We start from the raw sequence: 72089 nt of genomic DNA on the forward strand, positions 1-72089 counted from the left end.
GCCCAGATAAAAGAATACATTTTCTATTCTCTCTTGCAGCTAGGAATAGCCAATGAGGTATAAGAGAAACCTAACCTCTCTGTCCCCAGTTTTCTTATCTGTGAAATGGGGGTAACAAATTACCTCTCTCACAGGGTTGCATGAGGATTAAACGTGATTATCTATTGTTAAAATTTTTTTTTCATGACTTTTCTTGTGTGTGTGTGGCTGCAGGGATCTGAACCCTTGACCTTGGTGTTATCAGCACCATGCTCTCCCGATTGAACTAACTGGCTTCATGACACTTATCAAGACTAGGAGAATTCTTCATAGGCAGACTCAATAGGATTATTGCTGAAGGCAGGCTAGAGTGATAAGTTATCCAGAGTAAGGGATGAGGAATTTGAGCAGATATCAAGAGTGATCAGATACCAAAGGTAAGGGATTTTAGCTTAACTGACTCAGCAGGATTCTTGCTAAACTTGGAGTAAGTAGGCCAAGGACAGAGCCCAAGGTCAGAGCCTAGTGAAAAAGAAGACTCAGGAAGGAGCCTGACTCAGGTTTGGTCCAGGAGAGAGTTTTTGTTACTATGTAAACAGCTAACACCGTGTGAACACAATAAACGTTCAGTAATTGTTAGCGGCTATGCTCTAATCATAAAGCATTAACTGCCGTTCCCCAAGTGCAAGCTATTTTGTTCAAGTGCAAGCTATTTTGTTCCACTTTTATGCATCAGCACATGCTGATGTGTGGCCTTAGAATGTCTTTCTCCCACTGCTTCACCTAGCTAACTCTTGGTTGTCCTTCAAGACTGAAGTGTCAGGCCAGCCTGTGGCTCACTTGGGAGCCTGTGGTGCTGATAACACCAAGGCCAAGGGTTCGGATCCCTATATAGGGATGGCCAGTTAGCTCACTTGGGAGAGCGTGGTGCTGACAACACCAACTCAAGGGTTAAGATCCCCTTACCGGTCATCCTTTTTAAAAAAAAAAAAAAAAAAAGACTGAAGTGTTGATGAAGCCAGCTGTGTTGGGCTTCCACAGCACCCTGGGCTTGCCTCCACCAAGTGAGAAGCCACTGCAAGGTTTTAGGTGGAAAAGTTTCCTGACCTGGCTCGAGTACCTACTATATGCCAGGGCACCCTTCTAGGTTCTGAATCAAAACAAGAGTAAAAAGAACACTTAGCTCATAGGGTTACTGAGAGGATTATGACAGATAAAGCATGCCAAGCACTTAAGAAGGTTCCTGACATATGGCAAACACTCAGTAAATGCTATTATCTATATTCAGGACACTCCCTCGAATCCATTCAGGTCTTTGGCCTCAGGCTCATAGTCGTCCTATCTAAACATAAATCCCACTACCTGGGTTACAGCCTTTCTCTCCTGGACCTCAACTCCAGCAGCTTTCACCTCCCCCATATTCCAGACACACCACGACAACACCTTCACCTTGCCTTTGTTGTTGGATCATTGGATTTTTGAACACTCAATGATACATATAGAAAACCCAGATGGAATTTTCCATTAGCTTGTGATGAAAGTGCACTCTTCTGTCCCCACCCCAAGCAAGCAACAAGTCTTTTCTATATGACTGGGTCCCTGGAAGATAAAGGCCAAGAAAGGAAAGGGAGGGCTGGCTAGAGATTCTAGTTTTGCCAGCACGAGATAAGGGCAGGCATCTTTACGACTGCTGAAAGAGAAGAAATTACAGTTGCAGGCTTTCTGGCAGCAAGGAGGGAGCAAGAGGTTAGTGATCAAGACACCCGAGCAAAAATCAGGAGATTGAGAGGCAGATGCTACCAGTAGATGTTGTTCCACATGAATGATCTTCAGAAAGGCTGCTGTCTGACTGATGAATCAAGAGTAATCCTCTGCAGGTATGCACTCCTGTTGGAGTGAGCAAGACCAAAGTCATGTTGGGACCTAAAACTGCATGGGCCATAGGAAAATTTAAAAAGATACAGTTTTAGGGGCCGGCCTGTGGCTCACTTGGGAGAGTGTGGTGCTGTAACACCAAGGCCACGGGTTCAGATCCCTATGTAGGGATGGCCGGTCAGCTCACTTGGGAGAACATCGTCAAGGGTTGAGATCCCCTTACGGGTCATCTTTAAAAAAATAAATAAAAATAAAAAGACAGGTTTTTTTCCTTGGCATACATTTCTCTGAGTTCCCTCTTTTCCTATGGTTAGCTGATATTTTGAACCTTGGTCATGGGGCAAGATGACATTATTTACATAAATGTAAAGCTGTTTTCCAGCCAGCCTGGAGCTGCAGACTTGCAATGAGGCACACACTATCCAGACCCTGAGAAACCAAGGAAGACATCAATAAAACTATGCTGATTCCACCCCTCCAACAGAACCATGGGATAACAGTAAAGACAGGAGCAGACACCAGACAGAGCCTTGGCAAGGCCTTGCACCTGGCTCCCTGCACGGAGCCCCCGTGGCTCAAATCCCTCTCCCTCCTGCCTTTCACTTTCCCATGTTCCATTCCCTCAGCCTCTTCTTTAAAAAATCCCTCAGTAAATATGTGCCTTGGAGATGGCCTTAGTCTGGCCATTCTCCTTCAGGCTTATCAGAGAGGCGTGTTAGCCTAACATGTCTCCTCAAGTCACTGACATTTCTGAATAAAAGCTGACTTCCATTTTCACCAATATTTGTCTTTTGAGTGGTTTGCTTTTGAAAGGGGGTAGGCAGCCGGACTTGGGCCTGGTAACACTTCCTGCCAGAAGGTACATAAAGCTTATGGCTCTAGGACAAAGCTTGGAAGTCTGGGCTCAACCCACCCCCTTAACTTGAAGTAGTTCTGCCTTTTTTTTAAAAAAAAAAGATGACCGGTAAGGGGCTATTAACCCTTGACTTGGTGTTGTCGGCACCACGCTCTCCCAAGTAAGCTAACCGGCCATCCCTATATAGGGATCCAAACCCATGGCCTTGGTGTTATCAGCACCACACTCTCCGAAGTGAGCCACGGGCCAGCCCAGTTCTGCTTTTTATTTATTATATTTATTTGGGCTTTAACTTATAGCTGCTTTTGCAAAAAGGGTTTAATGCTAAACCTTTGCTGTTCCCCTCAGTTAATTACCCATTTTTTTTTTTAAAAGATGCCTGGTAAGGGGATCTTTACCCTTGACTTGGTGTTGTTAGCACCACACTCTCCCAAGTAAGCTAACGGGCCATCCTTACATAGGGATCCGAACCCTTGGCCTTGGTGTTATCAGCACCACACTCTCCCAAGTGAGCCACGGGCCAGCCCTTAAGTACCCATTTTACTTCTCATAGAATCCAGCTGCCATTGAGGTGTGGTGACCACCTTCAAAATTCTCCTCTATTTATTTGTATCTCATGCCCTTTAGTCTCTGTGGATGTGTCCTTTTTTCTGTTCAAGGTTAAAGCCTCTATTCATGCTTGATCCCATCTCTTTCTCATTTCCTCTGAGTCTTTATGCCATGAATTTTCTTTCCTCCTATGAGGTGGAACCATATTAAATTGCTGTTTGCAACTTTTGGCAGTGGTGGAAGATTTGCAACTTCATATGGTTCAAGCCAATACATCCTTCCCTCTCTAAATGCTCCTTTTCCTCAACCAAAAACAACTGCAACAAAATATTCTTATATAAGTAAGAGTAAACTCTGCATAGACTGTGTTTTTCTAATTTCATACCTATATGCATCCCTGCATATAAAACCTAGACACCATACCCCAAGTATACTGGCCTTCACTGTTCATATCTCCCTACTGACAATTCACTCAAAAAGTATTTACCAAGGGACTGGCATGTTCATGCAGTTTATTCACTCATTCAACAAATATCTTTTGAGCACATACACTGTGCCAGACAGACACTGTTCTAAGCACTTGGAATTTATAAATGAACAAAACAAACATCCCTGTGCTCTTGGAGCTTATATTCCAGCAGGGGTGGGAGGGAGGAGACATATGGTAGAGAATCACATAGTATGTTAGAAAGTGATAGATGCCATGGAAAAGGGAAAAAGTAGAGTAGGGAAAGGGAGATTGGGAATGCTGGGAGGAGAAGTTGTAATTTTAAATACGGTGGTCACTGTAGGCCTTTTGGAGAAGGTGACAATTAAGCAGAGACTTGAAGGAGGTGAAGCACAAGCCATGGAGATATCTGGGGGAAGTGTTCCAGGCAGAGTGCAAAGGCCCTGAGGCAGGAAAGCTAAAGGAACAAGGGGGAGAGGAGTAGGAAATAGGACATAAAGGTAACAGGGATCCAGATTGTGTAGGGTCTTTGTATTAGTTATCTACTGCATATAACAAATTGTTCTAAAATTTAGCTATTAAAAACAACACACAGAAATTCAAAGCAGCTTTGGCTGGGTGGTTCTGGTTCTAGATCTCAAGAAGTTGCAGTTATCTTAAGCTTGGGCCCGAAGAATCCTCTTCCAAAGTAGCTTATTCACATGGTTGGCAATTTGCTGCTGGCTGTTGGTGGGGGAGGAAGAGATGAGAAGGGGGGGGATCAGTTTCTCTCCATGTGGGCCCCTCCACATGTTTCCTCATGACATAATGGCTGGCTTCCCCCAGAGAAACCAGTTCAAAAGAGCAAGGCAGAAACCACAATGCCTTTTATGACCTAGCCTTCTAAGTCACACATCATCACTTCCACCATATTCTATTGATTACACAGGTCAGTGCTGGTTCAATGTAGAAGAGAACTAGCCAAGGGTGTAAACAGCAAGAGATAAGGATCATTGGGGTTCATCTTAGTGGTTAGCTACCATATCCTTTGTAGATCATTATAAATCTGTGGCTTTTACTTTGAGTGAAATGGGGAGCCAATGAAGGGATTTGAACAGAGAAATAAAAATGATCTGACATGGGTTTTTTTATTTGGTTGTTTGTTTTTGCAGGGGCAAGCTCTTACTTTTTGTTTGTTTGGTGGCTGGTGGGTCCAGGGATCCAAACCCTTGACCTGGCTGTTATAAGGCTCTAACCAACTGAGCTAACCAGCCAGCCATGATTTATGGTTTTTTTTTTTTTTTTTTTTTTTTCGTGACCGGCACTCAGCCAGTGAGTTTACCAGCCATTCCTATATAGGATCCGAACCTGCGGCCGCTGGGAGCGTCACCACGCTCCCAGCGCAGCACCCTCCCGAGTGCGCCACAGGCTCGGCCCATGATTTATGTTTTATGAGGATAACTCTGGCTGCTGTGTGAACAGACTGGAGACGAGCAAGGATATAAAGTGGGAGACTGGGCCGGCCCCGTGGCGCACTCGGGAGAGTGCAGCGCTTGGGAGCACAACGGCGCTCCCGCCGCGGGTTCGGATCCTATATAGGAATGGACAGTGCACTCACTGGCTGAGTGCCGGTCACGAAAAAAAGACAAAAAAAAAATAAAAAATAAAAAATAAATAAAAAATAAAAAATAAAGTGGGAGACTGGTGAGGAGGCTATCACAGTCCAAGAGAGAGATGGACTAGGGTTGTAGTAGTGGAGTTGATAAGAACTGGTGATATTCTGCAGGCTGGCCAGTTAGCTCAGTTGATTAGAACTCAGCCTTATAACCCCAAGGTCATGGGTTTGGATCCCCGTACTGGCCAACAGACAAAAGAAAAAAAAAAAAGAATTGGTGATATCCTGGATACGTTTTGAAGATAGAGATGACAGGATGTGCTAATGGATTGGATGCAGAATATGAGAGGGAGAAATTTGTGGAATATACTATAAAGCATATGTACTTCACAGGGCCTGGTTTTCCAAAGCCTTGCAGTTTCAAATATTGACCTTGCAAGGACAGGAAATTTTCCTCAGGCTATAAGTCTCTGTTACAAGATAAGAATTGTGGCACAGCAGGTTGCTGGCTCAAAGACAGTTACTGATTGTTATGTAAAGATACTGAGAAATTGCTATAAGAAGGAATGTTTGCTAAGATCAAGCTTGTGTTGATAAGTTCACTTAATTGTCTACTGGAATGTCATCTGGCTTGTTTCACTGAAAGTTACCAGCCTATACTGTTAAACTATAACCCCACCTTTTTTCTCTTCCTGTAACTTCCTGTTCTGGAAAATAAATGCAAGAAGAGAACCCCAATTAGGTGTTAATTTTCCCAAGGAAGGGATCCCTCTTGCTGGAGGGTCCCGGGAAAGTTAACCACTTCGGGGCTTCTCACTGCTCAGTAGAGATGGGCTTTGAGTATTCCTTTGCGTCTCCGTCACCCAGGGGAAGTGGGGTGACAAATCTGTGGGGGGGCGAAGCAACACAAAGCAACAAAACGGTGCCCTGTGTGAGGACGTTCTCCACAGATCGGAGACTGGCCTGCCAAGCATTAGAGAGGAAATGGACGTCTGATTCATCCCGGCAAGGGACTCCCTAATAAGGGAGAAACATTGCATACCAGTAAGGGAATCACAGGTGGCTTTCAATTAGTGATTGCACGCCTGCAGCAGGTCAAAGTTAGGTCTTTTAACCCCGGAGATATTTTTTTGTTTTCTTTACTTTTAAAATATGGATTATTCGTTAACAAAAGGGGAGGCTGAACATACATCACAACTCCAATGTCTCCTTAAAGCAGCAGGCTGTAAGTAACTGAATGGCAGCTTGTAAAACTGTTAGTGGGTATTAAACAACCATGTCCTTGATACCTCAAGGAAGGGAGCCTTAACATAAAAATTTGGGAACAAATTGGTCACTGGTTAATTATGCAATGGGTCTTGTTAAGGCTTCCCACCTTACAACTAGGAATCTATGTCAAGTCGCTCTGAGACCTATCCAAGACCTTAACAAAAAACTAAGACATGTTTTTGTCACCAAAAAAGGATAAAACAATCTTTGCCAGTGACTGAGAAAACTTTAAATTGGACAATATAAAGTAAAAGAAGTTAATATTTCTTTACAGTGTTGGTATTGTTTGAGCATGTTTTTCTTTCTTATCTGCACGATGCTTCTCTTCTCTCTTAAAAGCAGTGGTTCTTTTCTTAACTGCATGTGCTACTCTTTTTCTTGAAGACTCTGGAGTTTTATGAAGAAAAGCAGCCATGGCACCAACCAGACCCCTTTTGGGTCCACTGCTCTTCTCCTAAAAACCTCAAGAGTCAAATGGTTTCATCTCTGATTGGTGGCTCAGCTCTTGAGCTCAGTAACTTATTTAAGAAATTAAAACTAACCGGAAATCTACCTGTTTAACTAGATGGTCTCAAATTTTCTGGCATCTTAAACAGACTTCTAAATTCTCTTCTAGTCTCATCTATGTATTTCTTCACAAAACCCTATTGGTAGAATTCTATGCTATTTTCTTAAAAGGAAGAAAATATTCTCTGCATCTTCTTGAAAAGGTTTGCATACTTTGCTTTACAATGTAAATTTGTTATCTTGCTTTCTTTAAGGAAAGGTGAAGCCTCACCAATAAGTCTTTTGGAAACAACACAATCTAAATCTGACTGTCCTTTTTACTAGTGAGTTTTTTTACATCTTGAACAAAACCTATAAGATCCTTGTTCTTGTTGTTTATGTATGCATATATGCGTGTGTAAGTGGTATGTTATGTCTATATGTTCATGTCTGTTTGTGTAATTGTTTTATGTGCAAGGTACCAAATTGGCTTATAATTAATGCACGCTCATTAAATAAATAAGTATACTTTTCAAGTTCACGTGACTTAAATCTTCTAAAGTTTTGATTAATATATTTTCAAAACTTGATTCAAACCTTTACCTAAATTTGTCTCTAGGTCTATATGTCTCCTTGTTATCTCAGCTCTGCCTCCTGGCCATGCTGGGAGAAACAATATCTTTTAGACATAGATAGTAAATACTGCCCTCTGCCTCTCTGGATTCCAAATGGCTCCAAATGCCACATGGAAACCTGGAACCTAAAATGGCTAGTGAAAAGAAACCTATGCCAAATATCACATAGGCCCTAGTTAGCATTAACTGATAAGGGTATAGATCTAATACACCAAGTTTTTGGATGGGAAACTATAAATATGTATTTGGTAAATTTAGCTAAAACTAAAACTGGGCTTTGTGTAATTTGCTCTGATAAATGGACACGTACTTACTAACCTGAATGTATAATGTTCTTATCAACACACATTGTTGCCTGGGTTTACTAATCAAACAGGATTACTAAAGGTCTTTTCACTTAACTGCTCTTGATGCAAAGTTGTAAAAGGTTTTCTTTGTCCCTTAGATAACTGGTTTAAAAAACTTACTTCATGATAAGTTCTTGTGCTCTCTGCCTTTGAAGCCCTCTGTCACTATGGTTTTACTTTTTGTAATAATTTATAATTTGTGATCCTATTCAACTAAATGTTTTAAGCTTTTTGTTATTTAACAAAGCTTCCCAACACGAAATTCTGAAAGTTTAAAATAACTTTGAGCAATTCTAAGGGCCCTGGAGTTTCTCAAAGGATATATAAAAGATGTATCAGAACTAATTGGCTTATTTAATAAATTAGACTATATGGGAAAGCACTGTCAGTACTAAAGGTGTTATGGATATGTGTTCCAAAATCTTGTAAGGTTCTTAAATATCCGTGTCTTAATATAAATGCTACCAGTCATAATCTTGGTTTAATTATAATTTTTAAAATGTTATGTCTTCAAATATTTCATAAAAAAAAAACTCTTGATAGGTACAGTTTTCCGACAAACTTTGAGTTCATAGCTTTAAACTGAAGTTCCAAAATTCTAATGAAGAAACTGATGGGTTTGTGAAATTGTTCACAAAGGTCAAAACAACAAAAGTTAATTGGTAAACTAATTAAAAAGAATTATGGGTTTTTACAATTTCCTTATTTTAAAACACTGCTGGTTCTCCTAATGTTTTCCAAATGTAAGAAAACTCTCTCTCTCTCTCTTAAGCTATAGCTAACAACAGTTTGGTAAAATGTCATTTAAAACAAAAATAAAAGTATTTGTTTTCTCCTTATTTGATCCCCCCCAAATTTAATAACTTTAAGTATCCTTATGATTATCATGGCAATGTGGCTATTTTTATAAGTTCAATGAAAATTAACTCTCTCTCTTTATAACAGGATATAATTTAAAACTTTGGATGCAAGATAGCATGACTCATTTCCAACCTCTGACCTCTCTTTATGTTGCCATAATTTGGCATAAACTGCTGCTTCATCCTGCTGTTCATCTTTCCCCCCGACATGGGACAGACAGATCTTCACCTGGGAAACAGCATTCCCAGCAACGTGGGACAGATCACTGAAAGAAAGTGAGCCGAGATGCTTCTTTCTATCATCACCTGGGAAAGAGCCTTCCCAACACTGAGAGATTTATGCAAAAAAAGGTAAGACCTTTTCAATCTAGATATTGATTATCAATGCTTTTATGAGGAATGCCTTAATCATAAAGGGGGAAATAACGTTTTCTCTACAAAAGCAGTTCTCTAAATTTTCCTGGCCTTAAAGAGGGTGTTTGTAACTTGGATGAGACATCCTGTGTTGCCTAAGAATCAGAGAAGGCTTCGTGCAGGGGCAGTCTTTTCACCTAGGTAGAGGTAGCAGTTTGAACAAATTAATGGAAGGCGGGGAAGCTGGGGATGCGCAGTGATGCAGTGAATAGTTTCGTTCCATTAGAAGATAGAGCAGGGTGCCAAAGGAGAAAGTGAACACGAAACTAAAGGAGTTTCAACATTATCCTGGAAGCAGTATTGAAGGGTTTAACTCAGATGGCCTTGTGCAGGCTGGATTGGGGGAACAAGTCTAGGAAGAGAGGTCAGTTAGGAGATTGGGTAGCGATCAGACACATTTGTGATCAGAGAGATCTAGGTTTAAAATATTGTTCCAGCATCCACACAGATTAGCAGCACGACTTTGGGCAAGCCCCCTAACCGCTCTAAACCTGTATCCTCATCTGTAAAATGGAGATAATGACAGTTACATACTAAATAAGATTGCTGTGAGAATTAAATGAGATAAATATTTGCATGCAATTACTATTACTGCAATAAGTCAGATGTGAGATTCCCAGAGCCGTGACAATGAGAGAGAATCAGAAGGGATAATATCTTAGCAAAAGCTTAAGAACTGGAAAAAAAATTTCCTCTCCTCCCTCCAAGTTCCCTTTTCATGAAGGGCAGCATCATTTCACAATGCAGGTGATACTTAGGATTGTCTCCTTGAAATGAAATATCCAGAACCCATCATCTCACTGCAGTAGCCTGTAAGAAAGAGCCAATGTTCCTGAAACAAAATTTCATGTTGACCTGACAATCCTACAGCATATTTGAAATAAACCCAGATGATCAGCATTTTATGTACACAGACTTCTTTTGTTTCCTCTCTGTCAAAGGACATAATTACAACAAATTTAGTTTATTTAAAGATCTCAGTTGGCTTTATTTGCGATTCTAGAATTGGGCAACACTTCATTCCATAAAATAGAATAAGTGTTCCAATCAGCTGAGCAAAAGAAGTTGACTTTATAGACAGAAGAGGGCTGAAGAGAGAAGAAACAAAGAACGAAAAACGGATTGGTCATTTCAAAGTTACTTTCCTTGTAAGGTGGGGACAGGGAGACATAACAATAGAAAAATAGCTGATTGTTTAACATCAAGTTACTTCAGGCTATCCTTTTTGTATAAGGGTTAAAGCCGGACAGAACTTTATTACCATGCCTGTTTAAGGTTTAAACTGGCCTGTTTGGGAAATTGGTTGTTATCTCTCTCTCCTAATTTCTTGGAAGGTCATACAACAACTTAGTTTGGGCTTGTTGACGTGGAACTTTGGCAAGGGTGACCCCATTCTGATTTTTAGTCCGGTCCTTTGGGGCCTAGTGCAGGAGCTTAGTCCAGAACAATGAATGGTCACCTATAATTTTTATTTAACATCTCCATCAACTTTCTTTCTCCTTTATTAATTTTCTCTTCACCCCCCCAATCCTAATATCCCCCCCGACAGGGTCTCCCTTTTATATTATTCCTTTCATCCTTCCCTCCTTGGAAACAGATCCGATACCAATCTCAGTTCCCTCCTTTATTAGCCGCAATATATTGGGATAGTTATACTCTCTGGGCCTCTGTTTCTTCTGTAAAATGGGTTTAATAAGAGTGTCTATCTTACACGGTTGTCAAAATTAACAACCAAAGAACACGTTATATATGCACAGTGCCTGATCCATAGTAAGAACGCAACATGTTAGCTCCCTTCCCCGTCCTCTTTTCCATACTTTTCCTTTAATTCCCCTATTCCTCAGCCTCGGAACCCAGCAGGTAAAAGTCGTGAGAAAAAATATCCTCGAGGCTAAAATAGGAAACGCTTGAGCTAGGGGGCGGGGCCTGCAAGGTGTCCACTGCGCACGCGTGCACGCTCGGTCGGGTTCTCGTTTCCAGCTAGGGGGAGGGGGTGGGTGGGAAAAAGGGCTTCGTTTTTTCTGGCTACCCCCTTCCGGCTCCAGGAAGTGGCGGGACCTTGGCTGCGCCCGGAACGGGCTCGGCGCTAATGTAGGAAGGCCCGGGTCCAAGGGGTAAATTCGAAAATGGCGGAGGGGGAAGAAGGAGGGGCTTCGCAGGGCAGGAGGCTGACCTCCCGGCGGGGGTGTGGGAAGGAGACTGCCGGGGCCCAGTGGCGCGGCCGGGGCGGGAGATCGACTGACCGTGTCGGGTGTCTCTGAGGCCCTGACGTGGACACACTTCGGGTTTCCCGACTCGAGGTTCTTCCGGAGGATGGGCCGGCTGGTGGAGGCGAGTGAGGGAGACGAAGGGACTTCCGTTTCCTTCCCCTAGCCAGGGGCCCGGCTGCGGAGCGGAATTGGCATTTCCAGATTGGGGCTCGGGCCGCCCCTCCTCCGAGACCCTCTGTTCCGGACCAAGCCGATCGCGGCCGGCTCTTCTGGCGCGGTGGGTACAGCTCTTGCGGGCTTTCCCCTCATTCCCCCCCCCCCTTTTCCCTCTTCCCCCCTCCCCTCGAGCTGGTTGCTGCTGGGGAGGGCGGGAAGGCCTCGCCCACCCACCCGCCTGGCGGGAGTGGTACGGCCAGGGCTCCTTGCCCGGGTTCCCCGGCCTGCTGGAGGAAGGCGTGGGCGGGTGGGCGGCTTCGGACCCGTGGGGCTGCTTCCGTAAGCCCCGTGACACCTAAGGTAAATCAAGTTAAAGAACTTTTTATTTTTAATATGATCGGAAGGGTTACCCCTCCTCCCACCAATCTGATGCCTGTGGCGCGTATGGAGTTGGGTGGAGTGCGTCTGGGAAGGGCACGTGAAACAGAGGGAATTGGGGCCAAAGAGCTTCCGGAAGAGGAAATTAACTGGTAATTCTTTCCAACCTTTGCTGCCCTATCACGTCTTCAGCCTATTCTGTAAAACAAAATGTCAATTTGATTTTCAGTTTCATTATTTTAACTCCATAATATACTTAAGTTGTTTTCTGGGTCGGAGGAGTGTTTATTGCTGAAACTAAGTAATAGCCCTCCCCACCTCCATAAAAAAGAACGTCAATCAGCTTTGTAAAAACCCATCAGATTTTAATAATCTACTACTTTGCTTTCAAATATAATTATGTCACTAGTTCTTTCACAGCTATAACTTGATAACTGATGTCTCAGATTTATCCTTGGAGGACCGGAGGTTGCTTTAGTGTTTCTTTCTTCTCTTTTTTACCTTAATAACATTTGTTACAGCCAGTTCAAGAAAACACCGTAACAGACGGCCATCTTAGAATTATAACATTTTAGTGTTGGGAGGGATCTTAGCCCCAACCCTGTTATTTTACAAAAGCAGAAACCAAAGGCTCAGGAAGATTTCATGACTTGCCTAAGGTTACCCGACTAGTTAGATTAGAACCTAGGTTATTTGGCTCCTTGCCCACCATTCTTTTGCAAAATTTTTCCACATAGCCTCGAAGCAGAATTAAGAGTATTCAATTCAAGGCATATTTCCGAATGTATACTACTTTGTGCCAGTGTCTTTGCTACTACTTTCTATGTATTTCAGTGTGCTTAATCAAAGCCGGTGCTTTGAGATCCCCCGCCCCGCCTTCAATAACTGGCAAGAGTTTAGGTTAAAAAGATTTATTATGCACGCTCACATATACATATGTATACTTGTATTTGCTCATAATTTCTTGAAGGATACACAAGAAAAATGTTAACAGTGGTTACTTATGGAGAAGAGGTGTATTTGCACTTCACATGTGGCCTAATATACTGTTTGAATTTCTTAACATAAACAAGTATTGATTTTATAGTTAAAAACAAATTTTACAGCTGGCTGGTTAGCTCAGTTGGTCAGAGTGCAATGTTATAACATCAAGGTCAAGGGTTCTTATCCCCTTACCAGCCAGCCTCCAAAAAAAAAAAATTTTTTTTTTAAAGTTCACACACATATATAAAACATGAGTATGATAAAAATGTTACTAGTCTTTATATATTTTCAGAAAATGTGCTAAGCTTCTTGGTTATCGAATAATGTAGCAAACTATAGCACATTCAGAATATCAAATTTGACACAGTGAAAAAAGTCTGAATTATAAAATCTTTGTGGATAAGAATCATTTAAAAAACAGGTTAAAACTGGAAAGTTCCCTGGTGATTAGGAATTCAGCTCTTTTGCTTTTTACGAATAGGTTAATTGAGACTAGAAGAAAAAGTCAATTGCCCAGTGTTACCTATCTGATTATTAGCAGAGTTTGGACTAGGGTCTAGGTTCTAATCCAGTGCCCCTTGTACTAAACCTGTAATTTTACTGCTTTCTAGTGCATTCCATGATTCCAGCTAGGCTAACAAAGTAATGCTGACTAAAAGGTTGGTTAGTCAGGCCCATTTCAATAGGTAAGAATTATTGTAATCAATGTAGCGGTTAATTAGGTTACTGCTTGAAATATTTTAGTGACACAAATGTTCCCCTTATTTTTCATTGTAAACATTAATTTGTTTAGTAAATCTTCTGTTTATATTGTAAATGCTTAAAGACCCCAAATGTAAAATAATGAGATTTCACTGTTTTTGTTTGGTCTATTATTTAAGTCTGGTAGCTAGTGAGATAGGGGGGAAGAAAGCTATGGTTTATAAAATTAAGCATTTATGAGCACCTACCATGTGCTAGGCATTGTGCTATGTGATAGGGTTCCACAGATGGATATGGCAAACTGGTTGCCCTTGTTCTTTTGAGGCTGGGAGATTATCCCTGGGCTGTCAGTTCTCAAGCTTTATCTCTGTGGGGTAATCTGGTAATAGCATTATAAAATGTAATCTGTTAGCACTGTTTAAGGTCATTGTGTGAGTAGATTTGAGGAGACAAAAACAGTAGTGGTAAAATAAAAAGAAATGATTGCTGAATTTAACAAATACTGTTTTCGTATTTTAGAGGTCGTGTGGTCAGTGGAAAGAGCCCTGGATTGGATGCCATGGGACCTGGGTTCTTGCCTCAACTTTGTTTCCAATTAGCTGTGGGGTTGTGGCTCTCAGTGCCTCCGTATTTCTTTTCTTTTTCACAGCCTTTTGATATGTTTATTCTGTTGGGTTCAAAACACAGAAAGGGCATTTTGAACATGTTAAGTTATAAAAGAGATATGTGTTTATTATAGAAAATTTGTGAAGTTTGGAATAGAATAAGGAATTGGGATCATATTGTTTATATGCCAGTTTCTTCATCTGTAAAGTAACAGGTTGGGCTAGTTGATTCCAAAGATACAAAACCCAATGTAATAGTTTTTTAAGCTGATTATCTGAGATATTATTGAGAAAAACAATGCCAAGTCTGTTTGGAGTAAATATCTCAGAGGGACGAGAAATTAAGAACAAGGTAGAGATACAAACCTTAAATAAGGTATAACTTATACTTTCATTTATGGCTAGCTAGTTAGCTCACTTGGTAGAGTGTGGTGCTGACAACACCAAGATCAAGGGTTCGAATACCTTTACTGACCAGGTACCAAAACACGCACGGTGCGCGTATACACACACACACAGACACACATGCACTCTCACGTGCTTTCATTCATTTCTTTCTTTTTCATTTATTTTTAAATTTCGTGTGCTAAGTAATTGAATTTTAATTTGTTGGAGGTTCGAGTGCTATGTTTCATTACTGTGTTAAAAGCTGGCCTGTTCTATTTTGTAGGGTGGGTATAAAATAGGTTAAAAGAAAGAGAAATGGGACTTCTGGGTTTGAGATTCTGGGATTATTTTAAAACAGGAGAGAAAATTTGTGGGAGCTCAAAAGGGCTCACCCAAGATTCAAATAGCTGTCAAATTGCAGAGGTACGATCAAAGATCAATGTGTTAACAGTGGCTGGCATGTAGTAAATAAGTGCTTGGTTTTAAAAATTATTGACTGAATGTCTCTGCTTGTATGAAGAATGTATTGGATCAAAATGAAAAATTAAAACATCAACGGCCTTCTGGATAATACAAAAAAGTCTACATTCTGAAAAATTAGCATATTTGTGTCTGTTTTGCAGGGCTTGGCATGGACTATTTTTGGAGGTGGTGGGGGGCACTGGCCAGTACAGGAATCTGGACCCATGACTTTGGTGTTTCTAGCACCATGCTCTCTCAAGTGAGGTAACTGGCCAGCCCCTTTTATTATCTTTTTCCCTTTTATTATTTTTAATTGTGATATAGTTGTAGCTCTGCTATTTGGTACATTTTGGGATTTGATTTTGGTATGATTTGGTACTCAGTATTTGTTAAGGATACATGTGACTCACCTTGTCATGATATGGATTTATAATGTTTTTTCAAGGATATGGGTCATGGAGGAAAGTGAAGTTTACCCATAGAGACTGAGAATAGCTTGAACTCAGATGGTCAGAGGTCAGACTGAGTGAGTTAAGGCTGATTTCTTAAACTGGGCAAAGCTGGTGCCACTGTGCATTCCTGGTATCTGTAAATACTTATGTATGGTTTGAACTTTTATACTTATTTCTGTAATCACTTTGCTGACCTCAAAACGTGGGTCTGTGTGATTTACCTTTCTATGGCTCCAGCTAATTTTTCAAGTCCTTTTTTTGTTTGAGGCGGAGAGGCAGCTGGCCAGTACAGGGATCCAAACCCTTGACTTTGGTATACCACTCTCTAACCTATGTGAGCTAACTGGCCAGCCCCTTTTAAGCCTTGAAAGGGCAAGAAACCGAACACTTTCTGCTACCTCACCGGACTACCCCTTCTGCCAGTAATCTTTATAGTAAGTTCCTTAGACTTATATCAGTCATAATCACTGGGTTTGACTTTTGATTGTCATTTACTGACCACATGACCTTTGATAAGTCAGAACCAGTCAGAACCACTGGTTCCGCATATTTCAAATGAGGGCTATGATGCATACTACATATTTTAGTTATAAAAGGTAACATGGTAAAAGAAAAGAAGATGGGCTATAGAATCACACATGCCCATAATTAAATTTTGACCTTACATTAAAACAAATAGAAATGGAAATTTTTAGTTTCATTTCAGCGTGTTTGATAGATTAGAGGCAATATTTACTGTAAATTAAAATGATGGGATGAAGAAGAAGGAAAATTAGTTTATAGATAGGGTTTGGTACGTGTAGACACATTAAATATGTTATACTGTTTTAATTTGGCTTGTAGTCACTTATTGTGTCACAATTTCTTTTTTTTCTTCTTTTACTTCTTTTTAACCAGCTTTATTGCACAATTTCTTTTACATTGTATCATTTTCGTATTCATATCTAGACAGGAGACAAACCTGTCAAATGAGTATAGACAGCAGAGTGGCTTTGGTTTTATCAGTACCACACTCTAACCAACTGAGCTAACCAGCCAGCCCAGCCTAAGTCTTTATATATATGTATTTTTTACAATTGGGATTTTATGGTACAATATTATTCTGTAGCCAGTTTTTTTCACTTAATACAACATTGTGAGCATATGTCCTGATCCTTTAGTATTCTTCTACAACCTGAGTTTTTTTGTTGTTGTTGTTGTTTTGGAGGGGTTTTTTTGTTTTTTTTTTTAAAAGATGACTGGCAAGGGGATCTTAACCCTTGGCTTGGTGTTGTCAGCACCACGCTCACCCAGTGAGCTAACCGGCCATCCCTATATGGGATCCGAACCTGTGGCCTTGGTGTTATCAGCACCACACTCTCCCGAGTGAGCCACAGGCCGGCCCTTACAACCTGAGTTTTTAATGGTTGCCTAATGTCCCATATTACCATAGTACTGTCCTCTTTTGTTCGATATTGAGTTTTTTTTTTTGGTAAAGAACACTTTATTGAACATCCCTATGTACACATTTTTTAAAAACATCCCTGATCATTTCATTAAAGAATATGCTTAGAACTAGAATGGATTTTATTAGAGAATATGCTTAGAACTAGAATGGGTGGTTTAAGAAGTAATCATATATTTAAGACTTTTAGAACATTGTCAGATTACCCTCTAGAAAAGATGTGCCAATTTTTAGTTCCACCAGGGAGAGTACCTGTTGTCCCAGTCCTTCTTTGCCACTGTGTCTTTGTTGGTAGTGATGGTGATCTTTGCCAAATAGGATAAAAATGGTATCTTTTTAAATGTTTATTTATTTGATTACTAATGAGGTTTTTGTATATGTTTGTTGACCATTAGTATTTCCTGTTTATAAATTTGCCTCTTTTTTTTTTTTTTTTGGAGGCTGGCTGGTATAAGGATTGAACCCTAGATCTTGGTGTTATCAGCACCACGCTCTAGGTAACTGAGCTAATAACTAGCCAGCCCTAAATTTGCCTGTTTTCTGTTGAGGTGTTCATCTTTTTCTTATAGATTTATAAGTTGTTCATACTTCTTCCTGGTGTTCTGTTGCATAGTTGGATTCCTAGAATTAATGATAATGTATTGTGTATTTTAAAATAGCTAGAAGAGAGGTTTTTGAATGTTCTCATCTCAAAGAAATGATAAATGTTTAAGGTGATGGAAATGCTAATTATCCTGATTTGATCATTAACACAATGTATACATGGATCAAAACGTCAGTTGTACCCATAAATAAGTACAATTATTATGTGTCAACCATAAATAAAAAAACGAGAGATTAAAAGGAGGTGGTGGCTAGGATACACTCCTATTTGAGACCATTTGATATTGGTGCTAAAAGCAAATATGATGTAAGCAGTTTTAGATAAAAGGACATTTACTCCAACATTGTTCATGATAGTAAAAAACTTAGCTTCCTAAAGGTCGAGAAATGAAGGTGCATAATTGTATATAGAATATGTTAACATTTGTGTTTTTAAAAATGCTTGTACATGCTTGTATATTCATAGAACATTTCTGGAAGGATACGTAGGAAACTGGTGAGAGTGCTTGCTTCTAGGAAGCATACTGGAGGTTTTACATACAGGGGTGGAATGGATGCACCTTTTGTTCCTCTTGAATTGTTTGATTATGTGTGTATTGTCTCTTAAAAATATACATCTAAATTAAATAATAATTAGGAAAAAATTAAAATATACATCTAAAATTAATGTTCAACAGTTTGAATGGATATGGTTTGATATATTCATACAGTCAGGTCCTAGTCATCCATTTCAAATAACAGTCTAATCCTGATAAATATAGACATGGAAAGATGCTTATGATATATTATTAAATGAAAAAAAAGTTGTAAATTACTGTGTACAATAAATCCCCTTAAAAATATGCATAACATGCATGTGCACATGCATACAGAAAAGGTTTTTGAAGGATATATAGTAAAGTGTTCAAAGCCTGGGTAGTAGGATTCTTCCCTCCGCCCTCCTTTTTAAAAAGACAACAATTGTTTGTATTAAAAATTGGGTTAGTATCCATCTTGAGATTTTTTTTTTCCTGCCTGCTTTTATTTTATTTTATTTATTTTTATTTATTTATTATATATTTTTTTAATGGCCAGTAAGGGGATCTCAACCCTTGGCTTGGTGTTTTCAGTACCACGCTCAACCAGTGAGCTAACCAGCCATCCCTGTATAGGATCCGAACCCGGGGCCTTGGTGCTCTCAGCACCACACTCACCCAAGTGAGCCACAGGCCGGCCCTGCCTGCATTGATTTTAGCAAAGGTTTTCATCTGGGCTCCTGTTTTAATCCGTTTTGTGTTGCTGTAAGAGAAATACCTGAGACTGGGTAATTTATAAAGAACAGAGGTTTATTTGGCTTACAATTCTGGGACAGTTGCATCTGGCATGGGCCTCAGGCTGCTTCTACTCATGGCAGAAAGTGGCAGGCAGCAGAGAGAGGGAGAGAGGGTGCCAGGGTCCTATAAACAACCAGCTCTCGTGGGAACTAATAGAGATCTCACTCAGGACCCCCACCCCCCCCAGAGAGAACATTAATCCATTCATGAGGGCTTCCAGCACTGCCACATTGGGGATCAGATTTCCACATGAATTTTGGTGGGGACAACACGTCCAAACTCTGTCAGCTCTGAATAAGCATGGTGGTATTAATCTGTATCATGGTTCTACCATTTTTTTTTTTTTTTTTTTTTAAAGATGACCGGTAAGGGGATCTCAACCCTTGGCTTGGTGTTGTCAGCACCACGCTCAGCCAGTGAGCAAACCGGCCATCCCTATATGGGATCCGAACCCATGGCCTTGGTGTTATCAGCACCGCACTCTACCGAGTGAGCCACAGGCCGGCCTAAGGTTCTACTATTTTTAATGTAGTTGATTTGTTTTTAAATCAAAGACTACTGATTAACATAATGATCACTATAAATTGTAAGTTCTGAACAGTTTTAAATGAAATAGGATAGGGTAGAATAGTGGTCAGTAGTGAATTCTTGAGCCTGAATCCTGTGTATTCTTCATGTAAGACATTCTTTTGGGAAACACAGTCCCATAATTTTTGAAGAAAAAATGAGGGAATACCTTACTGTGTGTCCATCCTGAGGGAACTGTGTGTAGTTAATTATGATAAATAAATTGCTAAAGATGGGGAGTGAAAGGGGCACTATGCAGAAATTTAAATATTTCTGTGACTTTCTAAATTAACCCGTAATTAATATTCACTTTGTTGATTCTCAGTGTGCCTTTTCAGGTGTTTGCAGAAGTAGGTTTAATAATCAAGTATATATTGTAGGCAGCAGTATTGACTGAGCTTATGTGTGAAGTGCTTGTTAATGCCATTCAGTTATTTGAATGGCTCTAGTGCTTAATTTTAGGGAAATAACTTTTTTGTTGTGTGTTTTATACATATCTATTTTTAAAATTTTTCGATTATGTATATTTAAGGTGTACAACATGATGTTTTGATATACATAGATGAGTACATAGTGAAATGGTTACTACAGTCAAGCAAATTAATGTATCCATCTCCTCACATAATTACCTTTTTTGTGTGGTAAGTGTGGAAAAGAACTTTTGATTTGACTTAATGTAATTAACCTCAAAAATTAAAGTTTTAAATTAAAGTTAAGAGGAAATATTCTTTGTGGTTTGAAGAACCTCAGTAGTGTAAATGAACAATTTGACTAAAAATTGGATTTTTATGTAAATGTATCATAGTATAAAAAGCTGAAATTTAAAATAATATGTATACCCTTTTCATTTGGGGCATATTATTTTAAAATATAACTTTTTATACTATGATTCATTTGCGTAGATACATTTCCTAGATGCTACAACAAAGTGCATGTAGTAAATCAAAATGCTCTTTCTTTGTTTTTGTGGCTGGCTGGTACTAGGATCTGAACACATGATATTGGTGTTATAAGACTGCACTCTAACCAACTGAGCTAACCAGCCAGCCTAACATGCTCTTTCTAAACAGGGAACCATTGGCTGATTGTTTAGCTGCGTGGTGCTGGTAACACCAAGGTCCAGGGTTTGATACCTGTACCGGCCAGCTGCCAAAATAAATAAATAAAAAATAAACAGAGAACTGTCTATGACTAATATGTTAAGATAATTAAAAGAGGGATTGACCTCCATTGGGTCAGGGAATGTTGTTTATTTGATGAGTATCTCTACCCTGGACCTTCTTTAGGAAAAAAAGGAGACTGATGAGAAAAACGTAACATTTCAGCAAGTAATGATCAAAAAGAGAATCTTAAGATAAATGTTATTTTTTTAAAAATGTTTTTTGTTATAAATACATGTATTTGGAAGAGAGACAGTTCTATACACAGCTGGCATAAGCTTGGAGGCTGAACAAGATAAATTTAAATTATGATTTTTGATTTGCACATATAAAATGTTTTTATGTTACTATGAAAATTCTTTTTTTTAAAAAAAAGATGACCAGTAAGGGGATCTTAACCCTTGACTTGGTGTTGTCAGCACTACGCTCAGCCAGTGAGCGAACCGGCCATCCCTATATAAAGATCCGAAACCGTGGCCTTGGTGTTATCAGCACCACAGTCTCCTGAGTGAGCCAGGGGCCGGCCCTACTATATTTTTGAAATGTGATTTTAGTATAGGTTTTTATCACTGGAGAATTATATAGTTTGCATTGTGGGCACATATTTCCTATTTTGGTCACATTTCCTAGGAACTGTGGCATATGAACAATTTTTAGTACCCACAGTGGTCTCAAGAGGCCAGGGGAGGTGGTGGGTAGAATGTGGAATAATAACAGCAATGGCCTAATGGAGGTGGTTCAACATTCATTCTTTTGCCTAACATTTATTATGCACTATTGTGTGTTAGGCATTGAGGATACAAATGTAATAAGACACCACCCGTGCAATAAGGCATCTTCAGTCTAACAAGGATACACACACATACAGACATAAACACATGCAAAATTATTAAATCTTATTGTAGTATAACGTGGGCCATCAGCAAATTAGGTAATGAAGATAGTGGATACTATTGGGGTTTTCAGGGAAAGAATCAGCAAAGATGTCATAGATGAGATTTTTTTTAAAATATGTTTTTGAATTTACAGATGCCTATATTTATATAATGTATTTCATTGAACAGATGCTTTTATATAATGTATTTCAGTTAGCATAATAGTAATGGAGTGGGAACTAGTAGGGTTATATTGCTTGCATAATGCCTGTCTTATTTTTAACATCATTATATTAGTTTTCTAGGGCTGCCATAACAAAGTACCACAAACTAGGTGGCTTAAAATAACAGAAATTTATTTTCTCATGGTTCTGGAGGCTAGAAGTCCAAAATCAGGGTAGCAGAAGGGCTATGCTCTCTCTGCAGGCTCTGGGAGAGAACCTCTTCCATTCCTTTCTCTTAGCTTCTGGTATTGCCATTAATCCTTGGTGTTCCTTAACTGTAGATAGATGTGTCACACCAGTCTCTGCCTCTGTCTTTACATAGCCATCTTCCCTGTGTGTCTCTATGTCTGTGTCTCTTTTCTTCTTATAAGAACTCTAACCATATTGAATTAGAGCCTACTCTAATGACCTCATCTTAACTTGATTACATCTGCAAAGACCCTATTTCCAAATAAGGTCACATTCATTGGTACTAGTGGTTAGAACTTTAACATATCTTTTTAGGGGACACAATTCAACCCATAACAATCATTTCATTCCCCTTTGTACTGTGCCACATAAATATGGTGACTTAATAAATGCTTTTTGATGATGAGAGGCTAAGCCCTTGGTTGCAGGAATAATGTTAAGTATTTGTAGTTCATTAAGTGAACCTGTAGAGATCGAATGAATTTCATCCAGAGACCAGAAAGGTGAAAAGCAAATTGTAGAGATCTAAGAACAGTGATTTGTTATACACTGCTTTTGCGGGGGGTATAGGGAAGGTGGGGAGGGTGCTGGCCAGTACAGGGATATACACTGCTATTTTGGACTTTCAATAGTTAATTTTCAGTCATCAGAGATAGTTTCCTAGTTAGCCATTTAAAATAATTAAATTTGTGTTAATCTTTAGAGTCAAAATTTTCTTTAGTGTCTGGTATATTTGTGAAAACTATTTGTTTTTCTTTTTTCTAAGACGCTGTGATAACTGCGACTCATGATATTGTGGAGTAGATTGTTTTTTAAAATTGCTTAAGCCCAAATATCTTTTTCTTAAATTACTTTAACTTTCATTTCAGGTAATGCATATTTTTATTAGGAAGCTTAATACTTAAATACATTTCTGAGTATTGTTCATACATATATATAATATATATATATAATATACTTTTTTTTTTTTTTTTTTTGGTGGCTGGCTAGTACAGTGTTCTAATAAATCTTAAAATCTTTCTCTGCGTGGGATTTTTTTTTTTCTATTGCTTTAACATTAGAGGTTTTTTAAATTTAATCAAGAATTAATTTCTTAATATATTTTTGCCATATATGGAAAATATCCTTCAAAATTGTCATTTGATTCTTCATTGTTTTAATAGCACACAGCTGTTTTAAAAGCATTCATACTAGCCCTACCATAAAATTAATTAATAAATAGCTTTAGGAGGAATTATCCATAAATCATAGGAAATTTATATGCTTTCTGATATTGCTTGTGAGCATTGTACAATGACAGATACCAAAGAAATTAGGCAAAAAATGAAAGCAGCTTTGCTTTACTTGTTCTAAATGGATGGGTGGGAACTAAATAACCTAATGAAAATAATATGGATAAACTCTCCCTGTCAGTGGTAAATACCACATATTTCTCCTAAAGTTTAAGCAGTGTTCCTAGAATAATCTCATTAAAGAAAATCCAAAATCTTTGTATAAAAAAGTACACAAGTTTGTCCTGTGTGTAAAAATCTTTTAATCTTGGTACATTTTATATCCAAAACATTCACACTACTTGAAAACATTAAAAGAGTACAGCACTGGCCGGTTTGCTCAGTTGGTTAGAACGCAGTGTTATAACACCACGGTCAAGTGTTAGGATCTCCATACAGGCCGGCTGCCAAAAAAATAAGAGTACAAAAGCATACCAATAAACATCTAGACACAGAAAATAAGGGGAAAGCTTCCAGTGAGATTGTGAATAAGGACAAAAATTAGTTTAAAGGAGAGAGTCTCTTATACCACATCAATGAAATTAATTGCTTTTTAAAACATAAATTATACCTATTTGGAATTAGTTTATAAATACATAGGCTATAGGATGGACAAACACCAATGTGAACACTTGGCACAGAATTTCATAATTCAAGAACATAGCTTCAGTGCTTCATAACATGGAAAGCAACTTCTAAAAACAGCCAATTGGATTGATTTCATAGAAGTTCGGGGAAAAATGCATTTCAGAAAGTAATTTTGTACAATTAGCAACAGAAAACAACATTAAAAAATAAAAATACTGGGAACAGGAGACCTAAGGTCCTCAGAGTATCAAAAAAGATAGATTCAGGGCCGGCCCATGGCTCACTTGGAAGAGTGCGGTGCTAATAACACCAAGGCCCCGGGTTCGGATCCCATATACAGATGGCTGGTTCGCTCACTGGGTGAGCGTGGTGCTGACCACACCAAGTCAAGGGTTAAGATCCCCTTACTGGTCATCTTTAAAAAAAAAAAAAAAAAAAGATAGATTCAAACCTTTTCACATTACAATTTAAAGAATGTAGTTAAACGAAAAATTAACTTGGCTCTGCGTAACAAGTTAAATATGTAACCACTTCAAACAGAAATGACTTAGTCCTTGCACATAGTTCTGAAATGTACTGTAACATTCCATCTTTGCATATCAAAAGCACATAATTTAATTAGCAAAGATCCCTTTGTTTTAGACTTAAAATCACTTCTCACCCACCAAAGTTTGTACTAACAATTATCAAACTACTATTTTAGTAACATTTTAGGGCTGGCCTGTTAGCTCAGTTCGTTAGAATGTGGCGTTATATAACACCAAGGTCAAGGGTTCAGATTCTGACACTGACCAGCCGTCAAATATATATATATATATATTAAATAGAAATGTATATTTATACATATTATATATATATATATAAATAACACTTTAGCACCTTTTTTTTTTTTTTTTTTTTTTGGCAGCTGGCTGGTACAGGGATTGAACCCTGGACCTTGGTGTTATCAGCACCACACTCCAACCAGCCATTCCAGCATCATGGATATGCAATTCACATACCATAAAATTCATTTAAAGTGTACAGTTCAGTGGTTTTTAGTAAATTCACTGAATCGTGCAACCATCTCCACAATCTAATTTTAGAACATTTTCATTATTCCAGAAAGAAACCAGTAACCATTTGCAATCGCTCCTCATTCCCCCCCTCCCCTGCCTTAAGCAACCACTAATCTACTTTCTGTTTTTATTTATTTTAATAGCTGTTTAAACTTACAATATTATTGTTCTCATGTCTATTCTAGATCATTGGCTCAGGTTTAAAAGGTCTTAAACTAGCCAAATTTACAAGTCCTATGACATCCTCGCTCAGAAAACATTCAAAACAATGGTTTTATAATGTTATGATTGTTCCATCTTCCAAGAGTTTTTGACATGGAGCATTTGTTTCAAATTCTCTTTGTGGCACTTGCTAAAGCTCATTTAATTAGAAGGAATAAAGTCATTCTGTCCAGCCTCAAAACTGATTTTGTTCTATTTGTGTTAACAATTCCAGGCTTTTGGTAGTAGAAACAGCTTGTACAATCTTCTGTGGCGTACCATTATCTTCAATAATAATGTCATCCTCATCACTGTCTTCATCCTTTGGCTCAAAGTTGGATTCAGTCTGCTGTGGATAGCCAAGAAGGCTATTATCAGTAGGTTGGCTAGAGCTGCTAGAAGTCCGACTGTTCCCAGCAACATTATTCTCCTGGTTTGCTGTCTCATGTTATGAGGTTGCTGCTGTTTGCAGTCATCATGTCTGTTACTTGATTGAGATGCTTCTCTGTAATTTATATACCATTTACTTCTAAAACTTCATCATTAGCAGCTAATAGTCCTGTGCTGTGAGCCAGACCGCCTGGAACAAGCCAGAATATAAAGATCCCTAGGACTTTAAGCCATGTGGTGTCTCCCTTAGGCTGAAATCCTAGGGAAAGTTTAGTGCCATGTTTGTAAAGATGAATTCTTTGATGGGTTTCTGGCCACATCTATGATAGAAGATACAGGTCTAAAGTCTTGGGGCATACTGGTGACTGAATATGGCCTTTTTCTGTGGTTGACAGAACACAATGCATCAGTCAAAACATTTTTCTTCTCTGTTAGTATATCTGTACCAAAGGCACTGTTGCCTGCTGCTTCTTTTCTATAAAAATCTTAAGCAGTGGGTTGGCTGTTGAAACAGCTTTATGATAATTGTCATCATTATTTCTAGGTTGTAAGTCTCCCTGGATGTCTGCTTAGTCTACTAAAATGTCAACGTTAGGTATCTTATAAACATATTGCAGTAGTCCTTCAAACTCCTCAAATTTTCCAAGTTTTGCTCTTCCTAGTGAAAACTAACAAAATTCAGCACCAAACCTACTCTTCACCCCCAGGACGCTGCTGCTTGTCACCTTGTACAGCTGGTCAAGGTTCACTGAGCACAGGGCTGCCCTTGGGAGCGCTGGGTGGGCCGGCGCATGCGTCCAGGTGCTCACAACCCACCAGATGCACCTGGAAAGGCAACTGGGTCAGAGTGCAGAACTCTACTGCTGTGCTTCTGGTACCCTGGTGCTGCAGGTGAGAACGCGGCTCCCTCCTGCTGAGCTTTGGCTGGAAGGGGGAGGAGGGGCAGAATGGGGCAATGCCCCATCAACCTCCTTGCTCTCTGCCTCTTCCCCCAGGACCAGGTGCGAAGTGCACCAACTTGAGAGATTTTATTTATTTTTTTTCTTTATTTTTGTTTTTTGGCTGCTGGCCAGTACAGGAATCCTTGACCTCGGTGTTACTGCCCTCTAATCAACTGACCTAACCAGCCAGCCCCCTTGAGAGATTTTTTGTTCATTTGTTTCACTTTTTTTAATTTAATTTTTTGGGTTTTTGGTTTTTTTGTTTGTTTTTGTTTTTGTTTTTGTTTTTTTTCCCCCTAGAGAGATTTGAAGTGACAATATTATTAAAGACATTTTGGAGAAAAAGATCACCTATAATCCTGCCACCTTAACATCTTTTTCTTTTCTTTTTTTTCTTTTTGGTGGCTGGCCTGTACAGGGAACTGAACCTTTGACCTTGGTGTTACAAGAACTTTTTTTTTAAATAAAGATGACCGGTAAGGGGATCTTAACCCTTGGCTTGGTGTTGTCAGCACCACACTCAACCATTGAGCTAACCGGCCATCCCTATATAGGATCTGAACCCGTGGCCTTGGTGTTATCAGCATCGCACTCTCCCGAGTGAGCCACAGGCCGGCCCTACAAAAACATCTTTTTCTGATTTATTAAATATTTCCTTCTGGGTCTTGTTCATATGTTTTCACACAGTGGCAGTCTATTATACACTGTATTTCCTATCCTTTAAGTCATTAAAATAACCTTTATTCAACATGTTTGAAAGCTTTAATAATAAAAAGCTGGAGGAGTTAGTAACTTTTGTATTGTGTGCAGATACCGGGTAGGTGGGTTTTCTGTGTGTCTCTGCTCTCACCCGCATTCCCACATTATGGCTGGGTTAGCAGTTAACCTCCTCTCCTTGATGCCTGTCTCTCCTTAAATAGTTGACTAGGCTAAACGTGTGTGTGCATGTATATTTTACGCCTTTATAACATATCACCATATTAAAATCTTCCAAACCCCTCATAAAACATGCACCACTGCTTGCTGGTCCTTTTTGTGCCATTGTTAGCTTCCATAGTGCTGTTTTTCTCAACCACTGTTACCCTCAAGATTCGTAACTGCCTAGCCCCCTTATACAAAAGCTTTCTTTGAAGTCTTTCTCTGTCTATGCCCTCCTGTCTTTCTGCTTACCCAGTGCAAAACCTGAGAATGCCTTCACAGAGAAGCCTTAAGTTATCTCAGCGTATTTTATTGCACTCAGACCTTTTCACATCCAAAGCCTTTTTATCACCCTTCTCTAATATTCATACCCCATTTTCTTCTATATTCACAATTCCTGTGTTCCATACATATATATGTATATATATATATGCTTATTATCTGCAGTATCATTTCCCCACCTTCATTTCACTTAGATCCTAGTGTTTTTTTACCCTCTATCATCCCTTGGTGCCTCCCCCCATCCATCCCCAAGGTTTGTCTTTTGTTAGTCATCTTTCTCCCTTTTACTCTTAACCTCTCTGGTAATGTTGTTTTCTCACCCTTATCCAAAAGCTCACACTTTTGATAGTGTATATGCAGTGTTCTGTTGAGTGCTTCTGAATCAATATCTGTTTTTCAAAACAGTGAAATTTAAATATTAGCATGCTAATAACCCCTGTGAAGATAAGGTCTCCACTTGAAAGCTTCAAATAGAGATTCTCCTGCTTGTGTTGAATAATGTATAATATTATTCAATATATATATATAATAATATATATATAGCTGTTGTTGCTGTTTGTTTTTGTTTTTGTGGCTGGCCAGTACAGGGATCTGAACCCTTGACTTTGATGTTACAAGGCCTCACTCTAACCAACTGAGCTAACTGGCCAGCCAACAGTATATCTTTGATTTTACACTTCTGTCTATTTTGATTGACCTGAGAAATAAAACTTAGACCAGGGAAGGTAATTTCCATGTGTTTTAGATTATATTGAGTATTAGTTCTTCAGGGTAATTATAGACTTGGAAATCTTTAATCCAGTCTCCTAGTCCATGTTGAAGTCCCTCCCAGTGATGGGAGGAACTCATAATCTATAAGCAACCCAATCAGTTTTGTAGTGCTATTGATTGTTGTATGAAGTTCATCCTTGTATTGGGTTAAAATCTTACACAGAATTTGGATCCCTTTTCTACATGACAGCCTTTTAGATATTTTAGATTTTTTTTTTTTTTTTTTTTTTAAAGCTGACCGGTAAGGGGATCTTAACCCTTGACTTGGTGTTGTCAGCACCATGCTCAGCCAGTGAGCAAACCGGCCATCCCTATAGGGGATCCGAACCCGGGGCCTTGGTGTTATCAGCACCACACTCTCCCGAGTGAGCCACGGGCCGGCCCAATATTTTAGATATTTTATTTTATTTTATTTTATTTTTATTTTTATTTTTTTTAAAAAAGATGACCAGTAAGGGGATCTTAACCCCTGACTTGGTGTTGTCAGCACCACGCTCAGCCAGTGAGCGAACCGGCCATCCCTATATGGGATCCGAACCCGGGGCCTTGGTGTTATCAGCACCGCACTCTCCCGAGTGAGCCACGGGCCGGCCCAATATTTTAGATATTTTAAGGTAGTTACGCTATCCTCTTCACCCTTCCCATCAGAAATCTTTTCCCCCTTTAGTATAAACATCCTCACCTCTTCCAGATATTCCTCAGATGGTATAATTTTCATCATCCTGATTGCACTCTAAGGACATTAAACTTTGTTAATGTCCCTTCTAAAATGTGTTTGGAACTGGAAATAATATTCAGTATGTAGTTGAATTGCATCTGGGTGTTGCACATCTGGACACTAATCCAGCCTGAAGTTGCTATAAGTTTTTTAGCAGCCATGTAACGTTGGCTCATAATAAATTTGCAATCAACTAAAATCCCAATTTTTAATCTGGAGGTTTACGTTTTGTTTTTTTTTTTTGCAGCTGGCCTGTACAGGGAACTGAACTCTTGACCTTCGTGTTGCAAAGCTGCACTCTAACCAACTGAGCTAATTGGCCAGCCTTCTTTTTCCCCCTCTTAAGTGACTTCTTTCCAAACCAAGTCTCCATCTTCCTTCAGTTGTGCAACAAATTTTTTAAAACCAGAATGTAAGAGTTTACACTTATCACTATTGAATTTTAACTCATTAGGCTATCAGCCAGCTCTGGTTTCTTTGAATCTTGATTTTTGTCATCCAGCTTGTTATGAAGGTAATGTCAGAATGTCTTCAGACATGTGGGAAATGATAATCAAAAGTCATGGAGACTGTGTTCCAAAAATTATTGTATGCAGATATAATTCAGTTCTTGCGGTACATGTGAATACCACTGTAAATTGACAAGGCCAAGAAAGACTGAATTCCATTGCCAGCTTGCAAGAGAGAAGCCTTGTGTTGAATATTACTCCAAGAGACATGATGTTATAAGACATATTGTGCCGACGTAATGCCAAAAGGTCTGGCTAACTCTTATCTAGAAATCAGTTGATGCATATATGAAGTACAGAGTCATTGTGACCAATCTCTTATTTTGCATTTGACAAGCATATACTGAGCACAGTATCAGGCAATGTGGGAGATTCTGGAGAACCAGGTTTGCCTCATAGCTAGGGGTACCACAGCTCTGGTTTGCCTGGGGCAACCCTTACTTATGCCTGTTGTCCTAGGGTAATCAGTAGTAGTATCATTTTTCACTTTCAAAAGTGTCTGAGTTTAGAGGATAAATTATCTTGCCACTCTTCTCATAACCCAACTGGTTCCCTTTGGTATTTGGGTTAAATATGAGACAGCTGTAATTTGGCAGTTCTTTTTTTAAAAAAAAAAAAAAAAAATAGATGACTGGTAAGGGGATCCGAACCCATGGCCTTGGTATTATGAGCACCACAGTCTCCCAAGTGAGCCATGGGCTGGCCCTTAATTTGGCAGTTGTAATGAGACTGCAACAGTACTTCTCTTCCATTTGAACAGATTGTTCCTTGATCGAGGGAAGTTGATAGCAAAAGTAACTCTGCAATTAAAGTATGCAAATACTTGGGATTTTTCCTGAGCTACCCTCTAGAGGGCAGTATTTTATATATATGGAATGATTCAATTCCATCATTTGATGTTCCTTTTTTTTTTTTTTTTTTTTTTTTTTTTTGTGGCTAGCCAGTGCAGGGATGGACCCTGGACCTTGGTGTTATAAGCACCACGTTCTAACCAGCTGAGCTAACCAGCCAGCCCTGATGCTCTTGAAGAACACAATGGAACAAATATGTGAATAAAACTTATTTTTGCTAAGCAAAAAAGTAAAGAAATATTAAAAATTAATTCATTAATGTTCTGAACATTATTTTAAAATTGTAAAAACTAGAGCTGGCCTGTGGCTCACTCGGGAGAGTGCGGTGCTGATAACACCAAGGCCACGGGTTCGGATCCTATATAGGGATGGCCGGTTTGCTCACTGGCTGGGCGTGGTGCTGACACCACCAAGCCAAGGGTTGAGATCCCCTTACGGGTCATCTTTAGTAAAAAATAATAATAAAAAAAATAAAATAAAATTGTAAAAACTGAACTTTGATGCTTTGAATATACAATAATCCATTATAACAATTATGCATAGACTTTAATAATCTGCATATTTTATGCTTCTTTCATGTTTTTCCTAATTAATGATTTTATGTGATTAATAATTAGGATATATTCCACATCACATAGTTTCCATGTTTATGTAAAATGAGCATTTAAAAATTAATAGTTCTATTCTACCTGCTTAAATACTATTTTCCTCAAAAAGAAAAAATAAAAATGGTAGATTTTACTTTATAACTTGAATCATGTGGTAATATAGAATTCTAGTTTTTAGAATTAGAATGTTTCTTAGAGATTGTGTAATTATTTTTATGTTACCAGTGGGTAATTTGTTAGCTCAATATCAACAGTATATTGCTTGTGTTTCACATTTTGGATTTCCTAATGGAATGTTCTCTTTTTAGAAAAGGTGGACAAGTCCTATTTTCAAGAGAAGATGACTTTTAACAGTTTTGAAGGATCTAAAACTTGTGTACCTGCAGACATCAATAAGGATGAAGAATTTGTAGAAGAGTTCAATAGATTAAAAACATTTGCTAATTTTCCAAGTAGTAGCCCTGTTTCAGCATCAACACTGGCACGAGCGGGTTTTCTTTATACTGGTGAAGGAGATACTGTGCGGTGCTTTAGTTGTCATGCAGCAGTTGATAGATGGCAGTATGGAGACTCAGCAGTTGGAAGACACAGGAAAGTATCCCCAAATTGCAGATTTATCAACGGCTTTTATTTTGAAAATAGTGCCGCACAACCTACAAATCCTGGTGTCCAAAATGGTCAGTTCAAAATTGAAAACTGTCTGGGAAACAGAAATCGTTTTGCTTTAGACAGGCCATCTGAGACTCATGCAGACTATCTTTTGAGAACTGGACAGGTTGTAGATATATCAGACACCATATACCCGAGGAACCCTGCCATGTGTAATGAAGAAGCTAGATTAAAGTCATTTCAAAACTGGCCAGACTATGCCCACTTAACCCCAAGAGAGTTAGCTAGTGCTGGACTCTACTACACAGGTATTGATGATCAAGTGCAGTGCTTTTGTTGTGGTGGAAAACTGAAAAATTGGGAACCTTGTGATCGTGCCTGGTCAGAACACAAGAGACACTTTCCTAATTGCTTCTTTGTTTTGGGCCGGAACATTAATATTAGAAGTGAATCTGATGTGAGTTCTGATAGGAGTTTCCCAAATTCAACAAATCTTCCAAGAAATCCAGCCATGGCAGATTATGAAGCACGGATCATTACTTTTGGGACATGGATGTACTCAGTTAACAAGGAGCAGCTTGCAAGAGCTGGATTTTATGCTTTAGGTAAACTTTGTTATAAAACCAGTAAATAATAACTTTCCAACTATCCCAGGGCTCCTAGAAAGTAAATAGATGCATTTAGCCTCCTTAACTAAATATTTAGGTATAAGCTGGTGTGTTTTTTTAATGTCAGTATTAATCTGTGAACCCTTATGTGAAATTGGTAATGTGACTAATGAATTATGTGAAAAAGACTACCATGTTATGAGTCATGTTTATCTTTGTGTAATTGGTCAGGAGAGGGATGACATGCAAAAGATGGCAGATATCCCTGATAGAAGAATGGGCCTGGTAGCAATAGTACCTATCATTTATTTATTTTGGTTTTTGGTGTTTGGTTTTTGGTTTTTGGGTTTTTTTTTTTTTTTTTTTTTTTTTTTTTTTTTTTGGCGGCTGTGCAGTAAGGTCATCTGAACCCTTGACCTTGATGTTGCTACCATTTATTAAGCACCTACTATATGTGCTCAATACATGCATTACATGCATTTTCTCTAAGCCTCACAACAACCGTATAAAAAGAGTTAACACTAGAGAGTTTAGTTTGGCTCACGTTAACATTGACATCTATGGGCTGGCCCGTTAGCTCACTTGATTAGAGTGTGGTTCCGATAACATCAAGACCAAGGGTTCAATCCCTGTACCAACCAGCTGCTAAAAAAATAAAGATAAAATTGACATCTACCTTTATTATATAGACTGTATTTGAAAGCTGCCCTATATTGTGCCTATTGCTTCAAATGAGTGCTTTTCAAATAGACTGCTATAGACATGTCAAGAAGGTGCATTGGTGTGGAAGCTTCCAAGGAGTTAAAAAAAAAATTATACCATTATATATCTGACCCATTTATTTTAGGATTGAATAGTGCCAAAATGTAAAATAATTATTTCAAAAGATTTTATTATATAGCATCATATAGTACTCTTGAAGGTTTGTTTAGTGTCATGCAGCTATAAACCCTAGAGAACTTTACCTTGTAATTTCATTATGCTGAACTTTATTATTAATACTTGGACCATAACTTGATTTAAAGTTTCACAGAGTAAGTGCAATATTGATGGCCCAAATGACATACATTAAAAGTAATGTAACAATTGTAGTTTTTAACATAAAAATTGGGCAATTTTATTTTTGTCTCCTATAAAATACCTCGGATTGAATCAGGGAATTTAGTGTGTATTTCTTCCTCAAATGATAAAGATTCAAATCTATTACTTAGATGTCTATCAATTTGAATGTCTTCTTTTAAGCTATGCAATTGAGTCATGTAATTTAGACATGGTTAATTTTTAGGTGCTCAAATGGGTATTTTTGTGTAAGCTTCTAATGGCACAAATACACATATTTTTACTTGTGTGTTTTCTTAGGCGAAGGGGATAAAGTAAAGTGCTTTCACTGTGGAGGAGGGCTAACTGATTGGAAGCCCAGTGAAGACCCTTGGGAACAACATGCTAAGTGGTATCCAGGGTAAGATATTTAATTGTTCATTCAGTAACAGGCAGGTTGGACAGTATGCAGTGAGAAGACTTGAATTACTTTTCACCTCAACTATTTTTGTCTTCACTCTGGCTTAAAATTTGCACCAGGTTTATAAAAATGTGGTCACCTGCTTTATAGGGAAAAAAAAATTCACCTAAGCCTTTTCTGGTGACCAAAACATTCACTGCTTATGTGTCATATCTGTGACATTCAGAATATTCCATTTCTAGACACCAAATTAGGAAACATATACATTTTTTTTGTTGGAAGTCAGCTCTTTCATGATGGGTACAAGAGCCCATGTTGCCAAGGAGATTTCTCAAGAAGCTATCATAGCTGCTAGGAAATATTAATGTATCTTGTTGATTATAAGACATACAGTTGTTCACATTTTAAGACCTCTGAAATCAAGACACATCTGGTGATGGGTTATAATTTAATTAGCAGCAGTTTTAGGTGGTACATAAAATAATCATGCTTAAAATCAGTGGCATCTTACGACAATAACATACCCTAATTGTCTCTTTGCCATCTTGCCTCTTTAAACTACACAGGTATATAAGTGTGTACTTTTAAAGTACACAGGTATATAAGTGATTTGAATTTCTGGCCTATAACATAGTACAATTTAAAACTTCAGAGTAATCATTTGAAAAGAAATCTTAGCCTTAAACAGCCTTAAAAGGAAAGATTGAAAAGCCTAGGTTGGCCTGTTATCTCAGTTGGTTAGAGCACAGCCTTATAACGCCAAGGTCATGGGTTCAGATCCCCATACCAGTCAGCCACCCCACCTCGTCAAAAAAAAGAGAAACAAGCCTAAAGAATTCCTGTTAAATGTACAGCTGGTTAATCTTCTAAATAAAGCCTGTTAGAGGGCCGAGCCCGTGGCGCACTTGGGAGAGTGCAGCGCTGGGAGCGCAGCGACGCTCCTGCCGCAGGTTCGGATCCTATATAGGAATGGCCGGTGCGCTCACTGGCTGAGTGCCGGTCACGAAAAAGACAAAAAAAAAAAAAACCTGTTAGATTAACTGTTTGAGAGCTGACCAGTTAGCTCAGTTGGTCAGAGCGTGGTGCTAATGACACCAAGGTCCAGGGTTCTATCCCTGTACCAGCCAGCTGCCCCCAAAAATAAATAAATGTGAAGGTGCCAATTTAATAACTCTTGCTTAAAAGTTGAAATTCTCAAGTTGGTATTTTTTGCTATTCTAACATTAGCATAAGTAGCATAACAATTTTTTTTTTTAAATGATGACCAGTAAGGGGATCTTAACTCTTGACTTGGTGTTGTCAGCACCATGCTCTCCCAAGTGAGCCATGGGCCAGCCCTACAAAGGGAACTTCTTTTAACTTCAAAATAACATTTGGATAGGGAATTAGGTAACATTTTACTTTGTGGCTCCTTAGAAATACCGAAAAGCACGTTAATGTAATTAATATGATGCAGATTATATCTTGCCTTATACTTTAGTAATTTATCACCTAGTAAAGTTTAACTTTCTTTTAATTGTTTAGGTGTAAATATCTGTTAGAAGAGAAGGGACAAGAATATATAAACAATATTCATTTAACCCGTTCACTTGAAGAATCTCTGGTAAGTCCCATATGTGTAATATATACTTTCAAATATTATATCATTTGTTTTACAGTTATTTCTTTGGTAAATTTCGCAGTATGGTATTGTAATGAATAATACATGGTTAGCTTTAAAGGGGAGAACTTGAAGAGTGCTTCTTATTCTTAACATGGAGCAAATTTGTGAAAAGAGGATCAGGATGAACTGATTTAAGTACCACTGTAGGCAAAAATGGGCTTGAAGAACTAAAATATTGATGTCCCTTAGCCTTCTGAAATTAGACTTTCATATAATGTGCTTTGTATTCATAAGTGGTTTTAAACTTTTTGCAGACGATACTTAAAATCTCAAAAATGTATCTAAATTGATACGATGAACTGGGGTGACCAAGGCATTAGTAATATGTAGAAAGAATCCTGGACTAGAATGGGAGACCAGAGTTGTCAAGATGGTTAACTCTTGCCTCCATGAGGTCATTTATCTTCCTGGGCCTCAGCTTCCTGTCTGTAAAGTGAAGGGATTGGATTAGATTCTCTTTTTAACTTTTTTCTAGCTCCATCAGGTATACCTCTTGTGAATATTCATATGTTGAATTGGAATAAAGCCAATTTATTTCAAATTTATGATTAATGTAACTTTTCAATTTGATGTAATTGCCTTCTACCAAAGAGAATTCTAACTTACAATGGATATTTCTATTTTAGGCAACAACTGCTGAAAAAACACCATCACCAACTAAAAGAATTGGTAAATATGCTTATTAACATAAGTATACTTCTAATTTTACTGCCAATTTATTATAGTTATTTATGGGGTGGAAAGATAAGCATATTCTTTCAACGTCAGCATAGTATATTTATTTCAGATGAGATTGCTATAAATTTAAGAATTTAGTGTAGTGCCTATTAATTTAAGTCAGGTATTTCTGTGTTAAGAACATTAGTACAAGGGTTCAGATACTGGCCAGCTGCCAAAAAGAAACCTCAAAAACAAAAAACATTAGTACAGCCATTGGACATTTAGTTTTTCCACATTCAGGAGGAGCAGCTACAGGCTGTCCCATCACCATTTCTGTTAAAATCACAAAAGAAAGGGTGAGAAGTGTATTTTTGTCCCTGGTGCTTCTTAAGTAAGCCAGGATCATGAATCCAATGTTCTGTTAATATGCTGTCACCATCATCAGCCCTAACCCACATGTTTCTTTATCCCATGCTGTTTCTTTGCCTTCCCCAGCTTCTTCACAGAGGGGTAAGGTTTGGTTTGTTTACCTCTTATTACCTCATGGAAAAGTAGAGATTTTTATCACAAAGATTGTTTACCCATCATAGATATCTTTAAAAACCAGAAAGTGGGAAAAGAAAGATATTATGTTAAAGAAGATACTGTTAGGCCGGCCTGTGGCTCACTCGGTAGAGTGCGGTGCTGATAACACCAAGGCCACGGGTTCGGATCCTATATAGGGATGGCCGTCACTAGCTGAGCGTGGTGCTGACAACACCAAGCCAAGGGTTGAGATCCCCTTACCGGTCATCTTTAAAAAAAAAAAAAAAAAAAAGAAGAAGATACTGTTATCCTCACTTTTCAGATGAAGAAACAAAGAAAGGTTAAGTGACCTGCCCACAGTCACAAGTCACATTACAAATCATTAGTGGAACTAGGATTGTAAACAAGGTCTTCTGAATCCTACATTACACTGCAGATCTCATTTTAAACTTAGGCATCATGTTTCAAAAATAGTAGAAAGTTTAATTTAGCATATGTCTGGTGATTCCCCACTCCCTATTCTTATAGCATTATCTATTTAGTGTCTTAAGGATTACAAGGCAAGAGAATACTATATATATTTATAAATGTGCTTGAGAAGGAGAACTGCTTTGATGTTATTTGATGTGCGTTTTGTAATGGGCGTAAACAATACAGTTTAACAAATCATTTAGTCCAGCCTATATTTTTAAGGTTATTCAGAAACAAAGATATTATAACATATCTTGATAATATTTTATGGTATTCAATCATCTTTACAATGCATAATGTTCTGGGCCGGCCCGTGGCTCACTTGGGAGGGTGTGGTGCTGATAACACCAGGGCCACAGATTCAGATCCCTATATGGGGGTGGCTGGTTAGCTCACTTGGGAGAGCGTGGTGCTGACAATGCATACTGTTCTTTTTGTAACTAATAAGACTCTTCTGTGGTCTAGGATTAATGTTCTTAAATTGAGATGTAATTTACATGACATAAATTTCACCCTTATAAAAGTATACAGTTCAGTGGTTTTTAGTATAGTCACAAGGTTGTGCAACCATCACTGCTATTTAATTGCACAATATTGTCATTATCTCAGAAAGAAGCCCCATACCCATCTATCAGCAGTCACTCCCCATTGACCCCTCCATGCCTAGGCTTAGGCAACCACCAATCTTTCTGTCTCTGCGGACTTGCCTATTCTGAACTTTTTTTTTTATTTATTTATTTTAAAAAGATGACTGGTAAGGGTACTTAATCCTTGGCTTGGTGTTGTCAACACTATGCTCTCCCAAGTGAGCTAACTGGCCATCCCTATGTAGGGATCTGAACCCGTGGCCTTGGTATTATCAACACCACACGAGTGAGCGAGCCACGGTCTGGCCCTCTATTCTGGACATTTAATATAAATGGGCTTATGCAATATGTGGCCTCAAGGTTCATCTACGTTGTAGCATATATGAGTACTTCTTTCTTATGGTGGAAAATGTTCCATTGTATGGATAATAGCACTTTTTTTGGTGGCTGGCTGGTACAGGGACCCAAACTCTTGACCTTGGTGTTACAAGGCTGTGCTTTAACCAGCTGAGTTAATCAGCCAGCCCTATTTTGTTTGTCCATTTGTCAGTTCATGGACATTGGCTTGTTTATACTTTTTGGCTGTTATGAATGATGTTGCTATGAACATTTTGTATAAGTTTTTGTGTAGATATAATATTTAATTTTCTTGGGTATATATCTAGGGAAGGAATTGCTGGGTCATGTTGTAACTCTGTTTAACCTTTTGATGAACTACCAGACAGTTTTCCAAAGTGGCTGCACCATTTAACATCTCCACCACCAGTGTATGAGGGATCCAGTTTTTCCATATCATCGCCAACACTTGTTATTATCTGTCTCTTTTTTTGACGACTGGCTGGTATGATGTCTGTCTTTTTTATTAAAGACATTCTAGTGGATGTGATGTGACATCTCACTACGGTTTCGTTTTGCATTCCCTGATGTTTAATGATGTTGAACATCTTTTCATGTGCTTAATGGCCATTTGTAAATCTTCTTTGGAGAAATGTCTTTTCATCTCCTTTGACCCTTTTTTAGTTGGGGTGTCTTTTTATTATTGAGTTGTAAGAGCTCATTATATGTTATAGTTCTTTATATATATGAGTCCCTTGTCAGATACAGGATTTGCAAATATTTTCTCCCATTCTGTGGGTTGGTTGTCTTTTTACTTTCTTGTTGCTATCCTTTGAAGCACAGTTTTTAATTTTGACAAAGTCCAATTTATCTTTTTTTTTTTTTTTCTTTTGTTGCTCATGCTTTTGGTATCATGTCTAAGAAACTCTTGCCTAATTCAAGGTCACAAGGTTTATACCTGTGTTTTCTTCTAAGAGTTTTATGAAGTTTATTCTTACATTCAGGTCTTTGATCCATTTTGAGTTAATTTTTGTATATGGTGTCAGGTAGGGGTTCATTTCATTCTTTTTCATGTGGATATCCAGTTGTCCCTGCTTTTGGTTTTTAACAAGTTGAATTTGAGATACCTGCAGGACATCCAAGTAGGATATTAAAAGCTATAATTCACATACATGAGAGTAAAATGGTGGTATGGGAGAAGTGCCCAGAGAGATCATAAAAACAGTGTCGATGAGGGAATGGAAGGAAATAACCAGCATCTAATCAGGTGGGCAGAAGCAAAGGAGCCAGAAAACAAACGGAAGAAAACAAGTCAGAGATAGGAGAAGCAGGAAAGAGCAGTGTCTGGCTGCCCTCTGGATATATCCTAGAGACCCCCAAAGCATTTCAAATATAGCAGCTCTAAAAACCAGATCAGACTGAATCTAGCCCTGCTCTTTTTTTCTCCTGTATTGGTTAACAGTACCACAGTTCATAAGGTACCCCAGTAATTTAAGTCATTCTAAGCTCTCTTCTCTCCTTAATCCTTCTATATTTAATTAATCACCAGATATGATGGATTCCACCTTTTTAATATAGTCTGAAATCCATCTTCTCCCCACTGATTCTGCTCTAGTTAAGGCCCTTACTTTTCATCCAGATTTTTCTTTTGCACTGGCCACTATAGGGATCCAAACCTCATCCGGGCTATTGTAGTGGTCTCCTAACTGGTCTTTTTGTTGTTTTTTTGTTTGTTTTTGTTTTTGCTGGCCAGTATAGGGATTGAACCCTGGACCTTGCTGTTAGCAGCACCATGCTCTAACCAACTGAGATAACCAGTCAGCTACTAACTGGTCTTTTGACTGTACTGTAACCTCCTCACAAGTTTTTCATTGTCAAACACAAATCTTGTTACTTTCCTATCTAGAAAATATGTTTTATTACCTACCGTATAATGTTCCCTTATATTCAAATCCCTACATGTCTCCCTTTCCAGCCCCCTTTCTTTTAAAAAAAAAACATTTATTGAGGTATAACATAAATACAGTAAAGTGCTAAAAGTGAGCTGATCTTCTTTTCAACTCAATGAATTTTAATACTATTATACACCTGTGTAACCATCGCCCAGGTCAAGATATAGAACATTTCCACCACCCCAGAAAGTTCAGGCCCCTTCCCAATCAATGTCCACCCCCAAGTCATATTCTGGCTTCTATTACCATAGATTAAGTTTTGAACAACTTATAAATGGAATCATGCAATATGTGTTCTTTTTTGTTTGATTTATCATAATGACAACATTTTGCTCATCATCTCTACGAGATTCACCCATGTTGTCCACGGCAGTAGTTCGATCTTTTTTTTCTTGCTGTGTAGTGTTTGAATATACCACAATTTATTTATCTGTTCACCTGATGATGGACATTTGAGTTGTTTAGTTGTTTCCAGTTTGGAGATCTTAGAAATAACACTGCTATGAATATTCTCATGTGTGTCTTTGGCAAAGATATACACTCATTTTTATGATAATATATTAATAAAGTGGAATTGATGAGTCAGAGGGTACGAGTCTCCTCTCTTAGAACTTACCTACACATCCTGTATTCCTACTTCCAAGTATCATAAAAGTGAGTTTCCGGGCCGGCCCGTGGCTCACTCGGGAGAGTGCGGTGCTGATAACACCAAGGCCTCAGGTTCGGATCCCTTAAAAAAAAAAAAAAAAAAAAAGTGAGTTTCCATTGATTTTCTTGCCTTATTTTTTCCAATCACCTCAGCTGCAGAAACTAAAGTTTGAGAGCTAGCAAACTGGTACTTTCAAGGTCACAGACTTATGATTTCCCATGATTTTTTCAAAATAATTGCTAGTGACTCAGTAACAACATTTGTTCTTTCAGAACCTTAGGTTAATTATTAATACAGCTGATTTAAAAAAAAATTCAAGGGCTGGCCCGTGGCTCACTTGGGAGAGTGCAGTGCTAACACCAAGGCCATGGGTTCGGATCCTATATAGGGATGGCCGGTTCGCTCACTGGCTGAGCGTGGTGCTGACAACACCAAGCCGAGGGTTAAGATCCCCTTACTGGTCATCTTTAAAAAAAAAAAAAAAAAAATTCAGATTTTTGAAACACTCCACCCTTTTCTTATTTGTTTTACCTTATCTCGCACTATTTCATCAGTCTTTAAAGCACCTAATCTCAAATAATCTGAAGTGCTACAAAATACATACTGCATTTATAATTAATTGTAAGATTGTGAAAGTGATCCTTCAGTGCCCGAGTATTTCAAAAAATTCTTCTTCCCAAAGCAACTTTGGCTTGCTGGTATTTTAAAAAGTAATTAATTTTTACTTGACAAATAATAACCCTGTATATTTATGGGGTACAGTGTGATATTTTGATCTATGTATACATTATAGAAAGATTCATTCAAGCTAATTAACATATCCATCACCTCACCAATTTATCGTTTGTGTGTTTCAATTTATCATTTTTTGTGGTTTGTTTTTATTTTGCTTGCTGATTAAAAAAACTTTTTAATTGACACTGTAATAATACGTATGTATGGCGTACAATTTGCTGTTTTGATACAAATATGTTGTATAATGAGCAAATCAGGGTATTTAGCATAATTTTTTTCTTTTAAAGTGTATTTTGCTTTTTTTTTTTTTTTTTTTTTTAAAGATGACCAGTAAGGGGATCTTAACCCTTGACCTGGTGTTGTCAGCACCACACTCTCCCAAGTTAGCTAACCGGCCATTCCTATAGGGATCTGAAACCTTGGCCTTGGTGTTAGCATCACCACACTCTCCCAAGTGAGCCATGGGCTGGCCCTTTTGCTTTTGAGTTTTAACAAAAATAATTGTTTAAACTCTGTTCTTTTTCCTTACCAATTTTCATTTCAGATGATACCGTTTTCCAGAATCCTATGGTACAAGAAGCTATACGAATGGGATTCAATTTCAGGGACATTAAGAAAATAATGGAAGAAAAAATTCAGACATCTGGGAGCAACTATAAATCACTTGAGGTTCTGGTTGCAGATCTAGTGAGTGCCCAGAAAGATAGTACACAAGATGAATCAAGTCAGACTTCATTGCAGAAAGGTATGCATTACTGTTTTTTTTGTGTGAGGTTTATTTTGTTTGTTTGTTTTTGCTTTTGGCAGCTGGCCAGTATAAGGATCAAACCTGGACCTTGGTGTTACCAGCACCATGCTCTAACCGGCTGAACTAACCAACCAGTCGTTTTTTTTTTGTTGTTTTTTTTGTTTTTTTTAATGGCTGTTTTTAAAAAGCAGGAAAAATTTAACAGCACTTTATTATGGATAGTATCTTATATGACTTTGTGGCCCATTCATTTCCCTCCTTTCACATCCCCCTTAGGGTAAGCATTTTTTCTTAACTTATTATTTTGAAAATTTCAAACACACACAAAAATGGAGAAAAGGTATAATGAGCCCTCATGTACCTGTCAGCCAGCTTCAATAATTATCAATGCTTTTCTAATGTGTTTCATATCTTCCCCCAACTTTTTTTGCTGCAGTATTTCAAAGTAAATATTAGACATCCTATATATCATTACCTATAAATACTTCAATGTATATCCAACAGATAAGGATTTTTTAAAAATATAACCTTAATAGGCCAGCCCATGGCTCACTTGGGAGAGTGCAGCGCTGGTAGTGCTGAGTCCGCAGGTTCAGATCCTGTATAGGGATGACCGGTGTGCTCACTGGCTGAGCGTGGTGCAGACGACACCAGGGCAAGGGTTGCGATCCCCTTACCGGTCAAAAAAATAATAATATATATATATAACCTTAATGCTGTGTGTTAGTCTGCCCAGAATTTTATAACATAATACCATAGACTGGGTGGCTTAAAGAACAGACATTTATTTCTCACAGCTCTGGAGGCTGAGAAGTCTAAGATCAAGGTGCTGGCAGATTGGACTCCTGGTGAGGGCCCTCTTCCTGGCTTGCAGATGGCTGCCTTCTCACTGTGTCCTCACATGGTGTGGGGATGTGGGGAGAACAAGACGGAGCAAACACTCTGATCTCTCTCCCTCTACTTATAAGGACACTCATGACCTCATCTAAACCTAATTCCCAAAGGCCCCACATCAAAATGCCATCACATTGGGGGTTAGGCTTCAACATGTGAATTTTGGAGGACACAAACATTCGGCCCATAACCTACTTATTACACTTAACAGAATTAAAGTAATTCCATAATATCATTTGAAACCCAGTTGGTTTTAATTTTCCCCATTGTCTTAAGATGTTTTTATATTTGACTTTTTAAATTAGGATCCAAGTAAGAGCCACTGATCTATTCATTTTAAAAGTGTAAGTCTATGCTCTATTTTAGATAAAGAACAACACAGACTAACTTTTATCATTGTGTGTGTAATCTTTTAAGTTTTGTAGTTGAAACAATTTTGTTTTTAGAGTGTCCTGCAGCTTTTCATATGTGAACATATAAAGGTATCTTATTACTAAATAGGGTTTGAATGAATGGTACTCTAATATTATAAATCATATATAGAAAGTATATTAAATGATGTAGAAGAGAAGCATATACATTCCTTTTAGGAAAAAAAATATCAAAAATATGAGTTCCTCCTCTAAGAATGACGGATTCTATACTGCTTGCCAGCAACATTGAAGGTTAAAGAAGTTTCAAACTGCATACACTTTTGGATACTTTACCTATAATCATTGTTCTCGAAGCTCTTGAACACCCTCCCCCAAAAGATGAGAATTCTCCTAGAGCTAGTAAACCTAAAAGTTTATTTATTTTTGACATACTAAAGACCCTTTTGATCTTTAGATTATTTCAGGTGGTTTTGAAACATTATTCAGATAATTTCATGTCATAAAACAGCAGTGAACATTAATGATATTTAAAATTACATCAGTTGAGGGCCAGCCCGTGGCTCACTCGGGAGAGTGTGGTGCTGATAACACCAAGGCCACGGTTTCGGATCCTGTATAGGGATGGCTGGTTAGCTCACTGGGTGAGTGTGGTGCTGACAACACCAAGTCAAGGGTTAAGATCCCCTTACCAGTCATCTTTTTAAAAAATTAAAAAAAAAAAAAAATTACATCAGTTGATGTAAAAGACTCAGCAGAAAGCTCAATACTCTTTCCTTAAAGATGCATTTATTTAAAACCTATACAAGCTTCACTTGTCTTGGTGGTGGTAAAATAAACCATTTACTTGGTCATCTTTCTACCTTTTTTTTTTTTGGCAGCTAGCCAGTATGAGGATCTAAATCCATGATCTTGATGTTTGTTACAAGGCTGCACTCTAACCAACTGAGCTGACTGGCCAGACTTGACTTGATCATCTTTCTACTGTAATAAATATAAGCGATTGTGTTATTTTTCTGCACCTTAAACACAACTCAAACTTAGTTAAGTTTGTCCATAAGGTGTTAGTTTTTGTAACCGAAGGTGTGGTCTGTAATAGAAGGATTTAGGGGGCTACAATATGAAGAGAATAAAGGACACAGTGCTTTAGTGAGGTGTCTTTTCTCTGGCCAACAAAAAGTGATGGGGGCACTTTTCTCTGAGACTACGAACTAGGATGGTGTGGGAAGGAGGGCCTAAGCAAATGGCAGCCCTCAGGAGCAGGGATTGGAATTCATCAGTTGACCCCTCCTTAGTCTCACTAAATTCAGAGAAGGTAATTGATACAGGCTATCTACTCATACTGGGGTTCCTGCCTATTTCTCTTCCCAAAGGCTAAGGAGGAAAGACTGGCACTAATAATCTTTTAATTCTATATAGAATAAAGGTGGGCCTAATTGAAGTGAAGCATGTGAAATGTATTAGTAAAAGTATAACGTTTTTATCACTTTCTGAGAAATCCTAGATTCAGTTCTAGCTGACAGAGAATCCATAGTAAACTGTTGTAAAAATAGGACCAAGTCAGTATCTTTTTCTTTATTTTTGAAAATTACATACTGTGAGATAAAGCCATATTCATTTCTTAACCTGTCTTTCCACGTGGATCTGTACTACTACTTGTAGTAAAATGATAACAGCAATTTATTCTAGAAGAGGATTAAAATAATGTAGTAAAAAATTAGCAAATAACATCAAAAGTTATCTAGCTGTTTCCTTTATTGCACATGTGCCAGGAACCTCCCAACCTAGAAGAGGGCCTTGTGGGAAGTAGAAGGGGAAAGGTACCAAAGGGAAGGATATATTTAGAATCCAATAGTTATTGTTAACGCTGGAGTGAAGTGATTGCTAGAGATAAACTATTAGTCTGGAGGAAAGAAAATCTATACTCTTGGGCTGGCCGATTAGCTCATGTGGTTAGAGTGGGGTGCTGATAACACCAAGGTCAAGAGTTTGATCCCTGTATAGTGGTCAGCCGCCAAAAAAAAAAATCTATGCTCAGAACAACATTATCTGAAGTAAGTATCTGTATACAAGGCTGAAATAAAGTAGAAAAAGTAGAGTTGATACTCTCAGTGTTTGGTAGACACGGCATTTCATTCCATTGAGTCCGTAAAATGTAATCACAATCAACCAAAAGGAACCTTAAAGATCATAGTATAACTTTGATTACTTCAGTGAGAATCCTGAAGTGCAGATGGATTGTTGCCCAAGATTACTGAACTGTATACTTAAGATAGCTAAGATGGTAAATTTTATGTGTATTTTACCACAATTTTTAAAATAAAATAAAAATAAATTAAAAAAACTGGATCAGAGGTCAGAAAATCTGAATTTCTACTCCCAAGTTTCTGAGTGTTAAGTACATATACATTATTGTTCAACCAATCTCCAGAACTCTTTTCATCTTGCAAAACAGAAACTCTAGGTCCATTAAACATCAACTCCATCCCCTGTCCCACTCCCTCCAACCCCTGGCAACAACCATTCTGCGTTCTGTCTATAAATTTGACTACTGTAGGTATCTGGTCCAGTGTTGTTGTTTTGTTTTTACTCGTTGCAGCATCACATCCAAAAGTAATGTGTACATTACTGAATTATTTTCCTCGTTTTGATTTTTTTTTGGCATGAATATGTACTTCATTCTGACTTTTTTTTTTTTTTGGTGTTGATGCTTTCATATAATATAAATCAGCTTATAGTACCATCCCTTTACCTATGTTGTTTCCTGTGCCCTGAATGCCTTTTCCCTGTCTGCATACCTCATCCCATTCCCTGTTCCATCCCAAATTCCTTCCTCCTTCAAGACTCGACATAGAAGTCACTTCTTTCAAGTCGTTTTCAGTACCCACAGCAAAGTTAGGAACTCCCTCTCTACTCCTGGTGCTGGTAGAGCATTTTTTACATTGTTTTGAAACTGTTTTCTTTTCTGTCCTACACATTAGATTAAGCTTTTTGAGGGCAGGTACCTTGTCTTCTTATCTCTGACGCATTCTAATTTTGAATCTAATGTTTTTTTTTGCTGTTTCTGGCAGCTGGCTGGTAAGGGAATCCCAACCCTTGACTTTGGTGTTATAACACTGCGTTCTAATCAGAGCTAACCAGTCAGCCCATGAGCTTATAGTTTTTATTATCCAAGGAGGTTGCTTTTTAAGAAGAAAGGAATTGAATAATCCTTTCCTCCACCCCCTAGCCAGAGAAACCTTCCTGAAGCACAAGTATGATCATATCTCTCTCCAGTTTAAAACTTTTACTGGCTCCCAGGGCCCTCAGGATCAAGTCCAAACTCCTTTACATGGCTTGCCAAATCTTTCATGATCAGACTATTTTTCCCTCAAATTCCTTTTTCTTGTACTTTTTTTTTTTTTTCGGCAGCTGGCTGGTAAAGAGTATCTGAACCCTTGACCTTAGTGTTACAAGGCCATGCTCTAACCAACTCAGCTAATGGGCCAGCCCTTTCCCCTCAAATTCTGTGCTGAAGCTTTATCTGTGCATTCTTGGAGCTTCCTTATGCCATTTCTTCTGCACAGAACACTCTTCTCCTGCTGCCCTTGGTCCCCAAGGCCTTCTCCCCCTCCTAGTTAACTCCTACTCATCCTTTAGGACCCATTTTATGTATAATTTCCTCTAGGAAGCCTTTCTTTATGCATGTGTGCATGTATGTATGCACACACACCCTTCCTGTGCCCTTCATAACACATTGTAATTACCTTTGTTATCATACCATGTTATAATTTCCTGTTTACTTGTGTTCCTTACTTGTCTATGAACTACTGGGAGCTGAAGGTCTATATATTTGTTAATTGTATCCCTAGTGCCTAGAACCTAGTTAAGTGTTCAGTAAGTATTTGTTAAATAAAATTATTGTTTCCCAAACATGTTTTTACAGTAGTGTCCCCAGATTGTTAAACGGGATGCCATGAAAAAGGAGCTCCATAGTTAAATAGGGAAACACATTGTACATTTCCAAGAGGAGACATACACTGTACTCTACCGCACTGTACTTGATGACAGTGGTTCCCAAATGCCAATATGCTCAACCCCAGAAATTTTAAATTTGGTGAAGGGGGCCTAGGAATCTATTGGTAAAAAATACCCCAAGTGATTCTCGTGTGAGGCCAGATTTGGAAATCACTGGTATGCGTTGATTATAAAGATAGTTGAAATATGGAATAAATTTGGAGTAGTGTTTAGCACATAGTATTTATGCTATAATTCTGTTCGCTGCTGCTGCTGTAGTTGTCATAGTTATATATGACCACGGAACATTTTTGTGGCATATTTGTTTACATTTCACAAACCTATTTTGAGAAAGGCTGAATTAGCAAAAACTTCATTGCCACCCATATGCTGAAGACACCCAAATCTCTATCTCTAGACCTGACTTCTCCTGACCTCAATATTTGATTCTACAACTGCCTACTGGATATCTTTATACGGATGCTCTGCAAACACCTCAAAAATATCTGAAAATTCCAAACCTGTTCATCCTTCTATATTTCCTGTTAGTGTCACCATCTCTCTGTCAGCCAGGCTAGCAACCTTGAAATCAACTTTAGTTCCTCTTCTTTCCTCAACCTTACGTCCAGTCAGTCACCAAATCCTATTTGTCCCACTTTAGAAGTATCCTTCAAATCCATCCCTCCATTTCTGAAATCTGTCATGGCCTTTCCATATGCTACTTCTTTAACCCAACCCTTACATCTGCCTGGCAAATTGCTGTCCATGCTTAAATGTCACTTGTCCACTTCCCTCCTCCCCTTGCCCAGCTGCCGCCAACCCATGAAGCCTTCCCCAACTATCCTGAATAGAAGAACTTGTTCTCTCATCTTGTCCCAGAGCTTTTGTACATAACTTTAGTATAGCACTTATCACTTGGTACATTGTGCTTACCTCCACAGCCTCATCTCACATCTCTTTCACTAACATGCAGGCTACTTAAGATGCCATGCGTGAGTCATCCTCATATCTCCCAGCATTTGTCTAGTGTCTGGCACATAGGGGTTCAATAAATGTTTCAATGAATTTAAACTAAGAAAGTCTAATACTAGCATTTTTCTTTTCTCTTTGTGCAGAGATTAGTACTGAAGAGCAGCTAAGGCGCCTGCAAGAAGAGAAGCTTTGCAAAATCTGTATGGATAGAAATATTGCCATAGTTTTTATTCCTTGTGGACATCTGGTCACTTGTAAGCAATGTGCTGAAGCAGTTGACAAATGTCCCATGTGCTACACAGTCATTACGTTCAAGCAAAAAATTTTTATGTCTTAATCTAACTCCACAGTAGGCATGTTATATTCTTATTACCCCGATTGAATGTGTGATGTGAACCGACTTTAAGTAATCAGCACTGAATTCCATTAGCATTTGCTACCAAGTAGAAAAAATGTAAACAGCAGTGTTTTAGTTGGCAATCTAAAATTTGAATTTCTGGATTTTATTAGCTGTATTATTTATCCATTTTTTATTGTTATTTAATTGAAACCCTAGACTGAGAAGCATCATATTATAACTGATCACAATGTGTATTTGTAGTATACTTACTTAGTTTCTAAGTGTAAATGAATTAATCATTTGAATTTTTCATTCTTTTCAGATAGGCTTAACAAATGGAGCATTCTGTATAAATGTGGAGATTAGAGTTAATCTCCCCAATCACATAATTTGTTTGTGTGAAAAAGGAATGAACTGTTCCACACTGGTGGAAAGATAGAGATTATTTTTTAATGTTTGTGTTTTAGGATTCTGTCTGCTTTCTTTGAAAGTTATAAATACATACTTATGTGAATGATTTTAAATGGCATTTAATGATAGAATACCATCTAGCCAACTTCTACTAATATGAAAAGGTGTCAAAGATATATAAGTATAAAATGCAAGTGGCAAATCACTGTTTATAGTGTGAGCCAAATTGAGGTGTGTGCATTTTGTATATCTGTAGAACAGAAGATTTGGAAAGACGCACTAAACTGTTAAGTGTGGTGTCTCTTGAGGGGGGTGGGGGGATGGGTCCCTGAGGGGGTTTACAGGGACCTTTCACTTTCTTTTGTGTGTGTGTGTTTGAATTTTTTATAAGTGTGTATTACTTTTGTAATCAGAAGTTTTAGAAAGTATTTTACTGATTTAAAGGCTTAGGCATGTTCAAACACCTGCAAAACTACTTATCGCTCAGCTTTAGTTTTTCTAATCCAAGAAGGCAGGGCAGTTAACCTTTTTGGTGCCAATGTGAAATTTATATGTTTTTATGTTTTTCCTGCTTTGTGGATGAAAAATATTTCTGAGTGGTAGTTTTCTGACAGGTAGACCATGTCTTCATATCGTGTTTCAAAATAAATATTTCTGATTTTGTAAAATGAAATATAAAATATGTCTCAGATCTTCCAATTAATTAGTAAGGATTCATCCTTAATCCTTGCTAGTTTAAGCCTGCCTAAGTCACTTTACTAAAAGATCTTTGTTAACCCAGTATTTTAAACATCTGTCAGCTCGTGTAGGTAAAAGTAGAAGCGTGTTTGTATACTGCTTGTAGTTATAGATAGCTTTCCATGTTGAGATTCTCACATCTTCTTGTATCTTAAAGTTTCATGTAAGTTTTTACCGTTAGGATGATTAAGATGTATATAGGACAAAATGTTAAGTCTTTACTTAAATTTTTTTTTTTATTTTCTTGACTAGTAATGGTAGTAGATACTTGTGCAATAAATGTTCTCTCAAGATCCTTAAAACCTCTTGGAAATTATAAAATATTGACAAGAAAAGGATAGTTTAAATATTTTTTAAAAAACACTTGAATAAGAGTCAATATGGGTGACAAATGGAAGTTTAAAAATGCTTCAAAAGAATAAAAATAAATAAATGCTTCATAGAACACCCAGGGCTTACATTACAAGATTCTCATGACAGACCTATTGTAGAGGTGAGTAAGGCATTTTACTGCAGAGAAAAATTTGAGTGAAACTTAAAAATTATATTTTTGTTGTATTTTCTAAGAGAAAGAATATTGTTATGTTCTCCTAACCTCTGTTGATTACTACTTTAAGTGATATTCATTTAAAGCATTGCAAATTTGTGAGAATTTTTTTTTTTTTTTTTTTTTTTAAAGATGACCGGTAAGGGGATCTCAACCCTTGGCTTGGTGTTGTCAGCACCATGCTCAGCCAGTGAGCAAACCAGCCATCCCTATATAGGACCCGAACCCGTGGCCTTGGTGTTATCAGCACCGCACTCTCCCAAGTGAGCCACGGGCCGGCCTCAAATTTGTGAGAATTTTAAAAATTATATGACTGCCCTGTTTCGTTTTATTATGTAAATCCTCAATTCCTTACCCTTTCACTGTCTTCCATTTAGGTTTAGGTTGAATTTGACCTGTATAGTCTAAGCTTTAAGTTTAAGCTTAAAGTGCATTCTACAAGGGGAGAAAAGTGTTAAAAGTTTTTTAAATGTGTTTTCCAGGACACTTCAGCTCCAGATTGGTAGCTAGTTCAATCTAGTTCTTAGCCAAAGACTCAATGACCAAATTGTTTTAACATAAGGCTTTTCCTATTCTGGGAGTCTCAGTTCATTCCATCTCTTTTAAACTTATGTGTTTAAAATTAAGCAAGACCTTTTTTTTCCTCTTCATGAGTTGTGAAATTTAATGCATGAAGCTGATGTTGCTAACAAGTTTATTTTAAGAATTGTTTAGAAATGCTGTTTCTTCAGGTTCTTAAAATCACTCAGCACTCCAGCTTCTAATCAAATTTTTGGAGACTTACCAGTGTTTGTCTCTGTTTGCACTATAAAAAGCACTGGATCCTTTCCATCTAATCGTGCAAAAATTGATTACTTGCAAGGTAAAAAATATCAGATCCAAATCTCTCTCCCCTCCCCCATAGTTTTCAGTCTCTACATGTAGACATTCCTTTTCTGTATAAAGTTCACTCTAGGATTTCATAGTCACCACCTGTTTTACTACATTTTAGCCATGTGAAGATTCAAGCTGTTTTGTAATAAATAGTTATCTTTATTTGTAATAATTTAACGTGCTCATCAAAAGCCTTCTTAATTTTTGTGAATGAGGTTTAGCATTTATAAATTCCAGTTTATTAATTAATGGCTTTGTATTGCCTTTACTACTAGATTTGATTTTCCCCCTTCCCTATGGTTAGGGGCTGAGGTGGGATAGAGTGGGTGTAGTAAGTGTGTATATTGTGATTTGGCCCTGTGTATTATGATATTTTGTTATTTTTGTTCTATTAAATTTTGGTAGTTGTTTTTCATGTTTTCTTAGTAGACTTAATCTGTATTTTGAACTCTCTGAATGGAGACTACTATCCCAGTATTAGTTGCAGATATTGTACTCTTAAGACGCAAATCATTGTTTTATTTCCTGATTACCCAGCTTTTGAATGGGGAAAAGGTCAGAGGGGGTGGGAGAAATGGGATAGGTTGCGTGTCATTGCCATTAGCGAAATAGGAAAATGAGAAGGAATATTTGACAGATGTAGTTCTTTTTAGCTAAATTGGTTAAGATGTAAATTACAATAAATAAATAGGTCAAGCCCTTAATAATATTTAAATTCTTTTCTTAAAAATTTGAAAAAATTATTCTTGTCAAATTTAGTTGAGCTTTCCTAATAGAAACAATTGGCTTATTCCAGTTTTTGTTTTATTTATTTATTTTTTTGTAAAGATGACCGGTAAGGGGATCTTAACCCTTGACTTGGTGTTGTCAGCACCACGCTCTCCCAAGTGAGCTAACCGGCCATCGCTATATAGGGATCCGAACCTGTGGCCTTGGTATTATCAACACCACACTCTTCCAAGTTGAGCCACGGGCTGGCCCGGCTTATTCCAATCTTAGTAATGTTTCAGGTTGGCTCTTATACTTGTACTCTTGAACACAATGTGAGTATCTTTCTCAGCATAATTTTCTTTTTCAGAGCTAGAAGTGACCTTAGAGAGTATCCAATTTATTCCCCTCATTTTACAGGTGAGGCAACTGAGGCTCAAAGGTGAGGTAATTTGAGCCCTGACTAGGACATAGTTTGAAGGTGAAAAACTTCACCAAACTGCCTCTTCTGGGAGGTCTCAAATGTTTATTTTTTCAACTCTTCCTTCTACTATGCCATACTTTCATTACATATTAAATGACACTTTATAACAAATACAATAGGACAATCTTAAATACATGTATCTTCAAATTGGACAATACTACATTAACGTTTGGGTGGTAAGATTCTATTTTGAAGTCTAAAGTTTGTAGATATGCATAGAGGTTTTTGGCATTTACTACATTCTTATGTATCATTAATGTAACATTTAAAATTACTTCTATATTTTATCATTTTGTCTATATTTAGTAACAAATTTGCATTTTTGATTTGATGAACAAAGGCTTTAATGTAGATTTTGCATTTTTTCATTGCTGTTATACTTTAACTTGACAGAATGATTCTTATGTCATTGTATTAGTATTGTGAATAATCATGAAATGTTTGAGACAGAAGACTATATTTGTGAATATAATTTCATGACTTTTTTTCATTAGTAGGAACCTTTCCATCATTATAGAAAACTAAGAAAATTGCTTTCCGCTGTGAAATCTGGCATTTGTTGTAGATCAAAGCTTATTTTTCTGTGAATAAAACTTATTCAATAAAGCACTATTCTTTAAAATGATATGTTTCACTTTCTCAGAAAAAATAAAATAGCCCCCTTAAAAATACTAAAATGTAACCTCCTAAATATATCTTATGCCATTATACCAAGCACAAGGTACACATTAGGTCATGTTGTATTTTTTTAAAAAAAGCCATTAACTTTCACATGGACTTGTGGAATTCTGTATGTACATGAAAAGTCGATTTTAAAAATGTACAAAAATATGAAGAATAATGCCCCACTCCACACAAAGATTGGCCTAGTTGTCCCAAGAGATAGAACAGTAACTATAACAAAGCTTATTTAGGGCTGGCCAGTTTAGCTCTGTTGGTTAAAGTGCAGTGTTATAACACCAAGGTCAAGGGTTCAGATCCCTGTGCCAGCCAGTCACAACAACAAAACAAAGTTTGAACAAGCAACTAACAATGAACCTAAAAGGCAGTTGCCCCTTTGAGGCAGACAGCAAAGAAAGATTTTTGTGAGTTTGTAGAGGCAGCTGTCCACCGTTTCAGAAGCTGCAAGCAATGTGGTGGGATAAAGAGCAAGGAAATAAGGACCCTTTGGCAGAGAGGAATTGGGAAGTACATTTTTCAAGTGGCAGTTCCCCAGCCCCTTCCTGTCCACAATGGAGGTTCCTAAATTAAGAGTTGTATTTTAGGCCTAGTCTATGTAGGGACTGGTTATCTAATCTTTGACAAAGTTTTCACTGTTATCTGAGAAACCATAAGAATCTTATGCGCAGTCCATATTTTTTCTTACACGTCAACTGCATATTCAATTAATATTGATGAAGATGTGAATTTTCAAATCTTTCTATTACAGAAATTTTCAAACTTATACAAAAGTGGAAAGTGTAATGGACCCCATGGTACTTATCACTCAGCTTCTACAGTTACCAATATTTTGCCAGTCTTTTTTCATCTAGGACTCCTCCCACATTTCCCCCACCCCCACATACTCTAAATCCTAGAGATGATATGATTTCCTGGGTTGGCTGAGGTGCCGCCTTTTAACCAAGGTCAAGGGTTCAGATCCCTGTACTAGCTAGCCACCAAAAAAAAAAACCATACATATATCATTTCTCCTGTAATTACCTTATTATGTATCTCTAACAGATGATAAAAAATTTACCAGCCAGCCACCAAAACAAAAACTTTTACATAAGTGAATTTTTAGTTCATCAATATTGCTGAATTTTAATGTACATTTAAATAAGAGTTAAAATCAACTATGTTCCCTTCTCCCACTGTTTGAAGATTGAGAAATAAACCCCCCCAAAACTGATATTATCATTTAAAAATACTTTTAGAGCATGTCCTCACTTTTTTTTTTAAATGGCTGTATGGGGAACCAAACCCTTGACCTTGGTGTTGCAAGGCTGTGCTCTAACCAACCAAGCCAACTGTCCGGCCCTCATGTTCTCACTATTTTATTTGGTAGTTTGTAAATTATAGAATAAATACGGTATTTATTAAAACTTAGAAGGCTAATTGCATAGTATATGTATACCTAGTGGTTTTCAAAGTATGGTCCCAGGATCTACATCACCTGGGAACTTGTTAGAAGTTCAAATTCTTGGGCCTCACCTTAGACCTACACTGAATCAGAACACTCTGGGGTGCACCCTAGCAATCTGTGTGTTTTAACAAGCCCTCTATGTGGTATAGGTGCAAGCTAAAGTTTGAAAACCACTGGAATATGATATGGGATCTGAATCCAGAAAGAACTAAAGGGCTGAAATCTGTAAATCAAATTGATGTAGTTTTCTGCAAATGAATATCCTCACCTTACTTTTCTCTATAACTTACTGCTGACCCACTCCTGTATTTTCTCATGCTACCGAAACATGAAGGCATAAAATGCAACATCTTGTAAGTCCCTTCTGATTCTACTTTTCAAAAAAACTTTCTTGCAAACAGTACACTTCGTAATGAGAATCTTTCTTCAACCCTTTCACTGTTGAGATCAGAATAGCCTCACGTTGCCATTAAACTATCCTCCAATCAAGCAATGAAAGAGTTAAAAAGTATTTGAAGCCTCATAAATGCCAGAGGGACAGCAACCAGATGAGATTGTACAGAACAGACCTACACTTATAGAGAGCCAAAGCTTCAGTGAAATGTGAGCCATTAATTTGGAATGATAGAATTTCAGAGTTGGAAGGAGACAGTCCCTAATTAATAATAATTAGCAGTTCTGAATTCTTTTTTAGTTCTGAAATTTTTAAAGTAGCTTGCACAAAAGAACCGAGAAAACAGTCAGGTAGAGGTCTTAGGCCTCTAAAGATCTTTAGAGTTATAGAAACCCACACTCATAGGTCTGTATTGGTCTCTACTGTGACCAAAATAAAAATCTTACAATAGATGAGGCTAGATGACAGTCAATCAATGGACCTAGTTTTCTTTTCCCCAAACCACTGATTTGCTTAAAACAAGTACTTTGTACAACCTACCTGTTTGGCTTTGTATAGATTTGGTCTGCCTAGAGGTTTTTTAAAAAGTCTTCTGTTTAATTTGAGATATCCAAAAGTCTATATGCACCATAATTAATGACAACAGCATAGGAAATCAATTGCATTGTTAACTTTACACTTATGAATAAATATTGGAAGAATACTGGTTAAAAACAAATAAGGAATAAGAACCCAAGAGAAATCAAACTTTGTTATTTTCCTCTTTTAATTTTCCAGAAGAATTTAAATTTGCGAAAAAAGTGGAGGATATAATTAATTACTACGTATTTAGAAGTGGTCTTGCTTCAAAATCTAATTCTTGTTTCAATAGACATTACTATTCCAAAACTATATTTTACATACAAAATTACAGATGTCCATTTGTTGTGTAAACTTTTATTTTGAAAGTCATTTTTCTTTAAGTATGTGTCACCTTTCTTTAGCTTTATTCTGCTACTAGGTACTGGGGATTTCTTTTTAATTCCATTAGCTTATATAAGGGGCTTTTCATTTCTGGCTAAGGCATTGAAAATGTATTTTCTCATTAAATTCTGGAATTTTGTTTGGCAGAGATTGGGCTCTGCTTTTGCCAGATTACTGACAACTGTATTGAGGAAAAAAAGAGAATACGTGAGTACGTTCACGAACACTCAACTAATGTTTCAGAGGAACTAGTATTAAAAACAAGAAGCTCCGGGGCTGGCCGGTTAGCTTAGTTGGTCAGTGCACGTTGTTACAACACCCAGGTCAAGGGTTCAGATCCCCATACCGACCAGCTGCCAAAGCAAAAAAACAAATAACAAAAGATTCCAAATCTCCCCCCATAAAATGATCTGAAGTAGAGGAAAAACTTGCTAAAAATCATTCTTCATTAAACAAACATTATACATGGATTTCTTAGTAGAAATTTAACAAAGGCCTGTGTTAATCATTAAGAGAATGACCTAACTCATCTTGAAAAACCTGTTTTTCTTTCAACTAATTTTTTTGTTTCTTTATTATTATTATTATTTTTTTTTAAAGATGACCGGTAAGGGGATCTTAACCCTTGACTTGGTGTTGTTAGCACCACACTCAGCCAGTGAGCGAACCGGCCGTCCGTATATGGGATCTGAACCCGGGGCCTTGGTGTTATCAGCACCGCACTCTCCCGAGTGAGCCACGGGCCGGCCCCGTTTGTTTATTATTTGATTACTAAAAAGAGTGTACCTTGTGCTGTATTTATACCTTTCTTCGTTTTCTATTACAGACTTTTCAGATACATTATATTTTTATGTTATCTATAAGAGTCAAGTGAAAAGACCTATACTAAGTATGAGTTATAAATCAGTATTTGGTCAATTATACAAAATGAAACACAAAAATATTAAAACATGAGGATAATTCTTGTTTCACCTACCTCAGAGGATTGTTGTCAGCATCGTGTGACAACATATACATGAAAGAGATTTATAAACCCTCTACATAAGCCCAAGGAATTACTTTTCTATTTAGAGTGTATTGGACTAATTACGGGTTACTTTCACACAAAATGAAACAGTCGTGGACCAATGTCTGATTAATCAGGGATGTAGAGTGATGAAATTCATTTATACAGTTTCTTGGCAATTTCCGTGGTTCTCAAAACCCCCTACATACATTATCCCTTTGTCTTCCACTCTCACATGGTTACTCCTTGTGTTTAAATCAGAAGTATATGGGTAATGGCACAGAGATATTCGCAGAAATTGTCACTGTGTAGAGTTGTGGAAATTGTTCTCAAACCCTGCCATTCAAGTGGTCCTCAAATAGATTTACTTGAGCAGTCAAGTCAGCTCTGTTTTCTAACATGTGAAAATAAGAAGGTGCAAAACAGATAAATTTACGGACAATAATTTGTATTTCCAAAGGATCTCTTTGATACATGATAGTGATGTCAACTTATACAACATCTCTGAAACTGTAATTTTCAAAGCACTTTATTTCATAGCATCCCTCTGAAATGGGCAGTTTATTATAATTCTGCAGATGATGAAATAGCCACAGAAAGGTTAGGTGACTTTCCCAAGGTCACACAGATATGTAGAGGGAAAACCAAAACAAGAACGCTTACTTCTGGTCTGGTTCTCTTGCACTATGCCATTGTGTCTCTCATTCATTATATTTCTAGCATCCTGTAATTTACAGCTGAAGAACCCCAGACATAGATGTTATGTGACTCACCTAAATTATATGGTGAATCACCACTCAAGCTGTTCTTATAGGCAGTGAAACTGTTCCTGTGTATTTTTTGGCACAAATTAGCTAAATCTCTTGCCTCACTGTCTGATGTATATGCGTTCAAATCCAGGCCCTTTTTTTGAACAATTTTGGGACTCAGAAAGCAATGCTCCAAAATATGGCGCTTTGACACGTTGAAATAAAGAAGCAGCTTCAAGATCTCTCTCTGACCTTTCCCCACATCCCTGTCTCTCTTATCCTCTTTCTTTGCTGAAGCACTTTCCTGGAGGGACTCTCTGGAATTTCCTTATCTGACTAAGTAAGGAAACTTCTTTCCAAAAGAAATGCAATTGTCTTAAGACCCCCTCCCTATGAATTTCATCAAATAACCAAGAAAGACACTCAGTAAAGCATGGTGCTGGTAATGTCAAGGTGAAGAGTTTGGATCCCTGTACTGGCCAGCTGCCAAAAACAAAACAAAACAACCAAGAAAGATTAACCACTGGAGAGGAGAAGAGAAGAGACTAGGAGTCAGCACCATGCCTAGACACTTTTCATCTGTTCTTCTGAGGGCAGCTCCAAGAGGTTACCTGGGAGGCTTTATCTTCATAATAAGACAACATTTATTCACAGTGAAGTTCCACCCCTCACCTTCCACCACCCCCAGAGCTCAGAGAACTTCATCTTGAGCCACTGTTCTTTGGGTTCATTCATTTCCCCTGAAAATCATTTATTCCTACACTACCCCCATCTCCTTTCCCCTTCCCCTATGAAAAAGGGTATATAAGTATCTGTACCCCATTGGATTATTGGTTAACCATTCTCCTGTGATCCCCCTGTGCTATGCATGTTAAAAAGATCTGTTTAAAAAGATCTGTATGCCTTTTCTCCTATTGATCCGTCTATTGTCAGTTCATTCAGAGGGCCAAGGGGAATTTGGTGCTGTGGATAATGATAACCCAAAACTGGTCTGCTCTCCTGGAAGTCACAGCCAAGGGAACCCAGGACCTGACGAGCTGGCAGTTTCCCTGGTGTCTGTCTGTGGAGTCTGGTCAAGCAGACAGTAAAAATCACTGTCTTTTCTTCCTTTCTAAATTCAGATTAATGAGAAAAAGCATTTGTACAGACTAGTCCTTAGGATTAGTAGAACTGCAACATAACCAGTGCCACTTTAGACAAGCCCAAGTACAAAATGGTGCTGTCCACCTCCTCTCCTCCCCTCCCCCCTTCCCTTTATGAGAAGTCTCCTGACTTAAACAGAAACCCCTTTTGCTTCCACAAGGACACAGTTCTCCACCCTGACCCACATTAGCATAATGACCCTCCTTGATGGTATCAGCCAGCCCTTGGAGCACTATATAAGCTCTACCACCCCCATACCTGGTACGGTCCACCATTTTCAGGGCAGCCCTGGGCTGCCTGCCACTCTGAGCACAGCCCAGCAAATTTCTTTCTTTAATAAAGCTTGAATGGTACCCAGCATCTCAGCTCACTTTCTTTCAATTAGCAACTCTGGTGTATTTTTATCACGGGGTCTGCATCTTCTGTGCCCATTTTTAAAATGCTACTTATGTCCGTGGTATTCCGAACCTGGAAAGTGACCAAGGGTTACGAGCCCCTTACCAGTCATCTTTTTTAAAATAAATAAATAAAGGGCCAAACCCATGGCTCACTCGGGAGAGTGCGGCACTGGGAGTGCAGCAGTGCTGGGCACGCCGAGGCCGCAGGTTCAGATCCTATATAGGGATGACCGGTACGCTCACTGGCTGAACACAGTGCGGGCGACACCAAGCCAAGGGTTCCGATCCCCTTACCGGTCACAATAAATAAATAAATAAATAAATAAATAAATAAGACTTATTGGCTTGAGTCATTTTAAAATAAATAAATTGGCTGTATTTTTTTTTTTAAAGATGACTAGTAAGGGGATCGTAACCCTTGACTTGGTGTTGTCAGCACCACGTTCTCCCAAGTGAGCTAACCAGCCATCCCTATATAGGATCCGAACCCGTGGCCTTGGTGTTATCAGCACCACACTCTCCTGAGTGAGCCACGGGCCGGCCCTTTAAAAGAAAACTTTTTAGAAAGCTCTTGTCTTAATCAGCTGTCTTATTAGTGCCTCTTGTAAAATAAAAATTATAGGAAGCCATTGTTTTGGATTAAGTTCCTACACTAGATCCCAAAAAAATTACACTAAAAATCAAAATGGAGTTACCGTTGCTAAGTTCCATGTCACTTAGGCTGTCATCTAACCTGAGAAGTCAGGAGAAAGGCAACAGCCAATTTCCTGAACAGGCCAGTTTAAATCTTTAACAGGTATAATAATGAAGTTCTCTCTGCTTTAATCCTTACACAAAAGAGATAGCCTGAAGTAACCTGATGTTATTTTTCTATTATTCTGTCTTCCTGTCCCCACCTTAGAAGGAAAGTAACTTTGAAATGACCAATCTGCTTTTTGTCCTTTGTTTCTGCTATCTTTAGCCTTTCTCTGTCTATAAAACCAACATCCTCTGCTTGGATCATTGGAACACTTATTCTATTTTATGGAATAACATGTTGCCCAATTCTAGAATTGCAATAAAGCCAATTGAGATCTTCAACTAAATTTGTTGTAATTTTGTTTTATGATGCTGAAAAGCTCTTTTAATCCAGTTTGTGACGCCAATTGTCGAGCTACACAACTACGCCAATTGTGGCACTATGGCTAATGTCGGTATCCTGCCAATGTTGCCAATTGTAGCGCTCTTTTTACCTGCTGGTAATCCTGTTCCTGATGCCAACTGTAAAGCTACACAACCACTCCAGTTCTCGGGCTCTTTTACCTGCTGCTAATCCTGCACCGACTGGGCCAATTGTTGAGCTAGGGCTGGGTCTGGAGCTCAAAGACCCCTCAAGCCCGTTCGTAGACTGGGTCACAAACCCTTCACATGCCACGCTGGGTCACCAGACCCCTCACATGCCAGGCTGGGTCCCCAGACTCCTTACACACAGGTCTATGAGCTAGGTAACCAGCAAACAGGTCCTTGGAAGCTGCAAGTTGGAAAGCATGGCCGCTGGCACAGTGGCAGCTGCCCGAGGCCCTAGTACACCAGCCAAAGCCACGTTGCTGTGCATGCAGACCATCTCCTCCACCCCCCCCCACACACAATTTGTTTACTGAACCACCCACAACCAACCCTCAGGCAAGGGTGCCTGACCAAACTATTCTATTTTTCCGACAGACACCATGAAAAGATACCAAATAATAATAATAATAATAATAACTAACCTTTAAAACTCCCTTGGCAAGATTAAAAAAGCAGAAATCAGGGCCAGCCCATGGCTCACTTGGGAGAGTGTGGTGCTGATAACACCAAGGCCACAGGTTCGTGTTATAAGCACCACACTCTCCTGAGTAAGCCATGGGCCGGCCCATGGTCAAACATTTTTTTAAATGGCATTTCAAAAAAAACTTCAGAAGTCTCCAAACTGACTCTTCTGAGACTTGTTCTTCCATTGACTTCTGCCCCTCGTTTCTTTTGCTGCCTTTGATACCACTTGAAGAGATCTAAAGGAGACTTCTAGCAACCCTGGGACCCCTTGAGGAACACAAAAGGTGCTACTGACCACCCATTTTTGGGAGGTCATCTGTCTTCCTCATGAAATCCTGAAGGTTGTGGGCAGGTTCCTATCAGGTCTAAATCTCTGCTCTTTGGGCTGGCTGGTGAGCTCAGTTGGTTACAGCATGGGACTAATAAATCTCTGCTCTCTCTTCATCCCTGAACTCTTTGGCTTTTGGATACATATCATATATGCATGAGTGTTGCATATTGTGTCTACATGTATGTATGTCTATACATATGTTTATATATTGTCTATATAATACCAAATTGACTTAAAAATAAACACTCATAAATTAAGTAAATAAGCCCAAATGCTCTTCAAGGTCATGTCACTTTAATATATTTTTGGTAAATAAAACTAGCTTAAAATTATTACTAAAAAAAATGAAGAAAAGAAAATTGTCTTCAGAATTTAATTTAGACATTTTTGCCTTGGTCTATTGGTCAAACAGATTTATGCTGTCTGTACTAAATGTTTTAAGGTCATAAAACTGTTTCTTCTGTGATATTTTTGATGCTTGCTTGATTTGTCTGTGAGCTAAATTTGTGAGGGCTGGCTGTTGGGCTCCTCTGAAGCATTGTACACATCTTGCTATGAATTTATGTCTTCAGTTTGAGCCTCTGGATTCTGGGGTCTGGACAGGTGGCCATACTGAGGACTGAGGATATATATGTCTCTCCAGTGCCTGGGCCACAAGCTGCAGGGTACAGCCAAGCCCAATATGGCCCCATCCTCCCTGGCCCAGCTCTACCACCTGGCCTTGCTGGGAGGGGTCAAATCCCCCAGGCATCATCTTCATAGCTCTGTCCTCTGTTCTAGGCTCAGCACCTAGGGTGTAAATCCAGGTCCCAGATGGGCCCTCCCCTTCATAGCTGCCATGGATGCCACATGGGTACTTGGGACCAAGGTCAACTGGGGGGGCAGGTACTGGGAGGGTACTTGTATCCAGTACCCCAAGGCTTTGATTAAGATACGACTGGCTCATGCACGGTTACCCTGGTTTTGCTTTTTCAAAAGAAAAAATAGGGGCCGGCCCATGACTCACTCAGGAGAGTGCGGTGCTGAGAACACCAAGGCCATGGGTTCAGATCCCATATAGGGATGGCCGGTTCACTCACTGGCTGAACGTGGTGCTGACAACACCAAGCCAAGGGTTAAGATCCCCTTACCAGTCATCTTTTAAAAAAAGAAAAAATAACTTAAATGGCTAGCTTTGTTTTCCATGAGCTATCCAAGTATAATTGTTAAGAAGTAAGTTAGGTAAATCAAAGTGGGATAGAAATTTATAAATAAACTTGTTATAGCTTCAAAAATCTTTTCAGGAATTTAAAATCTTAAAGCTGATAACAGAGTGGGAAAAAAAAAAAAAAAAAAAAAAAAGGAGTGGGAAAAAAAAAAATAAAAATAAAAAAGCTGATAACACCAAGGTCCAGGACTTGATCCCTATACCAGCCAGTGGCCAATAAATAAATAAATAAATAAATAAAATCTTAAAATCGTGTTATATTAAATTAAGTAATAGATAATCATGAAACATCTGAGTCATTTCTAAGCAAGTTAAAATACTGAAATATTAATTAGTAAGCATTAGTTGAAGTTTATATACTTTGACATCTTGTTTTTATATGGTACAGAAAAGCTAAATATATCTAGATCTGTTAATAAACAAAATTTGAGGAAAAAGCTCTCTAGAAATTATGAAGTAGTTTCCATCCACAAATATGATATAAAACAGTTCAAAAATACTTACTTGCAGGGCCGGCCCGTGGCTCACTTGGGAGAGTGTGGTGCTGATAACACCAAGGCCATAGGTTCGGATCCCTTTATAGGGATGGCCGGTTAGCTCACTTGGGTGAGCGTGGTGCTGACAACACCAAGTCAAGGGTTAAAATCCCCTTACCGGGGGCCGGCCCGTGGCTCACTCGGGAGAGTGCGGTGCTGATAACACCAAGGCCCCGGGTTCGGATCCCATATACGGATGGCTGGTTCGCTCACTGGTTGAGCGTGGTGCTGACAACACCAAGTCAAGGGTTAAGATCCCCTTACCAGTCATCTTTTAAAAAAAAAAAAAAAATCCCCTTACCGGTCATCTTAAAAAAAAAAAAAATACTTGCTAGGTTTTCACTAGAAATTAAGGCTTCTAAGAGTTAAAATTGTAATTAATATGTTGGAGTGAGCAGGACTGAAGCCATGTTGGGGCCTAAAATCACATGGGCTTTAAAAGACACCGTCTTTTTTTCTTGGCAGGCATGCATTTCTCTGAGTTCCCTCTTTTCCCATGGTTATTTGATATCTTGAACCTTGGTTATGGTTCAAGATGACATTATTTACATGAATGTAATGTTTTCTAGCCACCCTGAACTTACAGACTTGCACGTACTAACCAGACGCTGGGAGGAGCAAAAAAGGATGGGAGCGATACCAGACAGACTGTTGGCGAGACATTGCACCTGAGACCTTGCATGAAGCCCTTACTACTCATGTGCCCTTCCCTCCTGCTTTTCATTTCCCACGTTCCATTCCCTCATCCCCCTCTTCAAAAACCCCTCAGTAAACCTGAGGCTTTGAGATGGCTTTAGTCTGGCCATTCTCCTTCAGGTTTACCAGAGAGATGCATTAGCCTAACATCTCTCCTCAGGTCACCTGTATTCCTGAATAAAAGCTGACTTCCATTTTCACCAACATTTGACTTTTGGGTTGTTTGACTTTTGTCTGGGGGCAGGCAGCTGGACCTATGAGTTTGGTATCAATTTTGGGGAGCCTCAGTCAGGAGCTGAGTGTGCCCTGCAACAAATACATGTAGCTAAAACTCTAAGATATAAAAAACAATTCTGTATACAGAGTGTACGAAGAAAGTAAGATGTTATGAGGTATGAGGAGGATGTTGTAGTCTCTGATGAAGCAAAAGTAATTTTGTCTAGTTTAGAAGTTATTCAAAAGTTGTTTCAGAATGAAGGAATAAGGAAGAAATGATATAGATGAAAACTGAATGGATAAGAAAGCTGTTATGCATTATGGAAGATGGATTTTATACAAGAAATATTCTTTTTCTTTTTTTTTTTTTTTTGCAGCTGGGCAGTACAGGGATCCAAACCCATGACCGTAGAGTTATAAAGCTGCACTCTAACCAACTGTGCTAACTGGCTAGCCCTAAAAGAAATATTACATGTAATCAAACTGACTAAAAATAAATGCATTTATTATAGGAGATTTTAAAAATTAAGCCTTAATATCAAAAGTGCATTGATACAAAACTAGAATATGGTCTTTTTAAAAAAATACAATTTTTGTGTAGTTTTAATAAGAGATAATAAAAGATTTTTGTTCACTTTTTCAGTAAAAAAAAAAAAAAAAAAAAAAAGGAAAGATAGGGAAACAGGTTCTCTGTGCCCCATGCTGTCTTTTTAGGCCTTTCTGTGACTTAAGAAAAATGAGTTAGGGAAGAAGACATAACAACTACAATTCCTTGAAGTTGATACGACGAGCAAACAGAAAGGACATTGTTGGGTGGGAAGGAGGAGAGGGAGGAGGGAGGGAGGTTTCGGTGATGGGCCACAATAATCAACCACATTGTATATCGACAAAATAAAATTTAAAAAATAAATAAATAAAAAGAAAAAGAAAAGAAAAAAAAAAGAGTTAAAGATTTAAAGTTTTTTTTTTTTTTTTAACAAATAATATAACTTTCTGAATTTGTTTTTAAATTATTACTTTGGCTAAATTGAATGACTATTATTTTACAAACCTTTGACATACAAGGATACTTCAAAATGTTCATGGAAAAATAGAATTAAAAGATAATATGAATCTTTTCATGAACTTTTTGAACTACCTTCATATATGATAGGCTTCCCAAAATCAAATTTCAAATTCTAAATTAAGTCTTTTTGTCCTCAGAGTAACTTTGTTATAACAACAAGATCAAGGGTTCTGATTCCCTTACCAGCCAACCACAAAACAAAACAAAATATAACAAAAACCCCTAACTTTGAGATATATCAGAGGGCTCCTAAAGAATCCAAAAGAAAGGTAATAAACCGAATAAGTCTTACTTGATATGCTAAATTATATGGGAAGACTATTACAGGGAGACTACAGTCAACAGCCAAGTACTGTGTATCTTTGAGATTATGTTGAATGTTCCCGCAGTGGTTGAATGGCCCCCCAACGTCATTGAAGCCTAATCCCCACTGTAACTGTTGAAGGTGGGAAATCCTATTATAGTAATTGAAGGGTGGGCCTTGAAGAGGTGATTAGATTGTGAGGGCTCTGCTATAGCAAATTGTTTAATGGTGGTCATGGGTGTGATTCTGAGGACTTTATTTATTTATTTAAAGAATATTCATTTATTTATAATTATTGCTAAGTAAGCTTCTCTTTTAAACAGGAACATAAAAACACAGTAGGGCTTTGCACAAGTGGAATCTCTAAACAGTTGGTTTGTATACATGTCAAAATAAGTAAGAATGGAATTCATCCAAGAGTTTCCAAGTCACCCAAGAAGACACATGTCTCTTTTGAGAAGGTTGGGAGGGGTGAGGACAGGAGCCTTGCCAAGACCAGCTCAAACTGTGAGTTGTGCCGTTTCTTCCTCTTAGCTTTGCCCAGGTCCAAGGCACAGGGCAGGGGGGTGTTCAAGTATCAAATATCACAGTGGGCTGGTGCCAGTGATGGGGTTAGGAGAGGAAAGGAGAGTCCCCACCTGGGGGGCAGACTTTCTCCCTTTGGTTTCCAAAACCAAGGCCACTGCGCTGGCAGGAGGGAGAAGGAGGAAGAGGAGGTATAGAGTTCTTCTTGGTACCAGGGAGAAAGATGTGGGAAGAGGTAGTTAGCAGGAGATGATGCCTTCTGCTCAGCAGGAGAATATGTCTTGTACAGTGATGGGGTCACTGCCACCTGAGAGTCATCATGGTGGGCACCTGGGAGGCCAGGGGAACTCAGGGTCTGGGGAGCCACACTTGGGCCACCTTGTCTACCCCTCAGCCTTTATCACGTGAAAAAGAGAGCATGTGAGAGTCTTTCTCTCTGCTCCACCATTCTGCCGTGTAAGACCTTTGCATCACTGTCGCCACCAACAAGACCTTCATCAGATGTGTTCCCTGGACTTTGGACTTCCCAGCCTCTGAAACTGTAAGCAATAAATTTCATTTTCTTACAGATTATCCAATTCCAGGTATTTTGTTATAAGCAACAGAAATGGACTAATACAGTTCCTAACACAAAGAAGTGACAAATGTTTGAGGTCATAGATATACTAAACACACTGATATGATCACAGTACACTTTATGAATGTACCCAAATGTCATATTGTACTCCACAAATATATACAATTATCATGGGTCAATTAAGAAAAATAAATTTAAAAGAGAGAGAGAAAAAAAAAGAAATAGCAAGTAGAATAGTGGTCACCAGAAGCAGGGAAAGGGAGAGAGGGGAGGGGGACAGGGAAAGATTGGTAGACCAGTACACAATTACAACATTACAGTTAGGTACGAAGAATAAGTTTTGGTGCTCTAGGGTGACAATTGCTATAATGATATTGTATTGTGTATCCCAAGATAGCCAGAAAAGAGGATCTTGAATGTTATAACCACAAAGAAACGATAAATATTTAGGTGATAGATATGTTAACTATTCTGATTGGATCATTATACACTCTATGCATGTGTTGAAATAACAAACTGTACCCCATAAACATATACAAAGAAAAAAAAAATTATTAAAAAAAATAAAAAACAAAAATAAAAAATAAGTTATATGGGATACATTGTCAACTGAATAATGTTTAACCTTTGGGTTATATTTGTATGAATATGTTATTAATATGTGTTCCAAAATTGTATGAGGTTCCTAAAATTCTGAAATGTCTTGGTATATTTTATCAGTTGTAATTATGGCTATTATGTTAAATTGTTGTAGACCACAGAAAATAACCAAATATCCTTGTCAAATGCATCTTTAACCATAGCTATTTTAAGTCTTGTTGTTCACAGTTAATTACTTTATTTTGATGTGTTTTTTTCCCCAAGCCTCTCTGCAAATCCTAAAGTGTTACATCTTCAAGTGGGTTAATGGAAAAAACTACAAGTACTCTTAAATACAGCTTTCTGACAACTTTGAGACCATACATGCCATTAGGCTGGGTAAAAATTCCAGAATTTTAATGGAAAACACTGAACTCATAAAATTGCTAACACAACATCAAGCAAAACAAGAATTAATTATATTAAACTGAAATGATTTTTTTTATCACTTTGAAACATTTCTGGTTCTTTTTGTCTTCCAGATTTAAGGAAACTTTTTTTTTCTTTTAAGCTATGTATAGTTCACAGCAATTTGGTACAGTATACTTTTATAACCAAAATGGAAACATTTGCCTTCTCTCTACCTGGTCCCTCCAGAATTAGGAAACTATTTATGAGTATTCTTATTTTATGGCAATATAGTTATTCGCATGAGTTCAGTAAGAATCTGTTTTTAACAGGACACAATCGGAGACACTGTTAATTTTACCAAGGCTTTGACTGGAATGTCATATGTTCAGATATGACCAGACTGCTTTGAGTGATTGAGGTGACCTTTATGCAGACAGCAAAAAACCCCTTGGAAAAACTGCCCTGATACCATAAACACACAGTTCACATGGTTGCCGTACATGTGGGTAATGAATGTCACTTCCTGGCAGGCCCAGAAACTTAAGGATAATTTGAGGACCTCAAGAAGAGAGGAATTCACCCAACTTGTATGGGTATTGCAGACACCCGAGGGTGAGTCAAATCCTTGGCTTGGCTTTCTAGCCTCGAGAGACTTTTAAAAGTCTAACCCAAAATACCTTATTAAAAGTTCCAGCAAAAAAACAACAAAAAAATTCCATCAAAGCCAATTTAAAAAGAGCCTATTATATGAGGCCGGCTCATGGCTCACTCGGGAGAGTGTGGTGCTAATAACACCAAAGCCACGGGTTCAGATCCTGCATAGGGATGGCCGGTTTGCTCACTGGCTGAGTGTGGTGCTCACAACACCAAGCCACAGGTTGAGATCCCCTTATTAGTCATCTTTATGAAAAAAAAAAAAGAGCCTATATGGTCAGTTATTATTCTTGCTGCAATTTGTGCAAATAATCAGGCCAAGTACAATAAGACTAAAACTTATTTTGCAAATAAATTGGTCTTTTTTTTTTTTTTTTTTTTTTTTTTTTTGTCTTTTTCGTGACCGGTACTCAGCCAGTGAGTGCACCGGCCATTCCTATATAGGATCCGAACCCGCGGCGGGAGTGTTGCCGCGCTCCCAGCACCGCACCCTCCCGAGTGCGCCACGAGCTCGGCCCACAAATAAATTGGTCTTACTATGATTTATCTTTGCTAAAAATGAGGGACTGGAGAAAAAAAAATTATGTTTCAAAAGAAAACCTATTATACACCCATTATTAGATTTCAACTTATTGTTTTTTGTTTGTTTTGGTGACTAGCTGGTCTGGGGATCGGAACCCTTGACCTTGGTTTTGCATCAGCTTATTGTTTTCGAGATTTTATTCTTTACATGCAATTTGACCTGGATATGAATTTCCCACAGCTTCTTCTAATATCTGGCCATGATTCTCCAAATTAATCTATGTTTTCAATTTTTCCCCCACCTTTCTGACTTGGAATCACTAAAAAGTAAAACTGCCTTTTTCCTGAGTCCTAGAAGCTGAAGGTAGTCAACTTGACTTTGAAGAATTATAATTGCAACAGCATTTATTTGGACAAATTTTATACACACAAACTGTAAACCAAAAAAAATCCATCAGATTGCTTTACTCTCAACTGAGTGCTCTCCAAACTCTAAAGAAGCTATCTTATAGACTGCTCCAGACATTAACCTTTGTTTTTCTTCTGTTTCTTTAGAAATGCCTCTTATTAAAAATCTGTTTGGGCCGGCCCGTGGCTCACTCGGGAGAGTGTGGTGCTGATAACACCAAAGCCACGGGTTCGGATCCCTATATAGGGATGGCCGGTTAGCTCACTTGGGAGAGCGTGGTGCTGACAACACCAAGTCAAGGGTTAAGATCCCCTTACCAGTCATCTTAAAAAAAAAAAAAAAAGAATTTGGAAATGAGGGAAAAAATCACAAAGAAAAAGAAAAAAAAATTGGAAATGGGAAAAAGAACTTTTCACTACATTGCCAAGTCCAACCTTGGAAGTCAAGAACCATGTCTCCCTGATCACTATGTTCTCAATGACTAGCACACTATGTAGTCCATTATTAAGCAGTGAGTTAATTTTTGTTCAGTACATAGATATATGAGTGAAGGAATGAATGAACAAATGAATAAGTGAATGGAGTAGGAAAACCTACCCATTGCTGTGCACTGACAAATAATACAATTTGAAATCAATACTGATTTTTTAACAAATTTCATTTTTTTTTTTTTGGAACAAACATTAAAGATCTACATTGTGCTAGCAGGCTCTGTGATAGCTGCTTGTGAGTTCTTTCTGTCATAGGGGGTTGAAGGACAATAGGATCTGTCTCTAATTCAAACGGTTTGGGGGTGGGTCTCAGGGAGAGTTTTCTGGAGGAGGGAGCCCTTGCAGTATTCAAGGAGGTGGAGGAAGAGAGTTCTGGCACAAAGAGAAACATGTGCAGAGCTCAGGATCACAAAAGTCTGGCAAGTCTGAGAACTTAAAACAGAGGTTTTGAATGTGAGGTCCAAAAGCATTTATTGAGAATCTTCAAGCACTCTTTATGTGCATGAGGTTTCCTTAGGTACACATTTAGGGTAAATTCAGTCCCTCCACAGATTAGAAAAATTCAAGCTCATATGATGGGTTTTGAATTTCTGAGCAGGAAACTAGTAAGTGATTTGCTATTGCAGGTATTTTGGGGAATAAGGAAAAGAATATTCATTCACCAGGTAACCATCACCTGTTCTAAGCCTTTGCTGGCTGGGTGAATGATACTGATCTCACATAGGTTTATTTTTATCTGAAATATATATTCAAATTAAGCCATCTTGTTTAATGAGTTTAATGAAACCTTGTTTCACTTCATTGTTAGTGTCCACGAATGTCTCTTAACCCCATTAAATGAAACTAACAGCATGTATTTTTTTTTTTTTTTTTTTTTTTTTTTAAAGATGACCGGTAAGGGGATCTTAACCCTTGACTTGGTGTTGTCAGCACCACACTCAGCCAGTGAGCGAACCGGCCATCCCTATATGGGATCCGAACCCGGGGCCTTGGTGTTATCAGCACCGCACTCTCCCGAGTGAGCCACGGGCCGGCCCCCTAACAGCATGTATTAAGTGCTCGCTGCACACTCAGATATTCTGAGGTAGGATATAATGAAATAAGAATCGGACTCAGCCCTTCTGGAGTTTACAGTCTTGATAGCAGGAAGATATGTTTACATACATCATTCACAAGGTATTCCTCCTTTCCAAACGTAATACAGGGACCATTGGTAACTGTTGTTTTTTTTTTTTTTTTTTTTTAAAGATGACCAGTAAGGGGATCTTAACCCTTGCCTTGGTGTTGTCAGCACAACGCTCAGCCAGTGAGCGAACCGGCCATCCCTATATGGGATCTGAACCCGGGGCCTTGGTGTTATCAGCACCGCACTCTCCCGAGTGAGCCACGGGCTGGCCCCAACTGTTGTGTTTTTTAACTCAAGCAATCAAAGAAACAAAAGAGTGTAAGTATAGTGTGATACAGTGCTAGATTGTGTGGTATAGACTATCAGCACAACAGGAACACAGAAGGACAAATGAGGGTGTGGCCCAATAATTGGAGTAGGTTTCATGAAAGTGGTGCCAACCAAAGCTAAGGGATCTGAGGTTGTTCCAGATCCTAAAGCTTTATGATTGTCTACGATTCATTTGCTATTATTTTGTTTTTTCTTTTTTTAGTTGAAACATAACCAATTATATTTGTGGGGTACAGAGTTAAATATCAATACCTGTGTACAAAAACAAAACAAAAATGTATACAATATGTGATGATCAAATCAGGATAATTATTATATTCATGACTATAAAACATAATCATTCTTTGTGTCTATTATCCTATTTCTTGCTAATCTGCTCCCCCACCCCCACTCCCACCTCAAGTAACCACAGATCGGTTCTATCTTTCTGAAAGTTCAACGTATTGTTGTGATTATTGTTTCTTTGTTTTGTTTTTTAAGCAAGGTTAATGACGGAGGACAAAAGGACCCAGTTGGGCTGTTACAATATAGATTCATATGTGTGTGCTGGAATGTATCTTGAATATTTTAATGTTGCCATATGCATTCTATTGAATAACAACTCTTCAAACAGCATTCCATCTTAAAAGGAACCCAGCCTCCCTTGCTTCCAAACAAAAAAACAGAAACCAAAATTCACTCAAAGCACTGCTCAAGCATTCATTTGGAAATGGTCAACTAATTCAAATGACAATCAGGTAGAGGGCCAGCTCAGCAGGTGATTCATGGTGAATGAATGTGGCTGGTAACCTTTGCATCTCAATGTCCTCGTCTTTCTGTGGGGAATAATGGCCTCACAGAGGTGTTATGAAAAATAAAGTTGGTAATGTGCTTTGAGATCCATGGATGAATCGTGCTTTCAAAGTGCGTAATTACATACTGCAGTGAGTCTCTCAGACTTGCTTCCTCTACACACTCTTTAATAGGTATTCGAAATGACAGAGCTCAGGTAGGTTTTCCTTGTTCTCAAGTTACTACTATATTATTTAGCCACTGATACCATTGCTTTTAAATTGCCTTTAAAATAGAATGCAGC

At 38.2% G+C, this 72089-nt stretch overlaps 1 protein-coding gene and 1 pseudogene across 1 annotated transcript; one reads left to right on the plus strand and one right to left on the minus strand.

Moving 5' to 3' along the window:
- Nucleotides 1–11512: 11512 nt before the first annotated feature.
- XIAP (X-linked inhibitor of apoptosis) lies at nucleotides 11513–53057 on the plus strand. The gene is made up of 8 exons (XM_063083754.1): nucleotides 11513–11799; nucleotides 29409–29573; nucleotides 31438–32343; nucleotides 33706–33805; nucleotides 35330–35408; nucleotides 36095–36137; nucleotides 41928–42128; nucleotides 48508–53057. Exons 3-8 carry the CDS (start codon nucleotides 31470–31472, stop codon nucleotides 48699–48701), a joined length of 1491 nt encoding a protein of 496 aa, XP_062939824.1. The 5' UTR covers nucleotides 11513–11799; nucleotides 29409–29573; nucleotides 31438–31469; the 3' UTR covers nucleotides 48702–53057.
- On the minus strand, nucleotides 25215–27336 carry LOC134368422 (partitioning defective 6 homolog beta-like; annotated as a pseudogene).
- Nucleotides 53058–72089: the final 19032 nt, after the last annotated feature.

The sequence above is a fragment of the Cynocephalus volans genome, chromosome X (genome assembly GCF_027409185.1).
Source record: "Cynocephalus volans isolate mCynVol1 chromosome X, mCynVol1.pri, whole genome shotgun sequence".
Taxonomy (NCBI): domain Eukaryota; kingdom Metazoa; phylum Chordata; class Mammalia; order Dermoptera; family Cynocephalidae; genus Cynocephalus; species Cynocephalus volans.

Excerpts from the sequence above, each read along its gene's own strand:
- XIAP (XM_063083754.1), top strand. The coding sequence starts at position 31,470 with ATGACTTTTAACAGTTTTGAAGGATCTAAAACTTGTGTACCTGCAGAC. Across the intron at positions 33,806-35,329 it reads CATGCTAAGTGGTATCCAGG|GTGTAAATATCTGTTAGAAG; the intron begins GTAAGATATTTA and ends TTAATTGTTTAG. Across the intron at positions 42,129-48,507 it reads TCAGACTTCATTGCAGAAAG|AGATTAGTACTGAAGAGCAG; the intron begins GTATGCATTACT and ends CTCTTTGTGCAG.